This window comes from Oryctolagus cuniculus, chromosome 11 (assembly GCF_964237555.1).
Source record: "Oryctolagus cuniculus chromosome 11, mOryCun1.1, whole genome shotgun sequence".
NCBI lineage: Eukaryota > Metazoa > Chordata > Mammalia > Lagomorpha > Leporidae > Oryctolagus > Oryctolagus cuniculus.
In genome coordinates, this window is record NC_091442.1 from 115,534,112 (window position 1) to 115,602,453 (window position 68,342).

At 63.5% G+C, this 68,342-nt stretch overlaps 1 protein-coding gene and 1 long non-coding RNA gene across 3 annotated transcripts; one reads left to right on the forward strand and one right to left on the reverse strand.

Moving 5' to 3' along the window:
- The first annotated feature begins 10,366 nt into the window (after positions 1-10,366).
- LOC138844442 (uncharacterized) lies at positions 10,367-12,156 on the forward strand. Its single transcript, XR_011380290.1, has 2 exons — positions 10,367-10,992; positions 11,894-12,156. It is a non-coding gene; the product is annotated as an uncharacterized lncRNA (long non-coding RNA).
- Positions 12,157-17,213: 5,057 nt separating this feature from the next.
- On the reverse strand, positions 17,214-33,831 carry PDGFB (platelet derived growth factor subunit B). 2 transcript variants are annotated; one of them, XM_051845885.2, is made up of 7 exons: positions 32,194-33,831; positions 24,882-24,978; positions 22,868-22,957; positions 21,957-22,165; positions 20,923-21,067; positions 18,766-18,913; positions 17,214-18,537 (listed from the first exon to the last, which is right to left on the reverse strand). In XM_051845885.2, the coding sequence occupies exons 1-6, from the start codon at positions 32,254-32,256 to the stop codon at positions 18,789-18,791; spliced, it is 729 nt and encodes a 242-aa protein (XP_051701845.1). In that variant the 5' UTR covers positions 32,257-33,831; the 3' UTR covers positions 17,214-18,537; positions 18,766-18,788. The 2 variants fall into 2 exon arrangements, with proteins under 2 accessions (XP_051701845.1, XP_051701846.1); XM_051845886.2 differs by lacking the exon at positions 32,194-33,831 and adding an exon at positions 31,590-32,112.
- Between the last annotated feature and the right edge of the window lie 34,511 nt (positions 33,832-68,342).

Below are 68,342 nucleotides of genomic sequence, written 5' to 3' on the forward strand. Positions count from 1 at the left end.
TGATGAGGCTCGGAGCACACAGGAGGGAGAGGCTGGACCCCGGGGAACAACCCAGCAGAGCCTCTCCTAAGTTTGTGACCCACAGGGCCCGCGAGTGATATTAAATTACTGCCATCTCAAGCCATTAAGCCTTTGGCTTACTGTGCAGAAACCAGCTCCCGGGAACACACAGCAAACGGAGCTGTGGCTGCGCCTGTCAAGCAAACACACACACATACACACACCCCACCCCGGCGCAGCAGTGCCAGTGGTCTCCCGGCAGCCAGGGAGGGCGGGCAGCAGCTGCAGGGTGAGCTATCTGGACTTGACCCTGAAGGCAAGGGTGGCGCTGCGGGGGTCCCCTAGTGGGGTGGGGGCAGGAAGAACACAGCCTCCTCTTCAGCTGGACTGGGCTGCAGGACCCCTGAACACTCCCCAGAGAGCCCAGGCACTTAAACCACCCTCCCGTGAGGGAGCCGCCCCCTTGCCGCCACACACCCCCACGGGGGCCTCATGACACCACAGGCCAGGATCTAGATGCTGAGGTTCCAAGCAGCGGAACACCCAGCTCACCGTGGCTTTCAAAATGGACATTTATGGGGCTGGCTCAGAGGCATAGCACCGGCATCCCATTTGGGCGCTGGTTCGAGTCCCAGCTGCCCCACTTCCAGTCCAGCTCCCTGCTAATGCACCTGGGAAAGCAGTGGAAGATGGTCCAAGTCCTTGGGCCCCTGCACCCACGTGGGAGACCTGGAGGAAGCTCCTGGCTCCTGGCTTCAGATCGGCCCAGCGTGGGCCATTGCAGCAGCCATCTGGGGAGTGAACCAGCAGATGGAAGAATCTCTGTCTGTCTCTGTCTCTGTAACTCTGACTTTCAAATAAATAAATCTTTTTTTTTTTTTTAAGGACATTTATGAGCTGTGTAGCAACCCAAAGCCCAGGCTACTGGAGGTTTCCAAAGACTCCTGGTCCAGCCGGGAAAGTAGGAGCCAGTTTCCTGCCTCTGTCTCTGCTCCAGGCTTTGGGCTCCCGGCTTGCTCCTTCCCGGCCTGGCTTGCCCATAGCTCTCAGGACGGCTGCCCATTGGTCTCGAACTACCTGCTTCTCTAACGCTCCCAGTGGAGAGAAAGCCTACCTCCCAGAGAGCTCCAAGATAGATCTTTGCTCTGATTGGTCTGGCCTGAGTCACGTGTCCACTGCTGAACCAATCAGTGGCACAGGATGAGTTATAGGCCTTGGCTTAAACCAATCAGGGTCTCAGCTTTAGTGCTGGAACAGTGTCTTCCCACCCAGCCAGGACCTGGGAGATGCGAGTCCTGCTAGGAGAGAGGAAGGCGAGTGGGTGTCAGGACAGCTGCCCCCAAGGTCTTCTGCTACAGGACAGACCCGGGCCCAGGACACTTCCCCAGCTCCTCCCACTAGAACCCCTGGAGACTGCTCTGTCGGGACAGACAGGAAGTGGTGAACACCAGAAAGGGAGAATCTCCCATCAGGGCTATTTCCAGCCACCAGTACCAGCTGCTGCGGGGGGAGGGGGGACCTGGAGCCCCAGGATGGGGCAGCCACTGTGGACCGAAACCCAGAGCCCGCCTGGGCCACACGGGCAGCTGCAGACTGATTAACCTGGGGAAGGCGGGGGCTGCAGAGGACTGGGCGGAGAGGAGACCCAGCTCCAGTGCCAGGAAGGGCCGAGCTAACAGCTCACGCCAAAAGCAAAGGCCCCTTGCGTGCGGGCTCAGCCGAGCCACACCTCACACACTGCCTCCCAGGACCCCATTGCTCTGATGGGAGGGCTGAGACCCACCCACGGTCACCCAGGGAGGCAGGGCAAGGTCAAGGTGAGCACCGGACCCACCACCTCAAGATTCCCGGCCTGGCAGTGGCTCAGCCAGAGCCACGCCCATCACCACACAGAGCCCAGAGGTGGGAGGCCCTCGTCACAACGCACACCACCCTCCCCTCCCCCATCTGAGAGGCAGAAAAGAAGGGGCGGAGGGGTCCAACTGGCCCAAGTTCAAATCCTGCCTCCCCCACCGTGGCTGTGTGACCTTGGGTAAGTCGGGATCCTCATTTGCAAAAGGTCATTGGGAAGAGCGATGGAGGTCGTGCGTGGAAGTGCCCGCTGCCTGGGGCGCACAGTGAGTGTCCTGTCCCCACACAGTGGAAGGCCAGGGTCCCAGGTGTCGGCACCACGGGCGGGGCACTGCCCACCTGATCGCTGTGCTGCGAGAAGCCGAGGTGCAGGGGCCACTTCCAGGTAAATTCTGGAAAACAAGGAGCCCCCGAGGGATGGCTCCAGTCAAGAAGCCAGGGTGCCAGCGTGGGGCTCCCTGCTGCTCACCGGAGCCCTGGCCCTGCGGGATCCATGGCCACACGTCCCCCAGGGACCAGCAGGGCTGGGATCCCAGGGCACGGAGGCTGCAGACAGGGGGTCATTGTCCAGCCTGGCGGAGCCCAGATCCTGCAGCTGCCAGCGCATCCGGGCACAGGGTCTTCTTGGGACCAGCCTGCTGGGGTCGGGGGGGGGGAACGTTTGTCTCTGGTTGCCACGGGAGACCCAGATTCCACACTGGCCGCTCTCTCCCGTGTCCTGACGCTGACCCCAGCGCATCTCCAACCAGCAGGCCCGGGTGGGGCCCGAAGGACAAAGCCGCCTTTGGCTCCGGGCAGCGGGCGGCAGAGTGTGCGTCAGTGCGCTGGCCAGCAGAGAGGCCTGGACGGCAGCCCCGTGCCCCCACCGTGTCACCATGCACATCTTGTTTTGTGTCGGGACACAATGTGGCAGATGTTTCTTGTCAATCCTGCTGCCGTGGTAGCTCCCTCCCGCCCTCGGCTCCTCCTGTGCGCCCTGGCACCCCTCCTCCCCAGCCTCGTGGTCCATCCGCCCGCGCTCTGCACCCAGACGGCACTCCAGCCCCCAGCGTAGACAGAGAGGGAGGGAGAGAGATCTTCCATCTGCTGGTCACCGTCGGTTCACTCCTCAATGGCCGCAGTGGCTGGGGCTGGGCCGCTCACAGCCAGGAGCCTAGAACTTCATCTGGGCAGTAGAGGTCCCAGTAGTCGGGCCAGCCTCTCCTGCCTTCCCAGGTGCATAGGCAGGGAATTGTATCAGAAGCCGAGCGTCCGGGATGGAACAGGCGCTCCGATGTGGACGCCGGCATCGCAAGCAGCAGCTTAACCCGCTTTGCCACAATTCTGGCCCCTCTCCGTGAGCTCTCTGAAAGCCCATACATGGATCTCAAAATATTTTGCACCAAAATAAATCTATCTTTTAATTCCATTTTCACAGACTTTTATTTTTTAAAGATTAAATTATTTATTTGAGAGGTAGAGTTACAGACAGAGAGAGGGAGAGAGAGACAGAGAGAGAGGTCTTCCATCTGCTGGTTCATCCCCAAATGGCCGCAATGGCCGGAGCTGGGCTGATCTGAAGCCAGAAGCCAGGAGCGTCCTCTGGGTCTGCCACACGGATACAGGGGCCCAAGGACCTGGGCCATCTTCTACTGCTTTGCCAGACCACAGCAGAGAGCGAGATCAGAAGAGGAGCAGCCGGGACTCGAACCAGCGCCCATATGGGATGCTGATGTCACAGGCTGAGGCTTTACCTGCTACCCCACAGCACTGGTGGTGCCCTCACCTTTTTTTTTTTTTTTTTTTTTTTTTTTTTTTTTTGACAGGCAGAGTTATACAGTGAGAGAGAGAGAGACAAAGCGAAAGGTCTTCCTTCCATTGGTTCACTCCCCAAATGACTGCTACGGCCGGCACACTGCGCCGATCTGAAGCCAGGAGCCAGGTGCTTCTCCTGGTCTCCCATGCGGGTGCAGGGCACAAGCACTTGGGCCATCCTCCACTGCACTTCTGGGCCACAGCAGAGAGCTGGACTGGAAGAGGAGCAACCGGGACAGAATCCGGCGCCCCGACCAGGACTAGAACCCTGGGTGCCGGTGCCGCAGGCGGAGGATTAGCCAAGTGAGCCGCGGCACCAGCCTACAAACTTTTTTTAAAAAATATTTATTTATTTCATTTGAAAGGCAGAGTTACAGAGAGGCGGGGGGGGGGGGTGTCTTCCATTCACTGTTTCACTCCCCAAATGGCCACAACGGCCAGAGCTGCGCCGATCTGAAGCCAGGAGCCAGGAGCTTCTTCCTGGTCTCCCATGTGAGTGCAGAGGCCCAAGGACTTGGGCCATTTTTTGCTGTTTTCCCAGGCCATCAGCAGAGAGCTGGATCAGAAATGGAGCAGCCTGGACTCAAACTGGCGCCGATATGGGATGCCAGCATTGCAGGTGGTGGCTTTATCTGCTATACCACAATGCCTGCCCCTAAAGATTTACAAACTTTTTTTTTTTTTAAAGATTTATTCATTATTTGAAGTCAGTTATTGAGGCAGAGGCGGGGGGGGGGGGAGGTCTTGCATCCACTGGTTCACTCCTCAAATGGCCACAATGGCTGGAGTTGTGCCAATCCAAAGCCAGGAGCCAGGAGCTTCTTCCAGGTCTCCCACGTGGGTGCAGGGGCCCAAGCACTTGGGTCATCTTCCACTGCTTTCCCAGGCCATAGCAGAGAGCTGGATGGAAGAGGAACAGCCAGGACTCAAACCGGCGCCCATATGGTATGCCAGCACTGTAGGCAGCGGCTTTACATGCTATGCCACAATGCTGGCCCCAAGATTCACAAACTTTTAAAAGTACCCTCGTGGGCAGCGCTATGACACAGTGGGTTAAGGCCCCAACCTGTAGGCACCCCATTCCATGGGGTCACTGGTTTGAGTCTCAGCTGTTCCACTTCCGATCCAGCTCCCTTCTAGTGGGCCTGGGAAAGCAGCAGAAGATGGCCTGAATCCATGGGCCCCTGCACCCACACGGGAGACCCGGAGGAAGCTCCTGGCTCCTGGCTTCGAATCAGCGCAGCTCTGGCCGTTGTGGCCATTTGGGAAGTGAACCAGCGGATGGAAGACCTCTCTCTCTGTCTCTACCTCTGCCTCTCTGTAGCTCTGCTTTTCAAATACATAAATCAATCTTAAAAAAGAAAGAAGAGATCAAAGATAAATAAGTGGATAGGCCATATTAATTAATTGGAAGATTCAACATAGTGAAGATGTTGGTTTTTCCGTGCATAGAATTTAATGTTATCCCTACACAAACCCCAGTAAGATTTGTCGTAGATGGCCGCAAGATCATTCCAGAGCAAAGGAACTAGGGTTCATTTTTGAAAGAGAAGAGCCGGTGGGGAGGAGGGGCGTCTTACTCGCCCCACAGCCTCCAGCCCGGGGTGTGGCACTGTTCCACATCCACACAGGACAGGCAGCACTGGCAGAAAGACAGAACCGAGAAACCGACGACAAAAATATGGGCCTTTTTCTTGCCAGAGTATAACAGCAACTCAACAGAGCAAAAACAGACTTTTCAACAAATGGTGTCGGAACAATTGGGCATCCACAGGCAAAGAACCTCACACGGAGGCTCGCGTTTTATGCGCAAATTATCTCACAGTGGATCCTGACCTTAAATATAAAATACAAGGGCATAAAACTTCTAGGAAAACCGTAGGGGAAACCTGCAGAACCCAGGGCTCGGCGCACAGCTGCCGCCTTTGGCGCTAAGAGCCACGGCCCAGGGAAAGAAAGACGGACAGATCGGACTTTGTCAGAACGTGACACAGTCTGTTAGTTAGGAGCCCCGAGGGTGCCTGGGGACAGAGAGCCTGGGAAGAGCTCTCAAAGCCCAGCGGCCAGAAGGTGGGAGAACTCCCCCTAGAACACGAGCCACAGACGCCAAGAGCGATCCCACCCGCGAGGCGTGCAGATGGCCGAGAGGCTCGCCGAATATGCTCGGCGTCACCAGCCACTGGCGACGTGCGAATGGAAACCTCGATGCGACCCGGCGCTATCGGCTCCGCGGGGACAGCAGCAAACGTCGGCGAGGAGAAACTGGATCCCTGGTGCAGCCGTCGCCGGTGGCAACGTGAAATGGCACAGCCACTGCGGGAATGTGGGAAACACTCCGGCGGGCGGCGGCTTGAAAGATTATTCATGCAAGAACCGTGCAACCCAGCACTTGACTCCTGGCACGGCTCCCAGGGACGTGAGAACTTCTGTTCCCGCCAGATACTGTGCGGGAGTGTTTACGGCAGCTTCGCTCGGCACAGCTCGGGCCTGGAAGCAACCCAGATGTCCTTCAGCGAGCGAGTAAACAGCGGTCGTGCTGCGGAAGACTACTCAGCAACAAAAAGGAGCGAGATATTGATGGACGCGACGGGTGACTCACCCCGGTTACGCCGATCCCCAAGTTCACGGGCCGTAGGCTCCCCCGGATGCAGAATTCTCTTTTTATGATCATTATTCTAAAGGTGGAAGAACAGAGGGAGTCGGCGGGGAGAGAAACAGAGAGACAGATGCAGAGAGATAGCCTCCATCCATTGATGTACTCCTCAGGGGAGAAGCCAGGAGCCAGGAGCTTCTTCCAGCTCTCCCACGTGGGTGCAGGGGCCCAAGCACTTGGGCTGTCGTCCGCTACTTTCCCAGGCCATCAACAGGGAGCTGGACTGGAGACCGAGCAGCCGGGACCGAAACGGGAGCTCCTCTGGGATGCCGGTGTCCCGAGTGGCAGCTTCACTTGCTGCGCCACAGCACTGGCCCCTGCAAATGCAAGACTACGGAAGGGAGAAGCAGGGTGGTGTCCCCGGGGAGGGGGCTCGGGAGGGCCGTGGTCGCGGCTGTACAGGGCCGGGGGAGGGCTCCCTCTGCCTGTGACACTGCGCTCTCATCTGTAAGACGTCACCACTGGGGGAAACTGAGGGAGGGTCACAGGGTCTGTGCTGCTTCTTACAACTGACCCTCCCCCCCACCGCGAGTCTACAGAAGTGAAAGCTTAATTGTAGGAAAAACAAGCAAACCAAAAACAGAGAGAGCGAGAGCAAGAGTGAGAGCGAGAGAGAACTCCCACCTGCTGGTTCGCTGCCCAAATGGCCACAATGGCCGGAGGCTGGGCCAGGCTGAAGCCAGGAGCCCAGGACGCCATCCACTCTCCCACACAGGGGCCAGGGGCTCAGGCCCTGAAGCCATCTTCCACTGCCTCCCAGGCGCGTAGGCAGGAAGCTGGGAGGGACATGGCACAGCCGGGCCTCAGCCGGCCCTACAGTATGAGACGTGGGCATTCCAAGCAGCGGCTCCACCTGCTCCGCCACCCCCACCCCGCCCAGCCACTTCTCAACGTGAGCTCCGGCGACACGGAACCCTTCCCGGCCCGTGGCCTGCATTTCCCTTTCCCTAGCTCCCGGCGACCACTCTGGGCCTCTCTGTCTCTACCTCCCGCGGCCCCCACCCCGCCCCGGTCACTGAGCGCCCTCATGGTGTCCGTCCCTCCCTGACTGGCTCGCTTCGCTCCTCTGTGCTGGAGCCCGGGTCAGACCTACCCTTCCCTACAAAGCTGAAAACATCCCCTTCTGTATACACCGCTCTCCGCCTCTGCACCTGTCGGGCAGTGGTGGGCACCTCAGCTACGGGAGGAACACTGCCGTGAACGTGGGTGCGCAGGAAGCCGCGCATGCTACAGTCAGAGGAGAGGTAAACAAAGCTGAGAAGCAGAACCAAAAAAGCAGTGAGCCGGCGTCCCCTGCTCTTCTTCCCTCCCAGCCCCTGACCCTGCCCCATGGACGCCAGGGTTGATGCCTGGCCGCTGGGGGCCCTCCTGCTGGCTATGGCTGGGAGCCGGGGAGAGGAGCAGAGAGCAGGCCACTGGAGCCAGCGCCGAGTCCCCTGAGACCCAGCGGTAGTGGCAGTGGCTGCCGGGGTTTGTACGGGGCCAGCAGCCCGGGGACGCCAAGGGAAAGCCGGGAGCCCTGGGTGGGGATTGTGCTGTGGTACCTGAAGTCCCCTGTCATGTATCTTATTTTTAATCAAGATTTGATTTTTATTTATTTGAGAGGCAGAGTCCCCAGATGGCTGCAATGGCCAGAGCTGGGCTGATCTAAAGCCAGGAGCCAGGAGCTTCCTCTGGGTGTCCCATGTAGGTGCAGGGGCCCAAGGACTTGAGCCATCTTCCACTGCCCTCCGAGGCCATTAGCAGGGAGCTGGGTCAGAAGTGGAGCATCCCGGACTTGAATCGGTGCCCACATGGGATGCCAGCACTGCAGGCGGAGGCTTAGCCCACTACGTCACAGCGCTGGCCCCCTATCCTTGTACTGACCCCAAGATCCATGACTGACAGTGGCCCAGCTCAGGGGAGGGACTTAAAACAGATCGAATCCCTGAGCCCCAGTTGTGGGGACGGCGTGGGGACAGCAGCCGGCACTTACTGCCAAGGGGCGTGGGCCGGACTGTGGCCCCAGACCGTGGCCTCGCCGCCATGCTTATACTCTCTGGCACAAACTGTTCCCATTCCGTATGCCTCGGTGCCCCCTAATTCCTGGATTCTACTCTCCCAAACCTTCCCCAGGAAGCATCTAAAAGCCTTGCCTGGTGCTGCCCTGAGACCCCAGAGGGGTGCTGTGGCAAAACTTGGCTTTGCAGACAGAGAGAAAGTTCTTCCTTTGCCATTGGTTCACCCTCCAATGGCCGGCACGGCCGGCGCACTGCAGCTGGCGCACCGCGTTGATCCGAAGCCAGGAGCCAGGTGCTTTTCCTGGTCTCCCTTGGGGTGCAGGGCCCAAGCACTTGGGCCATCCTTCACTGCACTCCCTGGCCACAGCAGAGAGCTGGCCTGGAAGAGGAGCAACCGGGACAGAATCCGGCGCCCCGACCAGGACTAGAACCCGGTGTGCCGGCGCTGCAAGGCGGAGGATTAGGCTGTAGAGCCGCGGCGCCGGCCTGGTCCCTGGGTTCAATTCCAGGCTCTGGCTCCTGCTCCAGCTTCTTGCCAACGCCAACGCAGGGAGGCAGCAGCGATGACTCAAGTAGCCAGGCCCCTGCCACCCACATGGGAGACCTAGTTCCTCACCCCAGCCCTGGGCTCTGCAGGCGTTTGGAGGGGGCCAGCAGACAGGCGCTCGCTCGCTCGTTCATTCTCTCTGCTTCCCAAGTAAATACATTTTAAAAGCATCTGGCAGTAAAGAATGAATCTGCGTTCTAGTAGGATCCCCAGAGAACTCATTTGTAACAGAATGTCCTAGAAGCGCTCCTATACCATAGGATCCAGGAATCCCCCTGCCAACCCAGTCCCATTTGTCCCGTCAGTGAGTCAGTCAGGGCAGTGTCTGTCGGGTGAGCTGCAGTGCCCTGCTCGTCTGGGGCCGCCCGCGGGGGTGAGTCCATCAGCCTAGGAAGCTGCTCCGAACAGACCAGGCCAGGCCTGTGCACCTGCTACCCCTGCTCAAGGTGGGCATCCTGTCCCGGTTGTGGACAGGTGGCTCCGCAGTGCAGATCTGGCTTCAGAGACCCCATCTGTGTCTCTCACCCTGCCCCAGCTCAGCCGCCCCTCCCCACACACATGCACACACGCATGCACACTCGCCCAGTGCCTGCCCCCACGCGCTAATGCACCCTTGCCTGAGTGCACGTGCGCGACTACCCACTGGCCGCGTGCACACCCCGGGCCCTGGCTGTGCCACCCATGATCACGGGGTGACTGACTCACAGGCCCACTCTCCTTCGTTGACCCTCAAGGGGGAGACAGCCAAAGGGAGAGTGGAAAGAGGTGTCTCCAAGCCAGGCCCAGAATGCAACTGGACCCAGCTGCGATCCAGGGGTCACCAGGGTCAGGGCTGGGCTCCAGTGTGTCCTGCTGGGCTGGGAAACAAGGCAAGTCACCTCCAAGCCAGCAAGGAGGCCGTGGGAGCAGGTGGCAGCCCCTGCAAGTGACCCCAGGACGCTGCACCCCTGGATACTCACCACCCCCAACCTCCCAAAGAATTCAGGGGGGCGCGGGGCCTTTCTAATGGCAGCCAATAATCACCACAACTGCCAGGCCCCCAGCCCCTCCCTGGAGGCAGGTTCCAGGTCCTCACTGCCTCAGGCCTTGCTGGGCTGTGTCCATACCACGGCGGGGATGGCTGTGTAGACAGGACCAGGTCGCACAGACTGAAGCCTGGCAGGGCAAGGCAGGACTTGAACCCCAGGGGGAGCCGGGCTGTGGGAGCTGCTTCCAGAGGTCTTGGCAGGGTGGTCCTGTTGTATGCACCCCAGCCCCCAGCCTGGGGCAGGCAGCAGGTGGGCTGGGATAGCTCAGGGAGAGCCCCCAGCCCTGCCTCGGTTTCCCCATCGGGCTGTTCTGGGTCTCAGGTGCCCTGAGGCCGCCCCTGGGACGGGCAAGCTCCCCCACTGGGCCCAGTGTCTCTGCTCCCCACTTGAAGCCCCTCCACATCAGAGTCGCCCTCTGCTGGACCCCGGAGCCCACTGTCCTCACCTGCCCTGGGGCTTGGTGGGCTGACCCGCTGGGCCTGAGCTGGGACTCCTGGTGGGGGGGGGGTGGTCCGCCCTGGGTCTGGAAGCTTCCCAGGCCCCAGACAGGTGGCCGCAGAGCAGAGCGGGGGCAGGCCCCAGGGGTCCCCGGAGCCCCCTGCTTTCCGCCTGGATTAGTGGCAGCGTTCCTGCATCGGTCACGGGCAGGCAGCCTGCTCCTGCTGTCAGTCATCCAGGAAGTGCAGGCGTGGGCCAGCTGTTCCCCAGCCAGCTTCCCACAGTCCTGGGAGGGCTCGGGGCGCCCCGCTCCCCCCAGGGCTCAGTTTCCGCCCAGCCACCGCTGAGGTCTCCCTCTACACACGCACACGCAGAGAGCCGCAAGCAACTCACAGACGCAGAAACACTCACAGCCCCGCCCCCAGGCGCTGAGCACGCAAGGACGGACACACACAGAAGCCGCTCGCACGGACCCGCGGGGAAACTGCAGCCAGCGCGCACGCCGTGCTGTCCTGGCCGGGCTGCGCTCCAAGTGGGCAGAGCTCACAGCTCCCTGGTGGCTGGCGCACAGCGGTCAGGCGTCCTGGAGCCCCCGCATGGTGTGCAGGTTCCTCCGGCCGCCCCTTCGGCCTCTCCCTCGGATATGAGCTCGCCTGGGACAGGATCTTGGGCTTGTGCACGGTGAGGTCCCTGGCACCCTCCACGGGGCCTGGCGCGTAGCTAGGGGCTCAGGCAACGTTCAGTGAGTGAATGAGCGCCAGGCTCCCGGGTAGCTCCTGATTCTCCGGGAGAGGTGGTCCTGCGTCCTCCCTCCCTGGGCCGGGAGGAGCCCCTGTCTGAGTCCTCACTCTCCACCCTCATCTCCCCCGTGCCCCTCGCCCCGTCTCGGTGTGGACCTGCCTCCTGCTCCTGGCCATCCTCGCAGGCCAACCCACCTGCCGAAGGCTGGCCAGCCTCAATCGCCCCAGGCCCTGCTCACACCCATCTCACCAGGCGCCCCCTGCCCTGGGCTCGGAGCGGGCAGGGGCGGGCACCTGCGCCAGGGTGCGGCAGGGCACAGGCGTTCGTGGCTGCAGCTGCCGTGCCCTGGGCAGCTCAGGCCGAGCCCCCGCGGCTTGCTCCTCCTCCACCCAACACCAGCTGGTGCCGGGCACCGCGCCAGGCCTCCCAGGCACAGATCCCGGCCTCTAAGAGACTTTGCCCTCCAGCCCCCTCCTAAGGCCAGGGCACCTCAGGCAGCCTCTGAATCAGAGGAGAGGACACTCTCATTTCCGGCAGGAGAGCCACAGGGCTGGGCTGTTCTGCCCCTAACGTTTCCAAAGAGTGGCAAAATGCACCCGACACATGGCGTCCCCTCTGTCCACTTGCAAGCGTGCGGCGGTGCCGGTGCCTGCCACTGTGAGGCCAGCACCGCGTCCATCTCCAGAGTTGTTTTCATCCTGCAAAACCAGAACCCTTTGTACCTATTAAAAATAACTCAGGGGGCCGGCGCTGTGCTGCAGCGGGTTAATGCCCTGGCCTGAAGCGCCGGTATCCCATATGGGCCCGGGTTCTAGTCCCGGCTGCTCTTCTTCCGATCCAGCTCTCTGCTATGGCCTGGGATTGCAGTGGAGGATGGCCCAAGTGCTTGGGCTCCTGCACCCCCGTGGGAGACCCGGAAGAAGCTCCTGGCTCCTGGCTTCGGATCAGTACAGCTCCCACCATTGCAGCCAACTGGGGAATGAACCAGTGGATGGAAGACCTCTCTCCCTCTCTCTCTTTCTCTTTCTCTCTGCCTCTCCTCTCTCTGTGTAACTCTGACTTTCAAATAAATAAATAAATAAATCTTGAAAAAAAAAAAAAAAACAACAACTCAGGTGCCGGTGTTGTGGTGTAGCACATGTGACACCAGCAGCCTCTACTGATGCTGGCTAGAGCCCCGGCTGCTCCACTTCAGCACCAGCTCCCTGCTAATGCACCTGGGAAAGTAGTGGAGGATGGACCAAGTGCTTGGGCCCCTGCACCCACGTGGGAGACCTGGAAGAAGCTCCTGGCTCCTGGCTTCGGCCTGGCCCAGCCCTGGCTTTGCAGCTATTTGGGGAGTGAACCAGCAGATGGAAGACCTCTCTCTCTGATAGATAGTTGATAGATAGATAGATAGATAGATAGAATCTTTTTAAAAATAGTAACTCCCGTGCTCCCCGCCCCAGCCTCCGACAACCCCCGTCCCACTTTCTGTCACTTTGGACTTGACTGGGGCGCTCGTGGAAATGGACTCTCGATTTCTGTCTTTCTGGGATCGGTTATTTCACTTAGCATCATGTCCATAAGATTTGTCCATGTTGGAGTTTGTGTCAGCATTCCCTTCCTTTTTAAATATTTATTTATTTACTTGAAAGGCAGAGTTAGAGAGAGGGGGGGAGAGGTCTTCCATCCACCAGTTCTCTGCCCAGATGGCCAAAATGGCTGGAGCTGGGCCAGGCTGAAGCCAGGAGCCAGGAACTCTATCCGGGTCTCCCACGTGAGTGCAGGGGCCCAAGCACCTGGACCGTCTGCTGCTGCTTTCCCAGGTGCATTAGCAGGGAGCTGGATCGGAAGTGGAGCAGCTGGGACTTGAACCTGCACCCACTGGGATACTGGCGTCACAGGTGGAGCTTAAGGAGCTGCCCCACAAGGTTGGCCCTGGGGTTTCCTCCCTTTTGAAGCTGGGTGGGTGGGCACCCTGTGGTCACCCATCCCTCATGCGGGGCACTCAGGCTGCTCCCGCCCTTAGGCTGCTGGGAACGTGGACGTGGGCATCTGTTTGAGAACCCGGCTTCCGCCGCTCGTGGGCACTGTCCGGGAGTGGAGCTGCTGGGTCACACACTCACCCTGGGTTTGCGCTAACCCTGGGTCTACACTTGCCACAGTGGCTGCACCACTCTGCATTCCTTCAGGGGCCGTTTGACAGTGAACTTGAATTTGACCTTGAGGAGGGTGGAGGGGTTCAGGTGAGGGGAAAAGCGCTCCGCAGGGGAGGGCGCCGTCTGAATACTGATGAGGAGGCCAGGCCCCGCGGGGGCTTCTGGGGACACGGGTGAGGCAGAGCCGGGAGGTTTGCCTCTGCCTCGCTGGCGCGTGTGAGCCCCAGTTTGGAACAGGGGCCACTGCAGCTTGTGAGCAAGGGGGTGACCCGGCCGGCCGCTCCAGCCCCGGGAAGCCTAAAGGGGCAGCTGGGAGGGAGGCGGGCCACGGCGGGCTATTCTGGGGTCAGGAGCAGGGGTTTAGCAGGCAGGTGGTCAGTGGGCAGGGCAGAGAGGGGACGAAAGGAAGAAACAAGCAGTGGGCACGGAGCCGTCAGTGGGACTGGGGCTACGAAAGGGAAACCAAGTGACACACAGACAGGACCCAGGGGGCGAGGGGGTGAGGCGGCGTCCATGGCACGGGCACGGGCAGGTGGCAGACCCCGCCTTTAACTCTTTTTTTTTTTTTTTGTAAGATTTTATTTGATGTGACAGAGAGGGAGAGGAAGAGAGCGAGCGAGATCTTCCATCTGCTGGTTCATTCCCCAGATGGCTGCAACGGCCAGGGCTGGGCCAGGCTGACACCAGGAGCCCGGAACTCCATCAGGGTCTCCGACGTGGGAGCAGGGGCCCAAGCACTCGGTCCGTTTCCCGCTGCCTTCCCAAGAGCATTAACAGAGCCGGACGGGAAGCAGAGGAGCCGGGACTTGAACCAGTGCTCTGACGTGGGGTGCCGATGTCTCTAGGAGCAGCTAACCCACGGCGCTGGTCTCAGTGAAATGCTGATACCTGCTTCATCATGGATTGTTTTCCCATTAGCTTCAGTTTCTTAAAATCTTGCATGAACATACTACTTAACTGGATCACTGAGTTTTGGGTCCCCCCTCAACCTGTGCCCCCAACGTAAGTGCCTCTCCCACCTCACCCTGGCTGCGACCCCACAGGGGGTGGATTCTCTCCATCACCCACGGTGCGCCCACAACTGCCCCAGGACCTGAGGCTCTACCACCAGGTGTCCAGTGTGGCGGGGACAGGTACCCGGCAGGTGGACTCCTCCTGTGCTGGCCTGGTTCAGAGAGACAGACACCCGCCCCAGGCTGGCGTCAGTGAGGAGGGACCAACCACAAGGGCAGTGGCATCCTGCGGGTGTTCGTCCGAGGGCATCGGTCCTGGTGCTGACCCAGCCCGGGTGTCCAGCCCGCTCCGCAGGTCACACGTACCCCTTCTGCGAGTGGCCACTCACTGCACAGAAACCCAAGCTGGGACTGAGCTCACGAAAACACAGCCACGGCCCGCGCGGGAGCCGGACGTCAGCTCGCCCCCTAGAACCTTCTAGAAGGAAGATCCTGCTGAAAGCAAAGCCTGCAGAATGACACTGCACTGTCTTGGGAGAGAATGAGAGAAGCGGGGAGGTGACAGTGGATTCCAATGTCCTGGACGGGGAATGAGGCAGAAAAATTTCCTTTAGCAAACCCTGGCTCAGACCCAGATCAGAGGCAGGACTTCCATGAGGGTCAAAACGAGCCAGGAGTGAGAGCACACATTCCAGCCTGTAGCTGGCAAGACTGGCCAGTGCCGGGACCTCGCCTGCTCTCAGGAGGGCGTTCTGATGATTCCAGGTACCCTGAACCCCCCAAGCCCCCTGCCATAGCTGGGACCGGGGTTGACTGCCCCACCCACGAAACCGCCACACCTCCATCCCAGGGTCGCCGGCAGGGGCAGGGTTAGACACGCATCTCCAGCCATGGTGCGGACAAATCTTTATTATTTCCCCTCATCAACCACCCGCAGAGGGTGTGCGTGGACGGTCCTGGGCTCCAGACACCAGCTCGCCCGCAGGGGCCCTGTGTGCCCCGCTCCTCTCAGGATGGTCACAGGCTTGGACCACAGGTTGGAGCTCAGGCTCAGACTGGCATGGCCAGCCCCAACCCCAGCAGAGACAACAGAGACCTGGCACGAGGACCTGCCTTCCTGGACAGCGAGCGCCGGCCAGAGCCCAGGACCCCAGCCCCCGCCAGGACCGTGCACAGCACGCCGCCGAGGGGCCCAACAGCCCCGAACCCGTCGTGGTGTCCAGGAGCAGAGTCCTGCCCGTGCCCAGCTCCTGGGCGCTAGAGTGCAAACCGAGATCCAAGGGGCAGAGGTGGCAGCTGAACTGGCGGGCACCACCTCACAGGCCCCCGGGGGCCACCCCAGCGCCTGAGCAGCAGGAACCGAGGGACCTCTGACTCCCAGAAAGAGACGCAGCCCCTCCCCCAGGCCAGACCCACAGAAGCCAGACTCAGGGAGGAGCTGGCACTGCATCAGCAGGATTTGGGGGCACCAGGACACCTGCCCACGCCTGTGTGTGGAGTGGAGGAGCGGAGCGTGGGACAGAGCACAGGACGACACCTCGGCCGCCCCAGCCAAGAGGAAGATGCTGCCATCGCTGGAGGCCAAGCACAGTCCGGGGGCACAGCCCGGCCCTGTCTCCCCCCTCCCCTGTGGCACCAGGCGTCTCACGGGGGCGACACCGCTGGGGCTTCCATCTAGCACCCTGCGGAAGGCAGCACACACCGACCCAAGTGCTCGGGCCCCTGCATCCACGTGGGAGCCTGGGATGGGGCCGTGGGAGCCCACCACGGGGCTCCAGAATCCTGGCTGCCGCCTGGCCCAGCCCCAGCCATCGTGGCCATTTGGGGAGTGGACCAGCAGACGGCCAAGATCTCTCTCTCTCTAACTCTGCCTTTCAAATAAATAAATCTTAAAAAGAAAACCCTCCTCTGTCTCCCCCTTCTGTCACCTTTCAAATAAATAAGTAAACAAATAAACAAATATTTTTAAAAGTAGGGGAAGGAGGAGGGAGTGGGAGAGGGAGGAGATGGTGGCTGGACCCTCGGGCCTCCAGGATCTCCCAGAGCGGGTGGGGAGCGACTTGTGTCCCTGCAGCCAGGGATGGCCCAGAGCCTCCGGTTCATCTGCTGAGTGTCTGCTCCGCCCAGGCACTGTGTTAGGCTCCAGGCGGAGAGGGGAACCCAGCGTGGAGGGCAGGGAGACAGGAGATGGGCAGTTGGCTGCACAGAGGGAGCGGGGGTGGGCACCAGAAGAGGGCTCTGGGGGCGGGGCGTGCATTGGAGCAGGCTGGACTGGACCGTGCCACGGCAGCCCTCAAAGCGTGACTGAGCGCCCAGCACTGCGGGAAAGGACCAGTCGAAGCCGCACCATCTGCCTCCTAGGGTTAGCTTCAGCCGCAAGGGTTAACACGGGAGAGCTGCTGGCTTGTCCACCTTCCCCCACCGTCCTGGCTCAAGACGGCTGCCTGAACACCAGCAATCACGTCTGAATTGCAGCCAACAGTACAGAGGAAGCAATGGGAAGGGGGTGCAGAGGGTTCAGGAGGGTCTCCTTCTCAGCCGGGCCGTTCTAGGACCCTGGAAGGCCCCAGACCAGGCCTGGGGTGGCAGGGGAACATGGTGGGGGCTGCTGTGTCGCAAATGCGGATCCTCCAACTGCTCTACTTTACGTCTCCCGGTTGGGGGCTGCCTCCCCCTCCCCCCAGCCGGAGCCTCGCAGGTGCCCTGGGCATCCGGACACCCATCCGGGTCCGAGGGAGAGGGGTGGGACAGGCGGGATTCCAGACTCACCCCTCCCCCCACAGGTGTGCAGGGCGGAGAACCCCAGGCCGGGTTTGGGCCAAGCGACTGTCATAGCCCTCCCCACAGCCAGTCCCACCCCTGCCGCTGGATGCTCGAGGACCTGTCGGAGCCCATCCTCTGTGGCCAGCAGGGAGAGGCACAGACCCGTCGCCCGGGGTGCCCCATGCCGCAGCACGCCCACGACAGCCTGCGCATGCGCGCGCGAGTGCCCGCACCCCCGCCCTCCCCGAGGGGTTAATTGTCACTCACGACACCACGACGGCAACACAGACCTCCGGCCCCAGCATTTTGTTTTGTTTTGTGGTTATTTTTTTTACAACTTTAAATATGGAATATAAATAAATTTTACATTTAAAAAATAAAAGGAAGGCCCCCAAAAATATAATCACCGACTTTACAAACTGAAGGAAGTAGATGGGGGTGGGTGGGGCAAAGTGCTGCCAGGAGGTGGGAGGGGAGGTGGGAGCACAGACCCCGCCCCTAGGGGGCCCTGGGGCCCCTCCCTTTTCTCCCCCCTCCCGAGGGGGCGCTGGAAGGGGTTGAAGAAGGGGGAGAGTGCAAGCAGGAGGGGCGGGAGAGGGGGGCTGCCCCCTCCCAGACGCCCCCCCTGGGTTTCTCACGCCTGCCCAGAAGGGGGCGAGATGGACAGGTGCTTCCTCCCTGGCCCCGCCCATGGGCTCCCTCCTGTCTGACCACCCCCAGCCACAGACCCCGGGAGCCCGCGTGAATTAGGAGCACGAAGCTTTTCCTCAGCTGCTTTACCCACGTCTGCCAGAAACCATCCTAACAGATGCGCACGCGGCCACGTCCACGGTGCGCACCGCGCTGCCTGCCTACAGCGCCTGGTGCAGCGCGCTCCCTGTACAGCCTCACACAGCCGTCTTGCTTGGGTTGGAACACGGTGCGCGGGGGCCCTGCTGCCCTGGCCCCTGGGAGGAGTGACCGGGGTCACCTGGAGCCTCGGTAAGGGGGTCCCGGAGCCCCTCAGTGGAGCGGGGTGGGGGCAGGGCAGAAGAAGACGCAAGGTTCAGGAAGACAGGTGAACGGAGACAGAGGAGAAGCGGGGGTGGGGGCGGGGCTGGGGGAGGAGGCAGGGGTGCCCAGGTCGCATCGGCGTCCACCCCAGGGCAGGCTTCATCTCTAGCCTACTGAGAGGGCGCTCGGCCGCGGGGGCTCTGCACAAGCTCCCGGAGGGGCCCGACTGGCGAGGACCTCTCCCGTGTGACGCGAAGAGAAGCTGCCCAAGGGGCCGGGCGCGGCCATCCCGCAGTCTGCGCAGCCTGGCCCGCGGAGCAGGAGGCCCCCGCCTGCCTGGAGGGGTCCCTCAGAGCTGGCCAGGGGTCCAGGAGCCAAACAGGAGACGGGCGCGCCTGCCCCATCCGTCTCGCGCGCGCTCAGCCCAGATCCTCGAGGAGGCAGCCACACCGCCGGGGCTCGGCCCTGCTTCCTTCTCGCTGCGGCGGAGGCCGGCTGGGGGGCGGACGGACACGTGCGGGGCAGGAGAAGCACCATGGCCGTCCGAATCAGGCATCGAGACAGACGGACGAGGGGGACATTATCACTCCAAGGACCCCATGGGGGCAATACAGCAAATACCATATTAAATTACCCTGTAGGCCAAGCAGAGGGACAGGGGGTCGGACACAGCCCAGCATGCACCCCAGCCCGCGCGGGGGCGGGGAGGATCCCCCCACTCCCTCAGGGCAGCTGAGACCGCTGGGCTGGGGTCTCCCAAGCCCCCCACGCCGCTGCCCCTCGGAAGGACTCAGCGGCTGCCGGGGTGGAGGCACCAGGGTGAGAAGCTGGGTTTGGGGGCCGGGCCCGCTGGCCGCCCTCACCTGCCCACTCTCCTGCGATGCCCCTAGGCCCCGAGGGTCTCCTTGAGCGCCTTCTTGTCCGGCGTGTGCTTGAACTTGTGGTGCTTGCGCTTGGGCGGCCGGCGGACACGCACCGTCCGGATGGCCACTCGGGTCTGGGGTGCCTTGGCTGCGGGAGAGAGAAGAGCTTGTGAACGGGGCGGGGCAGGGGAGGGGCCCAGACTGAGCTGGGCACGTGGTGGCGCCTGGAGCCGCTGTGTGTGCCTTGAAGACAACCACTGCACGGGCTGTGCCTCAGTTTCCCCATCTGTGAAATGGGTTGTGTGGCCACCTGCCGGCACCCTGCCCGGCACACAGGGCAGCAGAGTGAAGACAGCTTCAGATGCTTCGCCCTTAGCCACCACCTGGACTCGGGTCAGCTGGACCCTAGGAGGGCAGAGGCAATGCCAGGGCCGGTGCTGGGGGGGCGTCAGCAGGGAGGAAAGAGGTTGGGCTGAGTTGTGTCCCCCTTAGGCCACCATCTGGCCACCACCGCCAGAGATTGGGATTTGAACCCAGGGACCTGCGCTCCGAGCTCACGCTTCCGTCACTGGGTGCAGGACTGGTGCCGCTGAGCCTTGGTCAAGGTCAAGGTCAGCTCCTACTCATTCTCTCCCTTCTGGGCTCCAGGGGCCACTTTCGCACCGGAAGCCAGGTCTGCCCGGCTCCAGGCCGGCTGCTTCCTGGGAGGCTTGGGAGCTGTCCCCAGCCTGCTGGGGCTCATGGGGGCTGACGGCTTTTCTCCCATCTCATAGGGGTCACGGTCTTATCTCCCATCTCATAGGGGTCCTGGTCACACATTTCCTAGTAGTGCAGGGCTGGAGTGGGTATCAAGTGCCCCCAGGAGAGGAGGCCCGGGAGCTTCAGCCCAGAGCTTCAACAGGACGCTGGCTGGGCAAAGGCCAAGCTCCAGGTGGCGGCACAGGCTGAGATCGGAGCCTGGTGTGTGTGGGCAGGTCTGCCGCAGAGCCCCGGCAAGCGGGCGCCTGCACAGGGACGGTGGCGGCCACGTGCCCGCATGGCCAGGCTGCCTGGTGCACGGCAGGTGTCCCGAGGCTCTTGGAGAGCACCTAGTGTGAAAGAATGCGGCGTGGATTCCCGGCTTCATGTTCCAAAATAAACTAATCTCTTCATTCCACCTTTCCACTGATTAGTTTTTTCCAGTTTAAGAGGCAGAGAGACAGAGCCAGAGTCCATCCACTGGTTCCCTCCCGGAGGAGGCCGGGCCTGGGCCAGGGCCAGGGGCAGAGCCAGGAGCTCCGAACACGGGCCGGGTCTCCCACAGCCGGCAGGGACCCGGCCAGTGGAGCATCCCCACTGCCTCCTGGGGTCGGCACTACAGGAAACCGAGGCGGGAGCCAGTGTCAGGTACAGAACCCGGGTACTCCGAGGGGGAGGCTCCACCCAGAGCCAGGGCGCAGCCCCAAGAACGAGACCGAGAGGCCAGCAGGGCGCCCGGCCACAGAAAGCACCCCGGAAGCTTGGCAACGGAAAGTTCCGGAAAGCGAAGCTGCCACTTGGCTGGGTTTGTCTGTAATCCCCGTGTGATCATCTCAACCCAGCGATCCGAGCGGCCCCCGAGGGGAGAGAGGAACAGGCCCGGCTCAGAGGACCCACGACGGGGAGACCTGCGTCCTGGGCTCGGCGCTGCCCGTGCAGCCTCCGGGAGCCCCGCGGCTTCTCTGCTCCAGCCGCACTGCGAACACTACGGACAGGCTGGCTTTGCAGGGTCGGCTCTCGGGTCCACCCCAGCGCTAAAACCTTACAGTCCTTTTACAGAGACAAGGCAGGGGATGCACCAGCAAGACAGGAGGGCACCCCCCCAGGCGAAGGCGACTCCAGAGCTAAGAGAAGGGGCTCAGCTTGTGCAGAGCTGGGAGAAGGGCTGGTCACCTGTGCAAAGGCCCTGAGGCAGAAATGTACTCAGCCCCCGGGGCGGCCAGCCCTGCTGGGGTGGTGTGAGTGAGGGGACTGGCTGGTGGCAGGGCCACAGGGCCAGCTGATGGCTGTGAGCTCACTTAGGGCTTCCCAGCCACAGAGGAACCTGGCTCAGCCAGGGGCTTGGGACCAGACTTCCTGCCGCAGGGGTAGGAGGCCGTGGGCTGAGAGTGCAGAGGAAGACCCCAGAGAGGCGCTTACCTCGCTGCTCCTGGGACCCCCCGGGGCTCCGGGCCGCGGGCCGCACGCCTGCCACCGTCTCACACTTGCACGCCAGGTGGTCCTCCAGGGTCACCGTGGCCTTCTTGAAGGTGGGCTTCTTGCGCACAATCTCGATCTTTCTCACCTGGAGAGCAGAGCCCATAATGCGCCCCTGGAACAGCCGCCGGTGCAGGAGCCCACGGCACGCCCGCCCACCCGCACGCACGCACGCCTCCCAGCCTCCCGGCCTCCATGTTTTCCTCGAGAGCAGCCGGAGGCCCGGGCAGCAGCGCGACCTTGCCCTCTGCCCTTCTCAGAGGTTTTCCATCAAAACAAGCCCTCCAACGTGGCCTCCCGCTCGGCCCGGCCCCTGCGGCTGCCCCCAGAGCGGGAGAAAGGCATTTCCGGGTTGGGCTGCGGGGCTGTGGTGTTCCCATTCCTGGAGCGCCAGCCAAGGTCAGGGGCTTTGGCAGAGGCGGGAGATGGTTGTCTGGAAGGAAGCAGGGGGAGGGGAGGCCGGGCTTCATCCAGGGGGAGGCGGGAAGGGGGTCAGCTGTCGGTGTCCGTGTGCAGGGTTGGAGGCTCCGGGCACAGGAGGTTCCACGACAGAGGGAGGATAGAGTGACATCTGGGCGTGGGGAAGGCGGGCTGGGCAGCCAGGCGCCGCTGGCCAAGGTGGCGGGAGGGGGCGTGGCCGAGCAGGCAGGGCCCACGGGGGCGTGGCCGGTGGAGAGGGGCAGAGACAGCAAGGCTCCTGTGGCCCTGCCCAGCCCAGCCTGAGACCAGGAGCTCCTGGGACAGCACCTAGCAGGATGCATGGACACGCCCTCCCTGGGGAAGAGGCAGGCCGCACTGTGCCCCTACACCCTCCTCGTTAAAGACCCAGCTCGTCCGAGGCAGGGAGGGGAGCGGGTGTCAGCTTATGAGAGAGCAGAGAGCGGCGGGAGACTCTGCAGCTGCCTAGAATATCCTGTGAGAGCTGCACCTGCCCCGCCCCGCCCCGCCCCGCCCGCGAGCGAGTGGGGGCTGCACACCTGCACGGGCCGCAGCTGCACCTGGGTGGGCCGGCACTGCACGTGCCGGTTGTTGCAGCAGCCGGAGCAGCGCTGCACCTCCACGCAGGGCGGCCACACCAGGAAGTTGGCGTTGGTGCGGTCGATGAGGCGCCGGGAGATCTCAAAGACCTCGGTGCGCGTCTTGCACTCGGCGATCACGGCCGGCTCAGCGGCGGCTGTGGGGGAGCCTGGAAGGGGAGGAGCCTCAGTCGGGAACCTGGTGGAGGGGCCCCCACCCCGCGCGTGCCCCGGACACAGCTCTTTCTCAGAAACGCCTGCCCCTCGCCCACTTCCCTTCAACCCCGGGGTGGAGACCAAGTCCTGGCTGTTCTCAGCCACAGGACTTGGGCAGGCAGCTGAATGCTCCAAGCCTCAGTTTCCCCATCTGCAAAATGGGACGGTGAGACCCACCCACCCCCCCCAGAAGCATGGCGGGGGTCAGGGGATGGTTCTGAGGGTGTGCACCCACCCTGGGTGAGCAGGTGGAGGAGGGCCCGCTTCCCCGCCGGGCTGCTCTGGGGCCTGGCGAGCTAGACTCCTCCTGCACAGGGCTAGGAGGCGGCTCCGGGCTCTGCCCTCGGCCAGCAGGGGCACGGGATTCACATGGGAAGAGCGGGCCGGGGCCTCCCAGCTGTGTGACCTTGCCTGCCTCTCTACCCTCTCTGGGCCCCAGTTTCCAATTCTGCAAAATGGGGTTAATAACGCCGACCTCCAGGGTTCAAGTATGGAACCAGTGAGCCCTCAGGCACCAAATTTAGCAAATGCAGAGCTACGCTGGGGGGTTAGGGTGACTCAGCTCCCCTGGGCAGGGCACGGAGGGGGTCACTCTCCCAGCTCAGCCCAGCCCTAAGTGGGAGCAGGAGCATGCAGGGCCCTCTTCCTGGCCTTACCCAGGCTCCTCCTGCCGCGGGACAAGCCGTCCGGCTCTCCTCCCGAGTGGGACCGGGTCACGTTCAGGTCCAGCTCAGCACTATCTTCGTCTGCAAGACGAGGCGCCGTCAGACCCGTGCTGATGGTGGCGGGCAGGAGGGGACCCCTGGCCGAGAACGGCTCCCCGCCAGCGGCCGGGGTCCTCCAAGCGGGCTCAGGCGGGTGGGAGGCTGATGGCCACCCCGGAGCCCCCACCATGAGTGCTTTGGCCACATTTTTGGCCAGGACCCAGGTCAGCAGTTAAAAATACTTGACCCCCTTTGCCACTGTGGCGAACCCGAGCTCGGCCTCCAAGGCGGGGCGGGGACCCAGGGCCTCGGGCGGCTTCCAGTGCCCTCCGCCCAGCGTTCCCACAGGAAGTGCCGAATGCAGAACTTCCCAGAATCCCCGGGGGGACCCTCCGGAGCCCCGGACAATGGCCCTGCTGGGCCAGAGAGAGGGCGGGCATGCGAGGGCCGGGCCGGGCGCTGAGCCGGTGGAGGGGAGGCGTGGGGAGCGGGGCCGAGCCCTGCCCTGCCTGCTGCCCCGCATCCAGCGGCTGCCGCACTCTCTCCACCCTCTTCCTGGACCTTTAGCCCTAAGCTGGACGCATCCGCCTCGGGCCACAGATGACTGTGCCCTGCCCAACCTCGCACTGTCACCTGGGTGCCACCCGCACTCCTGCGAGACACTGACCCTCCCCAGAGCCAGCGGCCAGGGCTGAAGGGAGGAGGAGGAGGGGGAGGAGGCCAGCGCTGGCGCTGAGTTGTGGACGGGCCTCTCTGGCTCTCCCCTGGGCTGAGAGGTGTTGGGGACAAGCTCGTGCCACCTGCACACGGGGCTCTCACTCTCGCCCCGGCAGAGGCAAAGACTCCTGCTGGCTGTGGCCGTCGCCAGGGCCCCGGGGACCCTGCTCGGAGGGGACTGTCAGTGGGAGGCTGGTCCATGACTGTCCAGCCCCAGCCTGCACGCCAGCGTGTCTGTCTGTCCCTCTCCCTGCCGTCTCTGGAATGTCCCTGGGTGGCGGGGGGGGGGGGGGGAGGGACGTGCTTTGTGGAAAGGTTAAGTTGATTAGGAAAAAATAGCCACGTGGCTGCCTCGAAACAGGCCGGCTATTGAGAACCTCATCTGCAGGGCTCCGACCCCACCAGGGGTGTGGAGGGGCCGGCGGCCGCGGGCAGGGCCGGGGCCTGGGGAGAAACAGCAGAAAGGCTAAATGTGGACGTTGCCATTGTGTGGTCAGCCGGGCACGGGGCGGGGGCTCTGGCAGCCCTCGGTGGGGGCCCAGCAAACAATAGGTGGGCCCGGCCGGGCGTCTTCACCACCCCCCAGTCCAGGCGGGGTTGAAAGGGCCGGGGAATGCTTCTGAGAGGGAGCCAGGGGCCCAGGGGCAGAGGAAACAAAGGCAGGAAAAGCTGTTCCCCCACAGATAGTGTCTGGGCAAGGGTTACAAAGTGACACAGAGACAGAACCCCGAGGGAAGGGGGCCTGCGGGTGCAGGGGGGCCGCCCGAGCAGGCCAGAGGTTACAGGCGAATGGCATGCACTCGGAAGACAGCGCGCATGAACCCAGCCCCAGCCCTGCCAGCCCTGCCACGTGTGTGCCACCCAGCACGTGCCCTCTCACTGGGCACGCCCTCGGGCTTGGCCAGGGCGGCCGGCTGGCCTAGGCCAGGTGTCCCCGAGAGACCTCACAGGCCGGGCCCTGGGCCAGAAGAGCAGGGAGATGGCTCCCCCGCACCCCACACCCTGGCCACACCTGGAGAGGCTCTGAGCACACGCCCGGGGCACCTGCTCCCCGCCCCGCCCCTGTACCCAGACAGCGCCACGCATGGCTGTTTCTCCTGCCACACCCACAGCCCAGGTACCCACCAGCCTGCGGACAGGCAGGTCCCGCCCAGGGTGGGTGTGGCCGGCCTGCGAGGGCTGCCCTGGGCCCCTAGTTCTTGGCACCTTAGGGAAAAGGGCCAGAGTGCGGGGCACGGATTCAATTTACCTCCCGGGTCTCCGTGCAGCAGGCGCTGGAGGTCCTCGAAGGAGCGGATGGAGTGGCCACTCAGCATCTCGTAGAGCTCTTCAGGAATGGGGTCCCCCTGCCAGGCAGACAGCGCGGCTGAGTGGCGGGAGGCGGGGCTGCCCGCCGGGGCCTCCTCCAGTGCACCTCCCACTGCCCCCCCAGGCATCCGAAAACGCACAGCTGGGACAGGCGGCATCCGGGGCCAGAACCCTGAGACCCAGCTGGGCTGCTGCGCCCCAACCCTCAAACAGGGACCCCAGCTCGCCTGTCTCCCCCATCAGACTTCGGGCTCCACCAATCGGATTTTTCTCCGCTTCTCTGCCCTGCCCCGCCTCCCTCTCCACCCCGCACCCATCAACGCTCGCACAGAAACCCGTTTCACAGACGAGAAAACAGAGGCCTCGGTGGGGGCCGTCCTCTGCCCAAGTTCTGCAGCCTCGCAGCGGGGGCAGAAGCTGCATTCAAACCCAAGGCTTTGCGCTCCCAGCCGGCCGGTGCACGCGTGCTTCCCAGCTGGGTGCGCGGCGGCAGCCACGTGTACCGGGTGTATCTGCTCCTCTCCCACGAAAGAGGGAATCCTTAGACACCGCCAGGAAACCTGAACACTGACCCCGTCCCTTGCTCCACCGAACCCTATTTTTAGAGCCGCTCTGGCCGGCTACCAAACACACTTGAAACCTAATAAGCGCTTCAGCAGGCCTCACCCGGAGCCGGCTTCCTCCACGCGAATCACGGGTCCCACAGCCACACGAGAGCAGCCTGGCCCACAGGCCCACAGCCCCGCAGCGCGGAAGCCAGGGGCCCCGAGACAGACAGGAGGGCAAGCAAGAGACGGAGAGGGGATGTGAGACGCCACGCGTGGGAATGCACACACGTGCAGAGCTGCACGGCGGGCACGGGCGGGGGCCCCAGAGAAGGCATCAGAACGTGGGGCTTCTGGCTGTGGAATCTGGGGCTCGGCCACCCCGTGCCTCAGTCTCCCTGGAGTGAGAGGGGAAGAAGTCGTGTCTCACTTGGTTCACAAACAAGGAACGGTGTCTGGGACCTGGGCAGGGCTGCCCAGGAGGGGGCGCTGGCCTCGCCCTGCCTGAGTAAGTGTGTGTGTTTGGGGGAGTCGTTGGCCCCCTGGCAGTGCTGGGGCGCTCTCCCCAAAAGCTGTCTCCTCGACACTTGTCATGGTGACCCGGAGCACCTACTCCAGGGGTCCGGCCGGGTCCGGCTCTGGCCGCCCCTGTCAACTGGGAGCTGGAAGCCCTCAGGGAGGTGGGCGTGCCCACTGGGGAGCCAATCCCTTGATACCTCTGTGCCTCAGTTTCTCTGCTGGGTCCTGAAGCCAATGGCCTCCCCCCGGTGTCTCAGGGCTGCGGGGAGGCTGGAGGGGGGAACGGCTGAGCGAGGCGTCACCACACACACTCCTCCCTCATGTCCCACCCCCTGCCACCTCCAAGCAGGTTCACTGCTCCAACCCAGAACAGTGACTGTGCCCAAAGGTTGACAAAGGACCCACCCCAGAGCACAGCCAGCCAGGGACACCTGGCGGACCTCAGGCTGGTCACTGCCCTTCTCGGACCCTGGCTCGCCTGTGAATCGAAGGGGTGGAAAACCCTCCAGTCCACGCTGGTCCTGCCTCGCGGGTGGGAGAGGGGGCAGAGCCAGGCCAGAGCAAGGGTGCCCGCCAGGCCTCGCTCGCAGAAGAGGAACAGGAAGTGTCTGTGAGGCCCTCCCGGGGGAGGTGCTCAGCTCCTTGCCCCTGCAGGCGTCCACAGTGGCAGGGGAGGCCCAGCATGCCCACCCAGGCCCACAACACAAAGGAGGTGACGCCTGCAGGAACAAACTGAGACGCTGCGGGGCCGAGTGGGGAGGAGCAAGCCCAGGAGAGAGACCGCGGAGGAGCGAGATGCAAACAGGAGGTGCTCAATAAATGCTGCAGAATGCACAAGGACTCGACTGCTCCCTAGGGCCCCCTCTATTATGATTCTCCCACCGCCTCCATCGTGAAGGCCACCAGGGATACTCTTCCCTTAACCCAGGAAACTAGCCCCAAGTCCGTTTTTTTTTTTTTTTTTTTTTTTGACAGGCAGAGTGGACAGTGAGAGAGAGAGACAGAGAGAAAGGTCTTCCTTTGCCGTTGTTCACCCTCCAATGGCCGCCGCGGCCGGCGCGCTGCGGCCGGCGCACCGCGCTGATCCGATGGCAGGAGCCAGGAGCCAGGTGCTTTTCCTGGTCTCCCATGGGGTGCAGGGCCCAAGCACCTGGGCCATCCTCCACTGCACTCCCTGGCCACAGCAGAGGGCTGGCCTGGAAGAGGGACAACCGGGACAGAATCCGGCGCCCCGACCGGGACTAGAACCCGGTGTGCCGGCGCCGCAAGGCGGAGGATTAGCCCAGTGAGCCGCGGCGCCGGCCCCAAGTCCGTTTTATTCTAAGCAGGGAGCCTGCTCCTGCACACGCTGCTTGTGATTGGATAGGCGCCTTGGACTTGATAACAGTACCCAGGGGCACTATTTCATCCCATCTTAAGATGAGACAACTGAGACTAGGAAAAAGCAAACAAGAGGTCTAGCTCCAGATGACCAGTGAGCGTGTGTGCGGGGTCTCCCAGGCCCCAGGGCACCCCTGTTCTCCCAGCCACACAGAGCTGCACAGCCTCCCTGTCCTCGGCTCTGGGCGTCATTGGAGGTGTGGGGTCAGCACTTGGCGCCTGCGTGTGTCCTAGGCAGTGACACACACCACGGCCGCCCGCAATGGCTCACCACTGGCCCCAGACGCCTGGAGCCCAGAAGCCAGGGGAGCCTGGTATCACAGGGTCCCTGTTTTAGCTTGGGCTTTTAAATGGAGCTACCAAGGCTGGTGGTATGGTGTAGCCTGTTGAGCCACCGCCTGCAGTGCCAGCATCCCATATGGACGCCGGTTCGAGTCCCGGCTGCTCCACTTCCAATCCAGCTCCCTGCTAATATGCCTGGGAAAGCAGTGGAAGATGGCTTAAGTGCTTGGACCCCTGCACCCATATGGGAGACCTGGAAGAAGCTCCGGGCTTCAGCCTGGCCCAGTCCTGGCTATTTCGGCCATTTGGGGAGTGAACCAGCAGATGGAAGATCTCTCTCTCTTTCTCCCTCCCTCTCTCTCTCGCTCGCTGTAACTCTGACTTTCAAATAAATAAATCTTAAAAGAAAAAAAAATTGGCTCCCAACACCTCGCCTGGGACTAATCGGGAGGCCGCTGCCGCCCACCAAGGGGCAGAGGGCAAACAGCAGGCGCTTTGGGAGCCACCGCTGCCATCACGCTTACTCTCTCAGCAGCGGCAGCGAGCGGCACACGTGCCCAGGCCAGCAGCACAGGCCGTCTGCAGAGGGCAGCGGGCGGGGAGAGGGCGGCCTGCCCGTGGGAGGATGCTGGGCCCCAGGAAATGACACCCCAGCCCCACACCGGCACTTCCTGGGGTCGCGTGGGCTGGCAGGTCCCTTCCGGGACTGGGGGTGGGACAGCCAGCCCGCGGCCAGCATCAGGATGCCATATGCCTCGGGAGGGGGAGGCAGACTTGCAATGCCACCTGTTTGGATGAGAGGCTCGTCTGGGTGTGGGAGGGCGAGCGGCCGGGACCTCGGACACCCTGGTGCAGGGAGGTAGGGAAGAAGGGTCTGGCGCCCTGGCAAAGCTGCCCCAGATCTGAGGCCTGGGGCTCCTGGCAGGGCGAGGGCGTGGCGAGGAGGCAGCTGGGCAGAGCCAGCCTTGGGAGCCAAGGCAAACAGCGCCCTCCCCACCCCACCCCCAGCGCCAGCTGCGGGAGGCAGGAAGGGCACCGGCCAGGTGAATTACCTGCTCCCAAACAGGCTGGCAGATCAAAGGGCCCTCCCCAACCCTCCACCTGGGCCCCAGCGCACACACACAGGCAGCTCCCCACCTGGCCTGCCGCCGCCCCACAGGCACAGCCCCACTCGGGCCCACGCAACCAGGGGCGTTGTCTGGCTGGCAGCGGGAGCTGACAAGGCCTCCCAGCGCGCGCCCGCCCGCCCGCCCGCGAGTCTCGGGCCTTTTTAGACCGGAAGCCAATGCCTTTCAAGAAGGCTTCTGCACCGACCACAGAAGCCATTTAGACGGCCCAGCTTCCCCGGCCACCACTGCCCTTCCTCAGGGCTCCGGGGACCCTGCCTCCTGCTCCGTCGTCTTCCTGGGAGCCCCACCCACTGGCCTCCCTACCTCTGGCTGGAGCAGAGAAAATGTCAAAGCAGGAAGTGAGAGACTGGCCGCATGTGACAGCCCAGTGCAGTGGCTGTCACCCCCCAGGCCAGAGGCCAGGTACTTCTGCGGCTCCCGGGGACTCCGAGCTGACCCCGACGTCTCGTTTGTTTGTTTTTAAGGTGACAGAAACCGGAGAGCTGCTAGAGACACAGAGCTTTGCCAGCCCCTTTCGCTGCTGCTTCCTCCCCTCTGTCTGTCCGAGCCCAGAGAGAGACGGGGAAGGAGAGACAAGCTGGGGTCTCGAGGTGGGGGCCTCTGAGCCCTTCCCCACGGGGACCAGGACGAAAGCACACCAGCGGGGAAGGAGGCCCTAAATGCCTAAGAAACCAAGGACCAAAGAGGGCTGGCCCAGAGGGGGCATCTCAGCGGCAAGAGCCAACACCCCTCACTGCTCCTCCTAAATCCCCCCTCCCACACACGTGCACTTCCTGCCTCCACATTCTCGCACCCTGACCTTGCGCACCTGCAGGCCAGTTAGTCTCCCATCCCCCAAGTCCACCAGCAAACCAAGAGGAAGCTGGGTGGCAAAGGACCGGGGGCTCCTCCTCTCCTTCTGGGCATAGGGTGCTGAAGTCAGGGTGTCGTCTGACCGCGGGGGTCACCCTCTCGGCAGCCAGCGTGCCACAGGGGTCCCCTCTGCTTCCCAGCTCTGAGGCCTCCACCCAGGTCTCAGTCTGGGGTCACGGACAGCTCCAAGGCCCCCTCCGCCAGCAAGCCCTCCCTGAGGCCCCGCACACTGGCAACCCGGAGCGCATTCTCGGTCTGGCCCCCACGGGTATCAGTCTCGGGACCATCCCAGCACCCACCTAAGGCTTAGTCAGGGTTGGCAGAAAATTAATAAACCTTCCAAGCTGCAAAGCACCACACACAAGGGCAGAGTTTCTGTGCCGCCTCCTCCTGGTCAGATGCACGGAGGCGCAGAGTCCGCGTGGGGAGGAGCAGCAGGTTGGGGCCGAGTTGCACCTGCTAAGGGGAGGCCTGGGAGCCCCTCCTGCCTGGGAAACAGCCTCTCCAGACTGCATCAGCAAAGGGAGTCAAACACAGGGTCTCCAGTGCCGCAGGTTCAAAGAAGGGCTTCCTGGAAGTGACAAACGCTCTGGGCACTCTGGGCGCTTCAGTCACGGCACCGCCATTCGGGGCCGCATGGGGGTGGCTGGGAAAAACTGCAACCACGGAGCTTAAGGCTTGGTGGGGTCAAACGGCAGAGCAGGCAAACACCCAAAAACAACAACCACCAAAAAAAGCGCGCTGTGGAGCGGAGACCGATGGCTGCAGGCGGCGGCCACGGCGAGCCCACCTGTTGCGCAGGGCGGGCCCGGTGCCGGGTGCACAGGGCCTTGCGTGCCTGTGTACGTGCGTGGGTGTGCGCGCACGTGTGCTCGGGGCGCGTGTGCTGGGGCCGTGCGTGCGTTTTGGGTGCGGTGCGCGCGCGTGTGGCCCGCGTGTGCACGGGCGTGGCGGCGGCGGGCGCGCGACCTGGCCGCGGTAGTGCGTGCCCGTCGCTCGGCGCGCCCGCCTGCCGGAGCGCAGCATCGCCTCCGGCCAGGAGTGTGCATGCGTGGGGTGAGTGAGCGAGTCGGGGGGCCGGGCGGGGTGGGCTGCGGCGAGCAGCCGCGGGGCGCCGCCGTTCCCAGGACGCCCTGGCACCGGGCCCAGCCCCCAGGTCCCGCGGCGAAGCGAGGCGGCAGCTGGGGCCGGCCGGCGCCCCCCTCCCCAACAGCTGGCCGCGGCCCGGGGGGCTGCGGGAGAGGCGGGGAGGGGGTGTCGGGAGGGGCCTGCAGGCGGCCAGGCCGAGTCCCGCGTCCTCCTTCCCGGGTGCGGGCCGCGGGGGGCGGCCGCGGAAGGGCGGGGCCCCCGGGCGGGCGGCCGGCGGCCCTCGAGGAGCCCCGAGAACAAAAGGAGACGGCTCCTCCGTGGTCAAAACAACCTGCGCTGGCGGCGGCCCAAGGCCCGGCCGCGGCCTCGGAGCCCTCCGCCTTAACCCCTTCGCCGCCGCTGCCGCCGCCTCCCTGCGCCTCTCGGGAGGCCCGCGCGGCCGGTCCTCCCCCGCAGCCGGCGAGGTGCGGAGGCGGGACGGGACCCCGGCCCGCCGCGCGGCCCGCCGCCCCTCCCGCTCCACCTCGAGCCTGCAGCCTGCCCCGCCCCCTTTCCCACCTGGATTCGGGGCAGACTTGCCAACTCACGGCTACGTGAGCCTGGGGGAGGGGGTGGGGGCGGGGGCCGATCCGACCGGCGGCTCGCGCAGACGTGCGTACACCCCCTCCCCTGCAGCCAGGCTTCTGCGGGCGGCGCGCTCCGCACCCTGCCTGCGGGGGAGAGAGGTGCTTCCTCTGGCAGGGCGCGGGCGCAGGTATGGCGGGGCCTCAGGCACGCGCCGCCCCGGGGCTGGATTCCTTGAGCGTCCCCGGTCCTTCCCCTACCCGCAGCGCCCCAGTGCCCCGAACCTACTCGTGTCTGTCTGTCTCTCCGGTCCCCGTCACCCAGGACACAACCCTCTCCGCCGGGACGGAGCTCTGGGGCCAAGCATGCCCTGCGCCTGCCTGCGGACGCCCACCCTGACCCAGAGCTGGGGCCAGGGCGGGACCCGAACCCTCGCCCAGGGGCGGCTGGACGCCACGGGGGGCGCTAGCTCGCGCCTCCTGGGCCGGCCGGGTGCCGGTCCGAGCCGAAGCGAGGCTGAGGCCCAAGTGGCTGGGAAGGGCGCGCAGCCTTCCGCACCCCTCGGCGGCACCCCACCCCTCTCCCCTCGGCGGGCGAGGGCTCGCTTGCAGGAACCTGAGCGGTGGGGCGGGGTGGGGGTGGGGCACGGCCACACACACCCTCCCCAGGCGCCCTAAGGCGCAGGGTCTACGCCCGTGGGAAAGAAAGCCGCCCTTGCGCCCTTCGCCTTGGAGCCCGGCACCTCCAGACCTGCGGCCCCAGCCCTCCGAGGTCAGCGGGCTCGCCCTGCTGCTAGGGTCCAAAGTTCACTGCAGGGAGGGGAGGGGCGGCCAGGAGTGGGGGTGGGGGCAATGAATGGAGAGAACCAGCCGCAGCTGCCGTCGCAACTCACCTCGGCGCTGGCCAGACGCAGGTAGCAGCAGAGAGACAGAAAGAGCGCCCAGCAGCGATTCATGCCGACTCCCGGCCCGGCCCCGCGGGGCCCCGGACGCGTAGACCGAGCGCGCCGCCCCCGCGGCCAGGGTTGGGGGCTGGGGAGGGGGGTGGGCTCGGCTCCCGTCCGCGGCGATCAGGCGCTCAGGCCGCTGCAGCCGCCGCCGCCGCTCACCCGCATGGCCCCCGGGCTCCGTCGCTGGGGGGCTGGGGAGGACCTGGGCGCGGGACCTGGGTCCGAGGCCGCTACCTGGGCGGATCCCGAGCCCGCGCGAGCATCCACGGCCGGGGGGCTGCGTCGCGATCCGAGCCGAGGCGTCTAGCCGTGTGGGGGCGCCCCGGGGACTCCAACCTCCTAGAGAAGGAACGCGGCACTCGATGGTTCGTCTTCCCTCGCCGGCTACAGGCGTTTTCCTCTGCCCGCCGGCCTAGCTTTTTTGCAACATCTTCTGGAGAGGTCGCCCAAATCGGAAAGCGCAGGGCCCGGCACCTCAAAGCCCGAGTCTCCCCGAAAAAACTTTTTCCAAAGTTGGCTTTGCAGCGGCGGCCGGAGCACCCAGGCCGGGAGAGGTGCAAACTCCCGCCCGGGCCGGGGCGGGGAGGGGGGGAGGGGGGGCGGGAGCGTGTGCGCCCTGGCGCGGGGCCCGGGCGGCGGGCACGGCGGCAACGCGCGCGCGGCGTGCCCGCTGCGCGCTCGGCGCGGCCCGGTCGACAGGTGGACGCGGCGCGAGTCCGTCGGTCCGTGTGCCCGCCGGCTGCCTGCTCCCGGCTCCGGGCGTCCTCTGCGTGCGAGCTGCGGCTGCTCCGGCTTCTCTTTACAACGAGGCTGGAAGGTGGGCCCTTTTTTTTTCTTTTTTTTTTTTCTCCTTTTTGCGCGCCTGTGTGCCGGTGTGGGCGCAAAATCCCTCTACCTCGGAGGGGAAAGATGGGCGCTGGCGGCCGGAGGGGAGCCCTCGGGGAGGCGGCGGGGAGGCAGGCGGGCGCTCCCGGCTGCAGGAGAAGTTGCCACCCTTTCAGCTGTTCCGGCCTTTATAGAGGAGAAGAGTGCGAGAGGTGGGTGGAGACAGCCTTTCCTCTTCTGGCCGGGAGTCAGCGCGGCGAGGGGGGGCGGGAGCTCGGGAGGGCCTGGGGCGCGGCCGGGCTCGCGGGGGTCTCCGAGAGAGCGGGAGCCCCTCCGCCCTTGACTCTGGCCCCCGGACAGAACTAGGGGAGCCCACGCGCCCCGCCCCTCGGGCTGGCCACCAAGGACAGGTTAGGGACCCACGTGGTTGTTGGGGGTGGGATGTCTCCAGGGCCAGGGCCAGGAGTCGAAGCCCCCGCCCCGCCTAAGGACTAGCGGTTGGCACGCCGGCGGCGCAGGCGTGCTGGCCGCACGGGACTCCAGCTCCGTGGCTTGTGGCTTGCCTTCAGAGACCCTCCCCTGGGTCCCAGGCTGGGTCACCTTGGACCAGTCACTTCCCTCCTGTGCTCAAAGTGGCGGCGGCGGGGGTGGGGGCGGATAGGCTTGTTGTGAGGATTAAATGCTGGAAAGGGCAAAAAAACAGCCAGCCAGGAGGCAGCCACAAGGTGAACACACCAACGCCGCGGCAGCCAGCACCATTCAGCTGCAGGCTGGGCCTCTGTTCCCTCCTCCCAGCTGGTTGCCTGGCACACGAGCGGCCGTGCCAGCGTTGGCTGCATCCGAGTGTGTTGAACTGCAAAGTCACACAAACCCCCACACGCCTGCAGCATCCCGCGGGACCGCCATCCCGCGCCTCCTGTCACCCTGTGTACCACCTCCCTCGGCTCCCCGGGGTGCCCGGCCGGGGGGCCCATGCGCCCACACCAGCATGCACGCAGTTAACGCCTCCCGCCCCCAGCTTGGGGAGCTGCTATGTCCCTGCCTTCGCAGCCACACTGTCACAGTCACGGAGTCACACGCGCACACGCCGAGCCCAGCACCCACCGCGGGGCCCGCAGGCTCACTGCGCCCTGCTGTCTCGTGACGCCAGGGCACCTCTAGGTTGTCTGCTGCTGCTGTCTCTGTCTGCCATCTGTACCCAAACATTGCCTCTTTGGGGTGGCAGCCAGCGCCTCACACGTGCACGGCCTGTCTCTTCGTGAGCCGCTTTCTTGGGACCGGAGGAGGGCAGGCACCCACCCCGGAGCCACACGGGTGTCACGGTGGCCGAGACGCAGCCTGGGGCAGGTCGCTGTGGTGGTTCCCAGCCTGGAGTGGCCACTTAGCTGAGCAGGTGTCCTGGGCCGGCTGTTTAACCTGGGAGGACCCCGATTTCCTCCCGTGTAATCCGAGACGCTTATATAATGGGAGGGATGGCGGAGACGCCAGGGGCCGCTTGGCGGGACGGGGAGTGTTGGTCCCCTGGGGTTGCGTGGTGGAGTCCCACGTGAGAACCGACAGGTGCAGCTTGCCACACCTCGACACACGTTGTCCACGAATGGTTTGGCCGCCTCGTGGAGGGGTCGGCGGCTCCCGTGAGATCACGCGTGCAGGGGTCCCGTGCAGGAACTGGGACAAGGCTGTCAACGCAGCTTCGCGGCGCTCGCCAGGGGCCAGGCACTGCTGCAGGCACACGAGCAAACCAGCCGTGGGGCTCGGAGAGGCCCGTGGCTCGGCCGGACAGAGGCAGGAGGGCAAGGAAGGTGAGTGGGAGGATGGGCGGCCAGCTCCCGAAGCACTGGGTTCGAAGACTTTGAGACGGAAGCCGGTCCACCAGCCAGCTGAGCGACCTTGACCTCCTGCGTCCTTACCTGAAAGTGGCACCAGAGTGGCTGCCGTTGTTAGCACCGAGCCGTGGCGGCCTCACAGCTCCTGTGAGATAGGGGGCTGCTGTCTCCTGGTGGGGAGTGGGAGCGCAGGGGTCACGCGGCCGGGACTCGAACCCAAGCAGTGCAGCCACAGAGCCCACGTGCCGTGCTCTTGCCCGGCAGGATGACCACGAGGCCACATTGTGGGCCTTGAACACATCCATGGGAAAATGCCGTGCGGCTGAGCATCTGTCCTCGGCCTCAGGGGTGCACAGCAGGGGTGCTGCCTGGAGGAAGGGACCCCAGCCTGCTGCTCAGACATGTCCTACGGCCTTGAGTGATGCAGACACACAAATCGTTGTAGTCCAGATGTGTCTGTGCACGGGCCCCTCCTCCAGGAAGCTCGCCAGGCTTGCTGCTTGCTCTGGTCTTTGCCTGGTGTATCAGCCAAGTACTAGACTGGAGTTCAGGGTGAGCAGGGGCCTCGCCCCAGCTCCCAGCGTTCAGTTGTTGCTCACTGAATGTCTGCCCATGAGTCAGTGCCTTGCCTGTGTCTGCCTGTGGGTCCCGGCGGGTACAAAGTTGCCAGGCCCTCCCTAAGGGGTGGAGGGCGGGTGCTTGTAGCATGAGGTTCTCCGATAGGACCAGGAGGGATGACGGGCTGAGAGGGGGGAGCCAGACCCCATACCCCCCAACGCCTGCTCTCCTACCCCAAGCTGGAGAACCAGTGGCCATCCTTGCCAGAGGGGGCCCGCCCAAGGCCAGGGGCTGTTGGAACTGCGCGTTCAGAGAAAGCGCCCTGACCGAGCCCCTGGCCCGGCCCTGGCTGTTGCGGCCGTGTGGGGAGTGAACCAACGGATGGAACATCTCTCTGTCTCTGCGTCTTTCAAATAAATGAAAATAAATCAAAGTCCTCTCTAAAAAAGAGTCTTCCTTCCTGAGCGTGGAGGCCGGGAAAAACCAAGGAAGGGGTTGGGGTCGATCCCCAGGCGGCCCCGCGCCATGACGCGAACCGAGGGCGCAACACCAGCTGTCCACACCTGGAGGAAGAGGAAGTGGGGCTCCAACTGGGGACGGTCCCGGGCTGTGTCCTGAGTGACTGAGACTGCGGCTGGGGCTTTACAAGGGCCAAGCCCGTGTCCACTCCCACCCCACGTAGCGCGGTCAGCTCGCCCTTGTTCCCCTGCGGTCCTGGCCCCGCCTCCCTGTGGGCGCTTCCTCACCCTCTGCCCCGCCTCCCCTCACAGCCACCCTGGAGAAAGTGTTACCACCGCATGTGCCCATTTTACAGCTCAGGAAAGTGAGGTTCAGAGAGCAGGCTTCCTGGCAGCGTCTGGGTCCAGAGACCAGCTCTGTGACCTTGAGCGAATGACTTAACCTCTCCGAGCTCAGCTGCCCACCTCATGGGGTTAAATGAGCAACTACATCTCAAGAGTCCTCAGCAGACGCCGTGGTCACTGCGACTCCAGGCTCTCGTGCACACGCACACCGTGCACGCTGGCGCACATGCACCTGTCTCAGCTCCAGGGCTGGCGAGGACCAGCGCCCCACACGCTGGGCCTCTGTGGGAGACCCCCACCCTGGCGAGGCTTGGCCACGGCAGCTGTGGGTCCCAGGGAGGCGGCCGGCCAGCGTGCCGGAGCCCACCCTGCGGCCTTGGCCTTGGCCTGTATACAAAGGCGAGGGAAGCCAGTGTTTGTTTTCCCGGGGCTCAGCAGATGCATTTTTAGCTCCCCAAGGCTCCAGACGAGGAAGAGGATGTTTGGACGGGGCTTCGAGGAGCTACCTGCCCTGGAAGGGTCTGGAAGCTGAGCGAAGCCCTCCTGGGGTGAGGCGGGGGCAGACAGGCTGGGAGACCACAAGCTAAGCCCCGCCCCCACCCTGATCCTGGAACCTTGGTCCCGCCCCCACAACAGGCTGCCCCTCACTGCCCTGTTCTTACCTGCTGGGCCAGCCTCAGAGCCAGGCCCCACCTGAGCTGGCCGCCCGGGGAGGGAGGTGGGACAGTCGCTGCCCCTTTGCGGACAAGGGAAGGGAGGCTTGCTCCCCCCACGCCAGCTGCCTCCTGCCCCTACCTGAAGGCTGGCGCAGTGCTGAGGTCGCGCTGTGGAGGGAGAAGACCCAGGGAGGCTGCTGCCCTGGCCAGCGTGGCCCAGCAGGGAGGGGGCAGTGCCAGGGTTGACCCAAGCCTGTGAGGGGAAGCCACCTCCGAATCGGAGCCACCCAGCCCCTTCCCCGTAGTGAGGCGCACAGAGCCTGTGCCAGCTGCGTGCCGAGGCCTACAGGTGGGTGTGGCGGTCAGGGGAGCCCCAAGACACACCCGGCACCCCAGATCCAAGGCCATCTGCTGCCCGCCCCCTGGGGTGTGCTAGGGGTGGGTTAGCCAGCACCTTCCACACCAGGGCGTCCTCTCTGGAGTCCAGGGAACTGGAGGGGACAGGAGGTGGGAGGGAGGGAAGGGGGGGCAGGCAGGTCGCAGGCGCACCAGCGGGCCAGCAGCAGCTATTTGTAATTGGCGGGCGTGTCAAAAGAATGTAACCAACCACAGTTTTGAAAAAGAGGTTTCATGAATATTCACGAGAGCTGAAGCTGTGTGGCTACACTGTGCCCCACAGTGCACTTGCCTGAGAACAACTGCTCTCGCCCAGGCTGTGGATGGGCAGAATGAAGCCCAGGGCAGCTTTGCCACAGTCAGCAACAAGAGGGCAGAGCTGGGATTCGAACCTGGGCAGTCTGAAGCCAGCAGCACTGCCTGGACCGCCCCGCCCGTGTGCAAACCCCGGTGCCCGGCCCTGACTGACTCTGGGCCTGCGTCTGGCTTTTCCTATGAACTGAAAACTGCTCTTTAAAACCAATGAGGTTTGGGGGCTGGTGTCGTGGCGCAGTGAGCCCACATCAGGGCGCCAGTTCGAGTCCTGGCTGCTCCACTTCCCATCCAGATCCCTACTAATTCGTCTGGGAGAGCAGAGGAGGATGGCCCAAGTACTTGGACTCCTGCCACCCACGTGGAGACCTGGATGGAGTCCTGGCTCCTGGCTTCCATCTCACCCAGCCCCAACCGTGCCAACCATTTGGGGAATGAACAAAGGAATGGAAGATTCCCCCCACCTCTTGCTCTGCCTTTCAAGAAAATAAAATGAATCTTTAAGAAGTAAAAAACATTCTGAAAATCAGGTGAGGTGGACGTCTGGCACAGCTGTGAAGTCCCATTGGGCTGCCCATGCCCCAAATCAGAGCGCCTGGGCTCCTGTCCCAGTTCCGTTTCTCTGCTTCCAGCTAAGGGCTGCCCCGGGGCCTGCAGGGGATGGCCCAGGTCCTTGGGCCCCTGCCACCTACACAGGAGTTAGGGATGGAACTTGCCCGACTTTGGGAGTGAACCAGCAATTGGAAGATCTCTGCCTGTCTGTCTCTCTTCTCTGCCTTTCAAATAAATATATTTTTAAGATTTATTTTTATTTATTTGAAAGGCAGAGTTAGAGAGAGAAAGACACAGAGAGAGATCTTCATCTGCTGGTTCATTCCCCAAATGGCCGCAACAGCTGGTACTGGGCCAGACGAAAGCCAGGAGCCAGGAGCTTCTTCCAGGGCTCCCACGCGAGTACAGGGGTCCAAGGGCTTGGGCCATCTTCCGCTGCTTTCCCAGGCCATAGCAGAGAACTGGATTGGAAGTGGGAGAGCCAGGACTCAAACCGGTGCCCATATGGGATGCCGGCACTGCAGGCGTCAGCTTTACCTGCTACGCCACAGCACCGGCCCCAAGTAAATTTTTAAAGTCAAGTGTTGTGGTCGGCGCTACGGCTCACTAGGCTAATCCTCTGTCTGCGGTGCCGGCACACCGGGTTCTAGTCCCGGTCGGGGCGCCGGATTCTGTCCTGGTTGCCCCTCTTCCAGGCCAGTTCTCTGCTGTGGCCAGGGAGTGCAGTGGAGGATGGCCCAGGTGCTTGGACCCTGCACCCCATGGGAGACCAGGAGAAGCACCTGGTTCCTGGCTTCGAATGGGTGCAGCACGCCGACCGTAGCAGCCGTTTGGAGGGTGAACCCACAGAAGGAAGACCTCTCTCTCACTGTCTAACTCTGCCCTTTCAAAAAAAAAGTTAAGTATTGTGACTTTACATAGTTTGAATTAATATGAAGGTACTTCAAAAAGTTCATGGCAAGTGGAACTAAAAGGTAAATATTTGATGCAAAAAACTTGAAATCCGTGACGAGTTTTCTCATAAAGCACACTTTCCGTGAACTTTCTCAAGCACCCTCGGGCATCGACTCCTGAACACGCAACAAGCCAGGGAGAGGAGAGCTTGCTATTCCCATCTCACGGACAAGAAAACTGAGTCCAGACCCCTGGAGGAGGGGGTCCAGGCACATTCTGATGGCGAGGAGATGGCACACACACGCATCCGTCCGGAGCCCCCTGCCCTCGTGGGTGCACAGGCCAAGGCAGGCCGGAGGGCGGCTTGGCGGGAGACAGGCAGCTGGACAAATGCCCTGCGCGGTGGTAAGAAGACAAATGGGGTGGGGGGGAGCCCTGGGGAGTGAGTAAGGGTCTGGACAGTGACCACTGAGCTAGCGACCACCGTGCCCCGCACAGATGCCCCCAGCCGCCGGCAGTCCCTGCTGAAGCCCTGGGCTGGTCATCCGGGATCCTTCCTGCCCTCCTCGCTTGACCACCTCCCGACCTTGTGTCCCTGGCCCCGCCCCTCTCTGTCTCTGCCTGTAGCTCCCCCTCCTTGGACGGTGCGCAAGGGGCTGCAAACCATGGAAGCCCGTGGGAGAGACGGTGCCCTTAGCACAGATGACAAAACTGAGGCTGGCAGAGGGGAGTGGCAGCCCTGGGGCACCTGCTGGAATGATCAGGACTTAAGTCACAAGATCCGCTGACGGGGAGGGAAGGAGAGAAGGAGAGAGCAAGCGAGAGTGAGCGCCCCCCCCCCCACTGTGAATGAGCTGCGGGCCGGGTGCGTGTGCACGTGTGACGTGGTACCAGTGCGCAGGCCCGGGAGGAAAGGAGGAAGCCAGCACCCGCCGCGGCCGGGGTGCCCGCCCCGAGCCCAGCCGGCCCCTGGGCCCCTGGGTGCAGGCGCCAGGGGCTTCCCCACCCTGAAGACCCCCACGGGGTGGAGGATGTGTCGGGGCCTCCACCCCTCATCTCCCCGTCCCTCCCTCCTCCCCAACTTCTTCCTGTTTTGATGGAAGGAAAAATTTTCAGCTTTTTCCTTCTTTGTTTTTCCAGACGGGTGACTCGCTCGGGAAAGGAATCCCCCTCCCCAAGCCACGGGGACACCTCTGCGTCCATGCCCGGGTCCAGGCCCATCCTGTTGTGCTGGGACAGCCACGGCTATTTTTGGGTGCCCTGCGGGGGCGGCACCCCAGGGGAGGGGATGTGGGGGTGCTCAGCTGCCTTCTCCCAGGCCGCGGCCCCGGGCGCCAGCCTCCCCACCCCCACGGCGTCCTCCCGGTGTTCAGGAGGGAAGGAAGGCCTGCTAAGCCGGGGTATAAATAACCCAGGTGGTTACTCAGCTCCTAAGAGCATGATAACATGACTCATGGTGTGCAATGCAGAGCGGCCACGGCCACGGCCGCCCGGGCAGGGCAGGGGCTGCGGCGAGGGGGCCGTGGCTCCGGGGCCCGTGGTGGCTGCTGGGCCAAGCTGCCGCCCCGCACGTGGCCTCAGACAATCTTCTCCCCACTCAGACCCCAGCCGCTCAACGCAGGAGCCGGGGCTTCCGGTCCCAGGCCCAGCAGGGGCCCAGGCAGAGATCCGAGCATCGCAGGGTCCGCTCCCTGCACCTGCCGCACCTCCCACGGATGCAGCAGGTCCACTGGGACTGCTGCTCCCCACCCCCATTTCCAGGGCAGGTGGCCTAAAGCTCAGTGGGACTCCTGGGGTGGGGTGGGGGCTCTGGCAGGGGCAGGGGCAGGAGGAGGAGGGTCCTGAACACAGGCCTGCTGGGCCTTCTGTCACCATGGTGGCTCTGAACTGAGGAGTCCCCACCCCACCTCTCCCACCCCGGGCTGCCTGGTTGCAGCGTGGGCACCAAAACAGGGTACCCTCCGGGACCTCTGGCCTAGCCAGTGCCGTCAGCCGGCTGCTGGCCTGGTCCCTTGGCAGGGACAGGCGGAGGTCAGAAGCCAGCCCCGGCCCCTGCCTCCTCACCAAGCCCCCAGCTTCCGACTCTGTCTGCAGTGCGCCAGGCCTGGACCCTGGGTTGCCATGGCAATGGGTGTTGGAGCCTGCGCAGGCGGAGCCTCTTCTGCCCTGGTCAGGGGGCACGGCTGGCCCGGGCTGCCAGTCAGAGCCCTGGCGGGCCCAGGTGGCCCTTGGCGACTTGGTCCCTGAGCCCGAGCCTCAAGCCAGGCAGAAAAGCATGGGGGCCATGATGGCTGCCCCGGCTGAGGGTCTGTGGCTAAGCATTTGTCCTCTGACAGCAGAGCCCCTCTGCTCGTCCCTGGGGCACCCCCTCCCCACCCTTAGCCTTAATCCAAAGGGCAGCGTCCGCCGAGCCCACCCCCAGCTGGCTGCTCTGCGCCCAGACAGCTTGGCACGGCCCAGGCCCGGCCATGCAGTGGGCAGCCTGCCCTCTGGCCCCTCGCACACAATGTGGACTCCGGGAGCATTGTCCGGCCGGGGCTGAATCAAACGCTCTAAATTTAGCCCAGCGATGCGTCCTCGGTTTCCTGCCTCACTGCCGTCCTTTCAAGGCGATGAGGTCACCCCAGAACCGCCCGGCCTGGCGGCCAAGCCCGGGGGGTTTCCAGGTCCAGGGCTGCGCTTCTGCTCTTGGGGAACGGCCCCGGGACCTCGGGGGTCATGGGGCTTCCCTCCTCGCTCCCCCACCGCAAGCTGCCGGCCCGGTGGCTGGTGCTCCTCCCTGGAAGCTTGACCCCGGGCTGAGTCCCTGGGGGAGGCCACGCAGGGCAGCAGCTGTGAACCCCCAGGGAAGAAGCCCGGTGTGGAGCCAGGGCCTTGGCCGTGTCCGCAGGAACCCGAAGTCTCATGGTCACTCATTCCAAAAGGACTCGGGGAGAGCCCGCTGAGGGCCGGGCGGGGCCAGCCAGAGCGGAGGCCGGCCGGGGGCCACCAGGGCACCAGGCAGCTGCAGACGCATGCGAACGCTGCACAGAGCAGGCGTCGGAGGAAGTGACCGTGAACCCGGGCCGCTGCAGGACACTGGCCTGAGACAGGGGTCAGGGGAGGCCTCGGTGGGGGTGACATCTGAGCCGTGTCTTGGATGACCAGAAGGAACTATTCGAAGACCTGGGTGCGGCCAGGCCGGAGCGGGGAGACTTGAGTGGTGCAGCAGGCACAGCCGTGCGGCCAGGGAGGGTGGACCGGCACCAGGAGGGAGCAGGGGCAGAGGGCAGCCCGCCCTTGGGGGGGAGAGCAGCGCTGGGCAGGGCTCGGTTTGGCTTTTAAAGATTTATTTATTTATTTGAAAGACAGACAGGAGAGGGTCAAAGAGAGACCTTCCACCTGCTGGTTCACTCCCTAAGTGGACGCAATGGCCAGGGCTGGGTGGGGCCAGGCCGAAGCCAGGAGCCAGGAGCTTCTTCCAGGTCTCCCACGTGAGTGCAGGGGCCCAAGGACTTTCCAGGTATTAGTAGGGAGCTGGATCGGAAGTGGAGCAGCTGGGACTCGAACCAGTGCCCATATGGGATGTGGGCCCTGCAGGCCTTACCCTCTACGCCACAGCCCCAGTCCCTGGGCTCAGTTTTAAAGGAGGTGCTTGCTGGCTGCTGGCTCGAGACTGGAGGGGGAGGCCAGGAAGGAAGCCAAGGTCACACCATCCTGGACCTGAGCATCTGAAACTGTTGGCTAAAGGCACCTTCAACATCTACCTGTTGCAGTTCCCTCCCGAGTCCCTGGGGCCCAAAGAGGGCGTTCGTCCACCAAGGTCACACAGCCAGTTAGCAGTGTCCCCGGAGCACCGCGGACAGCAGGTACAAGAGATGCTTTGTCACCAAAAAAGGCTGCGTCCCGGCCCAGCCCCCTCTGCCCCGAAATCTGCAGGCTGCACTCTCGCCCCTGCTCAGGCTCCCGTGGTGGAGGGTGGGGGGCCTGCCCCTGCCTGTCCCCTGCCCGGTCCCTCCCACATCCTGTGGACAGGTATTCAGCCCCCGTGCCCCCCCACATCCTCTTCAGCCACACCCCCTGCCCACACTGCTGCGCTGGACACGTCCCAGAAGCCTCTGCTCTCTTGCCCTGCCGAGAATCCGGGGGGCTCTGGAATGTCGCTTTCCGGTGCCAGCAGCAGCGTGCCAGCCCCAGCAGAGGCCCCGGGGGCGGACGGGGATCACCGGATCTTGTCTGGAATGAGGGGCTGGCAGCCGCGCAGCACCTGGGCAGGGCAGGGCAAGGCCCGTGTCGGAGCTGCCCAGGGGTGGCCTGAGCCACGGCCTCCCCTCTGCCGAAACCCTTTCTGCTGTCCCCTAGCCCCCGCATCAGCGCCTCCCGCCACCTTGGGACCTGCTGAGGAGGGGTGGGGCCGTGCTCCGTGTGGGGGCTCCCAGGAACCCGCAGCCCACGTGCACGTGGACCAGGCTTTGCCCCGAAGCCCACCCTCCAGACTGCGTCTCTGGGCCTCAGTTTTCTAACCAAATGGAGACAGCGGCCCCGCTGCCAGTGAGCTCACAGCACCTGCCGCCCGGGGCACTCCCCGCTCTCTCCCTCTGCTCCCTCCTGGCCACCTCCCCTGTCCCTGGCCACTCCTCCAAGTCCCTGACCACTCAGCAGACGTGGAAAACTTCTGTTGCTGGCCACAGGGAGGGCCTGGAACAGGAGCCCTGGGCCAGGCAGCTGCGGGCTTCCTGGTGAGGATGCTCACTCTGAGCACTCTGGTCACCTGCTGTGCAGCCTGGGGTAAATTACCAAACCTCTCTGAGCCTTGGCTGCCTGGTTTGTTTATTGGTAACCATCGCCCTGTGGGGGTCGCGGGGATGTAGCTTAGGCGAGCAGCTGGTGCGTGAAAGAGGGAGTTAGGGGGAGCTTGTGTCCTCCCTGAAACTGGTCCCAGGTTGCCGGAAGCTTCTGGGGAGGGCACGGTGCAACCTGAGCAGCCGAGGTGAGGGGGAGGCACGAGAGCCGAGCTGCTGGCTCTCTGGGGACCCCCCACGCTCCCGGCCATGCTGCTGGGGGAGCCAGATGCCCTTGGGGCCTGGGCCAGAGCCGCCCCCTCCCCTCTGCCAGCGGGGCCCAGGCCAAGCCGCCTTTATTTTTAAACCTCGAACAATGCCTGGCTGGGCCTGGCTCCCCCGGGCGAGGACGGGGCGTGTGGATGGGAGGAGCGGGCGCTTCCTGGCGGGCATTCCTCCCCCCAGACAGGTGCCAGGCGAGGGGACTTCCAGGTTCCTCTCACCCCCCCCTCAGCCTTCTCTCCCTAGGGGCTCGGATTCCAGAGTCCCTGAGCCGCCCCCACCGGACAGGCACGGACCAGGCACACCTGCTGTGCTTGTCAGAGCGGCGGAGGGGACCCAGGCGGGCCGCAGCACGGACCCCCGCACCCTCAGCCTCCACCGCCCGCTGCGGGGTCTGCCTCCTGGGGAGAGCTCTCTGCTCATCCAGCACCCACGGGGAGCTCCTATTCTCTCCAGAACCTTCCAGGATCTGAGGTGACCTAAGGCCTCCCTCCCCGAGAGCAGGGCGAGAGATGTGGGCCAGGAGTCAGGGGCCCAGTCCCGGCTCTGCCACCAGCCCCTGCACCACCTTGAACAAGAGCTTCCGCTCCCTCTCTACCGTGGGGTAGTGACCGGGCCGACGCCACCCCAGCGTGCGAGAGCGCCTCATAAGCTAAGAGCTACTGAGCCCCCGTGGGGCACAGGGCCTCAGAATGGGCAGGAGGCACCGGACACAGGGGTCCCCAAGACCTGGCAGTGGCTACGGAGACCACAGACATCGGACCCCTAAACCAGACAGCCAGGCATGCAGCGCCCTCTCTGGGCAGGGAACGAGCTCACAGCGCCTCCATCTCCTTGTCTGTGAAATGGGCTGATGCCGCTGCCCTGGGGAAGACTGAGGGAGACTGCTCAGCAGGTGTTGGGTCTTGCCAGGTGCGCGGGCCCGAGTGCGTGTGTACGTCCCTGGGGAGGGCCGAAGCTACAGGATTTGAGCGAAAGAGGGCAGGCACCACATCTGGGGTGGGGACCGGCAGGCAGGCCAGAGCCCTGGTGTGTGCCGGGCCTGGAGCACGTGCTGGCTGCTGATGCCGTGTGCCTGCCCGGGGAAGCCCACGGGACCTGGAGTGGCTTGCCCCTTCCCTCGCCTCTGCCATTTTTTTAAAAAGCATTGATCTCCCACCTGCTGGCTGCCTCTCCAGATGGCTCCAACAGCCAGGGCTGGACCAGGCGGAAGCCAGGACCCTGGAACTCCATCCGGGTCTCCCACATGGGCGCAGGGACCCAAGCACGTGGGCCAACCTCCACTGCTTTCCCAGGAGCATTAGCAGGGAGCTGGATCGGACGTGGACATGGGGACTCGAACCTGAGTTCATATGGCTCATCCGGCACTTAACTGGCTACACCAAAATGCCGGTCCCTGGCCCCTACCCCTGTCGGGGTGGCAGAGGGCGAAATGTGGCCGTGTCCTCAGGGCTCCTCCTTGCTGGGGTCCCCTTCCATGGGGTAGCAAGCACCACAGGGGTCCTCTCTCCAGAGCCCGGCCCCACCTGGGCTCTGGAGGACCCAGCCTCAAAAGGAGACTACTAAGAGGGGGTGGGACAGAGGCAGGACCCTAAAGGCCTGCAGGCCGGTCCCCCTCCCCCGAGGGTCCTAGCACCCCTGCCTGTGAGACTCGGTGGGATTATTCTCCCAGCCATCTCCTGGGTCCTTGTGGGCTGGGGGCTCCACTGCGTTTTCTCCCTGCTGTGCCCTGTGCCCTGAGCAGTGCCAGGCCCACAGCAGGTGCAGGGCAAGCGTGGGAAGCAATGAGGAGCCCGGGGTGGGGGTGGGGGTTCATCCCCGGCAGCTTTTTAGAGGTGTGATTTGCACACAGCAAACTCATCCGTTGTTGACGCTCAAATGGGAACGGTCACAGGGCCCCCAGCTCAGTGTTGCCATCGTCCCCTATGCTCACACCCCCTCCATCCCGCCGCGCCCTGGCCACCACGGGCCGGTATGGTAGGCTTGCCTTTTCTAGGAGAGAGCCAGGTACTCACACCTGCTTCTATGGACACCGCTCCCGCAGGCCCTTGAAAGGTGGGGGGCAGGGCGGGCCTGCTGGGGCAGAGTGATAGGTGACCGGCTGGCCCGGGGAGGGCGGGGCAGGGGTTCCTCAGGGCCAGGTGAGGCACTGGCTGTGGGGAGGGGGCCAGCCTTCCTGCCAGGCAGCTCCTGGTTCAGATGTCTCTTGTTTGGGAGCAAAGTCTTGGGAGAAGCTCCTGGTCTGAGCCGCAGAGAGATGTGCTCTGAGGCACGTGTGGCCACAAGTGCGCCCCCACCCCACCCCCCGTACGCACCCGCGATCACGCACACGTGTGTCCACAAGTGCGCCCCCACCCCACCCCCGTCCGCACCCGCGATCACGCACACGTGTGTCCACAAGTGCGCCCCCACCCCACCCCCGTCCGCACCCGCGATCACGCACTTAGGGCAGCCAGGCTCGGGCAGATGGCGCTGGGTCAGCAGACGCCACGGCGCTGCTTCCGCCTTCTCTGTCGAGAGCCTTTTCCGGGCAGTGCAGAGAGGAGCCAGCGTGGATGGTGAGAAGTGGGGCAGGAAGCTCAAGTTCACAGAGCCAGTCCCGGCGAGAGGCGCGGCTCTGGGGAGGCTGCTCTGAGCGCCCAGCTGCTGTCTTTGCTTACGCAGGAGCAGGCAGAGGCGTGGAGGGGGGACAGACTTGCTCCCCAGCCCACAGCAACAGGGCTCGAGTTCGGCTCTTTCAGGGCTGGCGTCGTGCCACAGCGGGAGAGGCAGGGCCTGCAGTGCCGGCATCCCTTATGGGCGCTGGTTTGAATCCCGGCTGCTCCACTTCCGATCCAGCTCTCTACTGCGGCCTGGGAAAGCAGGGGAAGATGGCCAAGTCCTTGGGCCCCTGCACCCACGTGGGAGACCTGGAAGAAGCTCCTGACTCCTGGTCGGATCGACCCAGCTCCAGCTGTTGTGGTCATTTAGGGAGTGAACCAGCGGATGGATGCCCTTTCTCTCTCTCTCTCTCTCTCTCTCTCTCTCTCTCTCTCATTCTGCCTCTCAAATAAATAAATAAAATCTTAAATAAAAATGCAGGCCAGGAGTGGGGAAGGGGGACCCTGCTGTGGACCCCAGCAGAGCCCTATGGAAGGCAGCACCGAAGGTCCTCGGAACCCGGAAGCCGAGCGGCGGTGGCTGGAGCCCGCAGCCCCATTGCCGGGCACACACCCAGGGATCAACGTCGCTGTGCTGCGAGACATCTGCCCTGGGTGCTTATCTCAGCCCTGCTGACAATAGCCAAGATAGGGAAGCTGCCTAGATGCCCATCAGCACACGGACTATTTATACACCAGGGAATAGCATTCAGCCGTAAAAAAGAAGGAAATCCTGTCGTCTGCCGCAAGGAGGATGAGCCTGGAGGAAGCGGTGACGTGAAGTGAGATAAGCCAGGCGCAGGAGACAGAACCAGTGCTGCCTCTCAGCACACGCAGAAGCGTAACAGTGGCTGCAGAGGCCGGCAAGGGGCGTGGGGGAGGCGGCTGCGGGCACACGGACAGAGGAATCGGGTCCAGTGCGCCACAGACCAGCAGGAGGACTGGGCTTGACACCGGTCACATGTATATTCCAAAGCAGCCGGCAGAGGGGCAGGCGTGGTGGCACTGCGGGCGACCGCTGCCCGGGACACCTGCGTCCCAGCTGCCCTACTTCTGATCCCGCAGCCTGCTTGTCGGATGATGGCCCAAGCACCTGGCCCCTGCCACCCACGGGCCTCTCACGTAAATAAAGAAACCTTTACAGACACAGAAACCCAAAGGAGCTGGCGCGGATGCTGTCGAGAGCTCCCGGCACTCAGAGCTGATGAGAGTCGGAGACGAGGCCATGGCTCGGCCCCATCACTGCGGAGATGGGCTGATCTCCGGTCCGGGCTTCCCAGGGAGAAACAGGGAGAGGGGGCAAACCAGGGTCACCAGCTAAGCGCCACTCACAGATCCAAGGAATGTGGACGGAGTGAAAGATCTTCAGGATTCCGGGGCTAAGCACTCTGTGCCTCAGCTTCCCCACCTCCAGCATGGGGCTAATTCTCTACCCCAGCAGCAGGAGTGGACTTGCCCGGGGGTGCCCAGAGCCCAGGCACACCCTCTGCCCCTTCCCCCGCCAGGACCCTGCCTGTCAGAGCCACCATCGTGCACGGTTTTCTGAGATGATGAAACGTTGGGCTTCTCACCCTCTGCACACAGTGGGTGCTCAGTGCTGTGCTGTGAGCACCTACTGTGTGCCAGGCACTGTGAACCAGGCAGACCAAACCCCTCGCCCCCGAGCTGCTGAGTCAAGCGGCACCCGAAACAGCAGCCAAGTGGTGTTGGTGAGAGACAGTTGGGGGGTGGTGCCGTGGACAGGGGTCACGACACTTGTCTGAGAGGGTCGTGTTGGGAGGTGACTAAGACTGCAGGGGCTGGCATTGTGCACAGCAGGTTAAGCCATTGCTTGCAAGCCCATATCAGAGTCTTGTGCAAATCCCAGATCCTCCACTTCCGACCCAGCTCCCTGCTGCTGCGCCTGGGCAGGCAGTGGAAGATGGTTCAAGTACTCGGGCCCCTGGTACCCTGGCTGTCCTGGCCATTTGTGGAGTGAACCAGTGGATGGAAGACCTCTCTGTGGAGAGAGAGAGAGAGAGAGAGAGAGAGAGAGAGAGAGAGAGCCCGCCCCTTTAAGCACAAGCAACAGCAGGTGCAGAGGCGCCGAGTGGGAGTGGGTTCCTTGGAGAAAGCACCAAGACCAGTGGGGAAGTGAGGAAGAAGCAAGTGGTCAGAGACAGGAATGCTGATCCCACTTCCCCCTCCCTCCCCGCCTCCGAGGGCCCAGCCAGGCTGTCACTCGAGGCCAAGGAGGCCAAGGCGGCTCTGCCTTGTGACCTCAGCCCCACCCAGCGCCAGCCCCCACCCCCCCGCTTCCCCTTCCAGCTGTGACCCAGGAAGGCTGAAGCCACATCCTTTCCTAGACGGCGTCTCTGCACAGCGCACCCCCCACCACACACACACACCCCCCACCAGCCACAGCCTCGGAACCTCCTCAGCTTCCCCCTCCCGGAACCTCCCAGAATCCCAGCCTGAGACCTCCCCTGGGCCCAGATCTGGGCCGTCCCCTCTGCCTGGGAGTCCCCAGGCCAGGAGCACAAAGGGAATCTTACTCCTGTCTGCACCCCGGGCTTGGCCTGCGGACGCTCCAGGAGCTGGGCGGGCAGAGCTGTGCGGACGGAGCAGCGCCACCCACGGGCTGGTGCGGAGTGCCGTGCGCGGTGCAGAAGCCGGGATGCCTCTGACAGTCGGACCCACTCCCCAAGCGCGGGGGCCTGGGCTCTGCGCTGATCCGGCCTGGCAGCCGCAAACCACTGAGTTCTCAGAGTGTGAGAGACCTGGTGGCCTGGGTTCAAGTCCCGGCCCTGCCCTTGGCTAGCTGTGGGACCTGCCCACCCGTGGAGGCTCGAGGGCCTCCGTCCCTGTTTGGAAAGCACTGGAGACAGGTCTGTGTCTAGAAGGACCCAGCGGGAAGCTGGCAGTGCCCAGGAATGTGGGTCCTAGGTTCCTGGTGGCTCCCAGGACGGGGGTGGCCAGAACAGCCCGATGCCGTCACGGCCCCTGCTCGCCCTTGGCTGCTCGCACCTGTTCCTGGGGGTGCTGCCCAGTGCAGTCCTCCCTCCCCCCACAGCTGGCCCGCGGAGGGGTGCAGCTGATCGTAGGTGGGGAGGGAGCCTCCAGGAGAGAGCCCGCCCACAAGCACGTCCCTAGGGAATGATGGTGGGGAACGAGGGCCACAGGCCAGACGTGGAAGGTTCTGGGGACCCCAACAGGTCAGGGGCTGACTCAGGGGACGGGGCCTGCACCGGGGAGCTTCTAGGATTCTGTGCCCAGAGCCCAGGAAGGCTGGGGACTCCCCCAAGGCCACACAGCCATAGAGGCGGAGCCGGCCCAGAGCCCAGCACGGAGACCGCGTCTAGAAGTCACCCAGCTCCATCTCCAGGGTGAGGCAGGAGCCTCATACTTGTGGGGGCCATGAACACTCACAGGCTGTCCCCGGCCAGCGGGCGGCGGCTTGCCTGCCAGGACGGCGACAGGGAGCATCCCTGAGTCCCAGGGGGCCGCAGGGGCCCAGCTCCTCGTCTGAATCGGGCTCCCTCCCACACAGCACCGACCCTTGCCCCCGATTTCTGAGGCTTGTTGTTTTTAACATCTTTACCATAAAAGTCACAATACATGCTCACTTACGAAAATCCGAAAAATGCCCAAAAGTCAAAATAAGGAAGAAAAATCACCACCCACAGCCACCCACCCAGCGGCGATCATTGTTCGGGTTTGATGTATTTCCTCCCATAGTTTTTTGTTTGAGGATTAAAAAAAAAAAAAAAAACAACATGGCTGAGATCATGCTGTATATTAAAAGCAAACCCGCCACGGTGGCATCCTGCCTCTGCAACCTGCGGGCTTCCTCCCCTGGCCCGCGTCTGTGTCGGCGTGTGGCCCTGCGGCCGGGGCACGGCCCGCCGTTCACCCTGCCGCCCCGTACTGCTGGCACGGTGGGGATTTCCCGTTTTTCCAAGTTATAAATACTGCGTTTTGGTTGATAGCGCTACACAGAGAGCTTTCCTTTTCCATATTGGGGGGGGGGGGTGCCTTGGCTGGAATGGGAGGGCCAGGGCAGCGAGCCGTGGATGCTTCTGGCACACACGGAGCGGTGCGTTCCACGGAGGAGCCAGGAGAGGCCCCGCAGACGGGGCGGGAACGCCAGGGCGTCCCATCAGCCGCTGGGCGCCCAGTGCCTGTCCAGCCCCAGAGAGGGAGCCGGCAGGAAGGGCCAGGTGCCTTCTCATCCCTTGTCACTGGGCTGTGACATTTGGTTGTGTCACTGGCCAAGGTGCACATGTGCACAGTGCCCATTTGCATAGCACCTCATTTGCATAGCGCCTGGGCAGAGGCGGGCAGCGTCCCTGGCCCTGAGCTGTTCTCTCACAGGCCGCTTCCCTTAGACTTGGGAGATTCCACAGCAGTCTGCCCACGCGGGCCAACCCCCAAGCACCGGTGCCCAGCCCGGGCACCCTCTGCCCACGCCCACCCATCTGTCCTCTCCCGAACCTGTTCCTTCCGTGGTGCGGATCGGGCAGGAGCAGCATTAATGAGGGTGACACGGGGGACAAGGTGAAGTCACTCAGCAGAGGTGACAGGGGCACAAGCGGCCAGGCAGGGTCTGAACCCAGGCTCCTTCCCGCACATCTCAGCTCCTGGCCAGCTGAGATGCCACCTCCCCCAGGAAGCCCTCTCTGACCTCAGGGCAGATTCGCATCTGGCTCCTGAGCCCTGGAGCAGCTCAGAGGGAGCTCAGGGCCTGGCTGGGAGGAAGAGCGCACATTCGCACGGACCCCACAGGAGACCCTGGCTCCCGTGCTGTGCACCTCCTGCCCACAGCTACCTGAGCTGTCGCGGCTGGTGGCCTCCTCGTCCTGAGCCTGTGCACTGCCCCAGTGTCCGTCCCCTGCTGCGTGACCTTGGGCATCCCTTAACCTTCCCCAGTTCCTCCCCTCGGCGCCAGCCTGAAGGGGGCGCTCCAGGTCGCTGAGGGCCTCCACTGCCCCCCGCGGGGGGACACCCAGGGCCCCGGGGACCCCCTGCCACTCTCCCATTTCCCAGCCAGGTATGCTGAGCCCTGCCCCTCCCCAGCGGCTGTCACCAAATACCAAGACCCCGGCCTCCCTGCCAGGGCTTCTGATGTGAGGGGGCTCCCTCAGGGCACCGCAGCCAGCCCTGGGCCCTTGCCCTTAAAGAGCCAGCGTGCGTCCTCTGTCCTGGTCCCGGCCAGGGCCACTTGCTGGGCTTTCGCTGCTCAGGGAAGGAACCCTCCCCCCAGAGACTGCCCGCCTGGCCATGGAGGGAGGGGGCTTCCTGGCCTGAACAATGAGGCCTGGAGTCCCTGGGCCGCTGCTGTGTGTGGGTGTGGGGACGTCTGACGTCGAGGACGACAGCCATGAGGACGGGATGCCATTCTCATGGGGGAGGGGAGCGCCCTGGCCCTGGGACCCTGAACCAGGGGCTGCGTCTCCCTGAACCTCAGTCTCCCATCGGCAACACGGAGAGTGACAGGAACATCCACCCCGCAGGGTGGGGGTGACATCAACCCAAACCCTCTCCACCTGGCGCTGAGCAGGGCGCAAGGTGCAGCAGCCACCGTGCACACTCAGCTGCGGCCGCACGGGGCTGTGTGGCCCCGGGCGCGGTCCCCAGCCTCTCTGTGCCTGGTTCCCTTCTGCAGAATGGGGATCTTTTGGGGTGCTTGCAGACCAGCGGGGTCAACACCCGCCTAGGGAGCAGGCTCCTGAGCGTGCAGTGCCCACCGGGGTCACCCCCCGGGCCTCTGCGGTGAACTTGGAGATTTGTCCCCCAGGCGCACGGCGGGGGTGGGCTGTGCCCACTCCACACCTTCCTTGGCTTGGGGCCGGCCTCTATTTCAGAGCCAGCAGCGTCAGCTCCTTGAGCCGCCCTCCCCCCCCCCGCCCGTGGCCCCTCTGTCACCACAGCTCCCCTGCCGCGCTGACCTTGCCCCTTCCTTCTATCTTTTTGCAGCTCTTCATCTTGCACTCGTTTTACATTTATAGAAAAGTTGTAAAAATAGTTCTGCCGTTCCCAGAGATGCGCCCCTGGCCCCGGCTCCCATTCACGTCCGCGCCTGCAGGGCTGCGGAGCCCATAAACCCCAGGCGGCAGTGGACGTCAGTGCTCTTCCACCTATATCCTTTTCCTGTTCCAGGCTCCGTCAGGACCCCGCCCGGCCCTTGGCCGAGGCCCCCACTTCCCGCCCCCGTGGGAGAGTCCCTCGGTCTCCCCCGTTCTTCCCGATCGCTGTCCAGGGGCGCAGGTTGGGGGTTCTGTAGGATAGCCCTCCGTCTGGGTTCGTCACCCGCGCGTTGTGTGTATTTGAAAGGCAGGGGCACAGAGCTCCCGCCCACCGGTTCACAAATACTTGCAGTGACCTCGGCTGGGCCAGGCTGGAGCCAGGAGCGCGACACCCGATCCGGGGCTCCCTCATGGGGGTCAGGGACCCAAGCACTTGAGTTGTGGCCTGCTGTCTCCCGGGGCATGCGCAAGGAGGAAGCTGGGATGAAGAGAGAGAATGAAGACTCGAACTCAGGCCCTGTGACGTGGGATGCCGATGTCCCAGGCGGGGTCTTATCCACCGTGCCAAACGCCCACCCCCATATGGGTATTCTTGTTTTTTAAGATTTTTTAAAAATTTTATTTGAAAGGCAGAGAGGAGAGAGAGAGAGAGAGAGAGATAGATCCTCCATCTGCTGGTTCTCTCCCCAAATGGTCGCAACAGCTGGGGCTGGACTGGGCGCGAAGCTGGGAGGCCGGAGCCCCCTCAGGGTCTCCCACATGGGTGCAGGGGCCCAAGCACTCGAGCTGTCCTCCGATGCTTTCCCAGGTGCACCAGCAGGGAGCTGGATCGGAAGTGGAGCAGCCGGGACTCAAACTGGTGTCCACATGGGATGCGGTGGTTGCAGGCAGAGGCTTAACCTGCCACACCACAATGCCAGCCTCCTGTGAGGGTATTTGCAAACGGCTTTGAGATACTCATATTCCACACCACCCATCCATTTAAAGGGTACAATTGAATGAGTTTGGGTTTATTACATTGTTATTTTTTATTTTTCTAAAAGATACATTTGTTTGAAAGGCTGAGTGGCACAGAGAGATGGAGAGAGAGGTCTGCCACCCACTGGTTCACTCCCCAGATGGTCACCCATGTGAGTGCAGGGGCCCAAGTACTGGGCCACCTTCTGCTGCCTTCCCAGGTGCATTAGCAGGGAGCTGGGCCAGGGTGGAGCAGCAGAGGATGGTCCAAGTACTTAGAGCCCAGCCGCCCACGTGGGAGACCCAGAAGAAGCCCCTGGCCCGGCCTGGCCCAGCCCCAGCCATCAGGGCCATTTGGGGAGTGAACCAGTGGGTGGATGATCTCTGTCTTCGCTCCTTCTCTCTCTCTGTAAGTCTGTTTTTCAAATAAATAAAAAATAAATCTTTTTTTTTTAAAGAGCAGCTGCTGCCTGGGCATGCGTTGTCCAGGCTCCCGGCCAGGCCCCGGGTCCTGCGCTTTGTCACGTGTGCACACTGCCACTCACCGCGTCGCCAGCTCGGGGTCAGGACATGGACACGCCTGGGGCTGCTGCTGTGCCTGCCACACCTTCCTCCCCGCCAACAGCCGCCTCCGGTCACCCGTGTCCCCACTGGACTCACCGCCGGCTCCCCTGCGCCCAGCACTGAACCCCACCCCGCCAGCGCTGACTCTAAGCCGGGCACGTGCAGCAGCCATTTTGGTTGAGAACAGCTGGAGGGCAGCGGTTTGTCGGGCTCACACCCAGCGTCCCGGGCTCAGCGCGGCCTCCTGCCCGTGACAGCCCGTGCCCAACAAGCCACCCCCAGGCCCATTTTACAGACCAGAGGCCCACGTTCAGGAGGCAAACCCGGCTCCCACACCGCCACAGCCACATTTGCCTCCAGGCGCCCCACTGGGACACCTAGGGCTGCCTGTCACCAGGTTCCCAGCACCCCTCCTGCTCCCCGGAGCCTCGTCCTGGGCCCACAGGCGGTGCCCAGCCCCTGGCAGGGGCTTAACAAGTAAACAGGGGGTGAACTAGGGGCCCCGACTCCCAGCCTGGCACCGGCTCGCGGCCTCCCTTGCTCCCCCATGGCCTCCTGTGCCCCTTCCCCGGGGCCCCAGAACGAGAGCGCTGTGAGGCGGCCCTGGCGCTGCAGGAAGTCGGGGAGATAACACAGGTCTCATTTTCCCAGCCAGGCCCGGAGCGAGATAACCTGCAGCTCACGGGGTGCTAGCGGTGGGGCCCCCTGCCGGCCCCCCGAGGCTCCCCGATGGCCTATCGCAGATGCGGGCTGAAACCCAAGGAGGCACTCGGAAGAGTGGCCGGGACAGGCAGCGATAAGCAGACCGCAGCCGGTGTGGGGAGGGCGCCATCTCCGGCGTGCCCTGGAACACGGGCGCCCCCGAGCCCGGAGCCACCTGTGTCTCCCCCAGGGAGCCCCTGCCAGGCTCCCGAGGCCCAGCCCCTGCCTCACGGCCCTTCAGAAACACCAGGTCTCACTGACCAATGAGGAAACCGAAACCAGAGAGGTCAGGGGCCATGCCCACACCACACAGCACGCCGGCGGCAGAGCCGGGACTTGCACAGAGGGCTGCTAGCACACACACACACACACACACACACGACTGTCTCCTGTCTCCCAGTGCTGGCCAGATCCTGGGAGAGAGGGGGCTGGGACTGTGAGGGGCACTGGGGAGCAGACAGGAAGGGCCCCCCGGTACCAGGGAGGAGCCCAGGACTGGGAGCAGGACACCAGGTCTTTCCAGGCCTAAGTTCCCCCACCGCCACCACTCACAGGGGGTGGTCATGGTTTTACCCTAGAGTGGGCACCCAGGGCACCCAGTGACTTTGCCAGCGTAAGGGGCTCAGGCCAGAGGGGCGGGGCCGCGGCTGCTGCTCCCTTTCCCTCCCCTGCTCGTCGGAGGGCGCTGTGGAGAGCTGGGGTGCTTGGCCCCGGTGCCCGGCTCATGGTGCCCAGACGCTCTGGAGGCATGGCCACACCGTGGGCAGCACGTCCATCAGGAAAGCCCTAGGCCATGGGAGGCCAGCGCCCAGGCTGGGTGAGCAACCAGGAATGAGTAAGCCGAGTCCCCCCACCCCCCTCCCACAGGCAGCCCTGGAAGGCCAGTGAGGGAGGGTGAGTGACCGCTGGCTCCGGCCAAAGCCGCCAAGGTCCTCGCGCCGCCTTCAGCACGTTCACCTGCAGCGCCCAGCCTGATGCCCACGGTGGAGCAGAGGCCTTGTTAGATAGGGAAACTGAGGCCCCCACAGGCACTGTCTCGCCCCATGTGCCAGAGTGAGGCAGAGGCAGACAGGAATCGGACCCGGGTGCGGCTCTTTCCAGCCCGTGGTGCTGGGGGGCTCCTCAGGCCTCCTTGCCCACCCCTCAGCACTGATGTCCTCGACCCCACAACTTTGCAAAGCGTGAGGACACTCCTCACCTGGCGCTGGTCCCGGCCGGAGCGCAGTGGCCCTGACTCCGCCCTCCGTCCCCAGCCCCTCTGCACCTGCTCGCTCAACATCTGTGCAGCCCATGGCAGCCCTGAACTCATGGCGTGGCTGGAGGGATTCAGGGAGAGGCTGTCAGGGGCCAGGGCTGTGGTGCAGCAGGTAAAGAGGCCACGGGACGGCTGGCGCCACGGTTCACTTGGCTAATCCTCCGCCTTGTGGTGCCGGCACACAGGGTTCTAGTCCCGGTCGGGGCACCGGATTCTGTCCCGGTTGCCCCTCTTCCAGGCCAGCTCTCTGCTGTGGCCAGGGAGTGCAGTGGAGGATGGCCCAGGTGCTTGGGCCCTGCACCCCATGGGAGACCAGGAAAAAGCACCTGGATCCTGGCTCCTGCCATCGGATCAGCGCGGTGCGCCGGCTGCAGCGGCGGCCAGTGGAGGGTGAACCAACGGCAAAGGAAGACCTTTCTCTCTCTGTCTCTCTCTCACTGTCCACTCTGCCTGTCAAAAAAAAAAATAATAATAAATAAATAAATAAGAGGCCACGGGAGACACCAGCATCGGGTTCGAGTCCCAGCTGCTCCACTTCCAACCCAGCTCCCTGCTAATGTGCCTGGGAAAGCAGCAGACGATGGCCGGAGCGCAGGGCCCCTGCACCCAGAGGCAGCTCCTGGCTCCTGGCCACGACTTGGCCCAGCCCTGGCTGTTGTGGTTATTTAGGGAGCGAACCAGACGATGGAAGATCTCGCTCTCTCCCTCTCTATCACTCTGCCTTTCAAATAAATAACATTTTTATAAATAAATAAATAAATAAATAAAAAGGAAAGACTTTCATTCGAGTTGACATTTCTCCAAAAAAGACACACGAGCAGCTAACAAGCACAGCCCCGCAAAGATGTTCTGTGTGACTGGGGCTGGGGCGTCGGTGGGCGGCCGCTGCAGGGACCACGCAGACCAGGGCGAGCGCTGCTGAGGCCGGGGCGGGGGTCCGGAGCCCCAGCGTCGCTGGTGGGAGCGCCGAGGGACTCAGCCGCTCCGGAGAGCCAGCAAGTCCCCCCACACACAAGGGAAAGGAAAGCGCGCCGGCACGAAGCCGTGTACACACGCCCCAGCAGGGCTGCCCTCAGCAGCCAGAGGCTCACGGGAACAGCCGATGTCCATCAGCGTGGTCTGAGTTTCCGCCTGCGACCCTGGCAGCCCGTGAGAGCACCAGTGCCAGTCCCGGCTGCTCCATTTCAAACCGAAAAACCATGTGGTCTATCCATCTACTGGAATATTACTCAGTCATGAAAAGGAGACGAGCCCCCAGGACAGGACACGGCATCAGGTACCTGGAAGCCACTGCTCAGAAGACCACGGCTGTATGACGCTGTCTCCGCACCGTCCAGGCAGGCGAATGCAGACAGCAAAGAGGGGAGGGGCTGTGAGATGGCAGCGGGGGTGGCTGCCGATGGGTCCTGAGCTTCTCTGGGGCACATCGAGAATGTTCTGTGATGCGCTGCGGTGAGGGGTGTCCAGCTCCGTCAACGCACTCCCCACCACAGGGGAACCGGCTGGTTTGTGAACTGTCAGTGACACAGGGGCCGGCGCGGTGGCACAGCGGGCGGAGCCACCACTTGCAGTGCCGGCATTCCGCATCAGGGCGCCGGGTCGAGTCCCAGCTGCTCCACTTCCAATCCAGCTCCCTGCTCATGCACCTGGGAAGGCAGGGGATGGTGGCCCAAGTCTATCAGCCCGGAGACCCGGATGGAAGCTCCTGGCTTCTGGCTTCAGCCTGGCCCAGCCCTGACCATCGCAGCCATCTGGGAAGTGAACCAACGGATGGAAGATCTCTCTCCCCGTCTTTCCCTCTCTCCCTCTCTCCCTCTGCCATGCAAATAAATCAACCGTTTTGAGAAAGCACACGAGGAAATGAGATGTCCAGGCGCTGCTGTGACTTCTGCTGGCCGTGTGCGCGCTCAGGTCTTTTGTTCCCATCAGGTAGACGCTTGGCAGAGGGAACCAGGAGAGCGTCTGGGAGAAGTGGGGCCTCCCTGGCGCTCTGCACCCCTGGGAGCGTTCCCACCTGCCAGGCTCCAGGGCAGCCCTGCGGGGCGGGGCCGGCGGGGCCCCCAGGGTCTGACCTGCCCGCCCCTCCCCACTCCGAGCCTCAGTGGCTTTCCAACTGCGCCCCAAGGCACCCTGGGCCCAGACAACTCGGTCCCCACGGCCCCCTGGGCATTCCAGCCACCTCCCTGTCTCCCCTCCGGGCCTGGCCCACCCCTTGAAGGCAGGATGTCGGTGGGGAAGAGGAAGGCGTGGGGGCCACGTGCAGGCATCTGCATCCTGGGGACCAGGAGATGGGAACTCCAGGTGCCTGCAGCGCAGCTTCCGGCTCCAGCCTCGGGAAGCAGCCCGGCCGCTGCCGCCCCGGCCGCTACACCTGGCGCCGGGCCCAGAGCCCTTCCTGGAGGTGGCGCTGGCATTTCCGCTTCCCTTCTGCCGGAGGAGACGCTCTGGAGCCTCTAGCTCGGGGCCTGGGTGCCCGGGCCTGGCCTGTCTGTGGCCCTGGCCTGGGCCCCCTAGAGCCCAGGTACCTGTTGGAAGGGTGACGCCGGCCTGCGCCGAGTGCTGGGGACCCTGCTCCCTGCGGAGGGTGCGGCGGGGAGGGTCACCGGGCCCCACCGTGTTTGCAAGGCTCCCAGGCCAGCCGTCAAGGCCCCCTGGGAACACCAGGGAGCGGTGGGGCCTGAGGCCAGCTGGGCCTCCTGTCCGAGAAGGCGCGGCCTGCTCTCTCGGCTCCTGGCGGATGTTGCCAGATTTTCAGTTTTTCCAGAAAAAAAAAACGGGAAATCTGGATTTTCACGCAACATCTCCAGATTTAGGAAAAGTTTTGTGAGCCTGGCACATGCGGGCTGCAGCGTCACTCCTCTGATGGCTACTGCCGTTCGATGGGGGCGGGGGAGCTGAGGCCAGTGGAGGGGTGGGGGTGTCAGCGAGGTCCTGCGTGGTCAGGGGCTGAGCCCAGACTCCAACCCAGACTCCAGCAAGAACTCTGCCATGGAGCCGTCCTCTCCGTCTAAAGACAAGGGGCATGAGGCTGGCGGAGTGCACAGTGGGTTAAGTTGCTGCCTGTGATGCCGGCATCCCATATGGGCACAGGTTTGAGTCCTGGCTGCTCCACTTCTAATCCAGCTCCCTGCTAATGGCCTGGGAAAGCAACAGAGGATGGCCCAAGTCCTAGGGCCCCTGCCACCCATGTGGGAGACCTGGATGGAGTTCCAGAATCCTGGCTTTGGCCTGGCCCAGCCCCAGCCATTGCAAACTTTTGGGGAGTGGACCAGTAGCTAGAAGATGTCTCTGTATCTGTGTGTAACTCTGCCTTTCAAAGAAATAATTTTTTAACTTTTATTTATTTGAACAGTAGAGTTATAGACAGAGAAGGAGAGAGAGAGAGAGAGAGATCTTCCAACCGCTGGTTTCCTCCCCAGATGGCTACAATGGCCAGGGTCGAGCCAGTCTGAAGCCAGGAGCCAGGAGTTCCTCCTGATATCTCATGCGGGTGCAGGGGCCCAAGGACTCGGGCCATCTTCACTGCTTTCCCAGGCCACAGCAGGGAGCTGGATCAGAAGCGGAGCAGCCGGGACTTGAACCTGTGTGGGATGTTGGCACTGCAGGTGGTGGCTTAACCTGCTACGCCGCAGTGCTGGCCCCAGCAGGAAATCTTTTTTTTAAAGATGTATTTGTTTATTTATTTATTTGAAAGTCAGAGTTACAGAGGGAAAGGAGACAGAGAGAGAGGTCTTCCATCTGCTGGTTTACTCCCCAAACGGCTGCAATGGCCATAGCTGGGCAAGGCCGAAGCCAGGAGCTCGGATCTTCATCTGGGTCTGTCTCCCATGTGAGTGCAGGGGCCCAAGCACCTGGGCCATCTTCCGCTGCTTTCCCAGGTGCACTAGTAGGGAGCTGGATTGGAAGTGGAGCCAGAACTCCCATAGGGGATGCCAGCACTGCAGACAGAGGCTTTACCCACTGCACCACAGCGCTGACCCCAAAATAAATCTTTTTAAAAAAATAAATAAAAATAAAAAATAAATGCAGGGCAGGCATTGTGGTAGAGTGGACTTGGGCTGCCTGCACCCTACATCAAAGTACTGGTTCGAGTCCCAGCACCTCCGCTTCTGATCCAGCTCCCTGCTAACGCCCCGGGGAAGGCAGTGGGCGACAGCCCAAGTGCTTGAGCCCCTGCCACTCACAGGGGAGGCCTGGATGGGGTTCCAGGCTTCTGGCTTCGGCCTGGCCCAGCCCCAGCTGTTGCAAGCCTCTGGATAGAATCTTTCTCTCTCTCTCTCTCTCTCTCTCTCTCTCCTCTCAGTCTCTCTCCCTCCCTCTGTCGTTTTGCCTTTCAAGTGGATGAAAATAAATAAATATCCGTTTTTAAAAGCAGCCCTTTTGTCTCCTGTCTGGTGACAGCGGGACACACACGGCACCTGCTGGGCCACAGGAGGACCGGAGCAGGCACTTCCTGTCCCAGGCGGCCCGGGCCGGGGCGAGCCCAGCACCTGCCCAGGCGGAGGGAACAGCGGCCCCTCTCCAGGTGAGGCGCCCGGAGCCCGGAGCCCGGAGCCCGTCGCGGCAGGGACGCTGGGGGCTGGGGGAGGGGCCGTGGGCTCCGACGCGGCCCTGCCGTCCCGCGTGTTCTGACCGCCCCGCGAGTGGATGCGCCAGCTCTCCACAAGCCAATTGCCGTTGAGTTTATTTTCATTCTTCACTCTTCTTCCTGTTGGCTCATTTTCTGAGCCTGGGACCTGATGGGGCTGCAGGCGTCCTGTGCCTGGGGCCAGCTCCCTGGGGGTGACGGAGGGCGGGCCAGGGGGCTAAGCCTGGACGAGGCCCACTGTGCGCCGCCCTGCTCATGCGCACTCAGACCTCACAGGAGCTCCTCCCCCAGTGGGGCCGTTAGGAATCCCACGGATGCGTGAGCAAATTGAGGCCTGCAGCCAGCTCAGCACTCAGAGGCCAAGGCCTTGGCCGCCCCTGCGCTCTCCCCGGTCTCCAGCTCTGCAGTCTGGGGTCCGTCACCCCCGAGCCAGGTCGCCCACCCTGCTCTCTCTCGGCTTCCTTCCCAGAGCCCAGGGGGGCACTTCCGGGCCACAGCCACGCCCACTCCTGCCTGCCCAGCTGGGCCTGGAGCAGCTGGGCTCCTTCCGGGAATGGCTTGACTTCCCCGTCCCCCCACCCCAAGGCCAAAGACCTGGGTTTGAGCCAGAAACATGTCCAGCCCCGCATCCCCAGTGCAACTGGGGGCTGCCATGGCCCCCATGCTGGCTGCAGTGTGTGTGCCCAGAGAGCTCACGGGGTCCCTGCAACACGCAACTCCGCCGGGATGGGCGAGCAGAGAGACCACGCCATCTCCCGCGGTCACACAGCACGGGCCGGGCAGGTGCAGACCCGCCTGGGGCACGGAGGACACAGGCAGCTACACTCTGGCTGCGCAGGAGCTGCACTTTGAGGCCAGCATCGTGGTACAGCAGGGAAAGCCGCCGCCTACAGCACCAGCGTCCCACATGGGCGCCGGTTCAAGTCCCAGCTGCTCCACTTCCGATCCAGCTCCCTGCTGATGCGCCGGGAAAGCAGTAGAAGATGGCCCAAGTGCTCGGACCCCTGCACCCACGTGGGAGACTTAGAAGAAGCTCCTGGCTCCTGGCTTCAGCCTGGCCCAGCCCCAGCCATCGTGGTCATTTGGGAAGTGAACCAGCAGATGGAAGACTTCTCTCTTTCTAACTCTGCCTTTCAATAAATAAAATAAACATTAAAAGAAAAAAAAAGTTTCTCTTGGCAGACGAAGCCCCAGCCACTCCACTCTCCGTCTGCTCCAGACACCCATGGGGCTGCCCGAGCAGGCACTGGCCGCACGCCTGTCCTTTTATCGAGGCTTCCAGGACTGTGGCCACCCCTCGTCCACTTTCCGCTCCCTGTATATCAGTTACCCCGCACGAAATGGGAATGCCAGAAGTAAACAATTCCTAAGCTTTAAACAACTTTTATTACCACGCACTGTTGCAATTGTTCTATTTTATGGGCATCCGTCTTTCACCGCGCAATCGCCATCACGCTCCGTCACTCCGTCACGTGTGTGTGTGTGCGTGTGTGTGTATACAGGAAACCGTGGTATGCATCGCTTCCCTGTGTTCCATGTTGTTGGCCAGTGCACGAGTCCCGGATCACCTCCGGTGCCAGGGGACGCCCGTACCTTGCACCGGAAGGCAAGGTGATTGTCCCGGCCAGCTGCGTAAGAGTCACAGTCTGGCTTTTCCAAATTGCTTTATTTCTGAATTTTATTTGAGAGACAGAGGGAAAGGGAGGCTGACGCCAGGGTGGCGTGGGGAAGTGGAGACGCCAGGCCGTGAGACTGACGAAATGAGCTCGGTAGCTTCGGGGACTGGCGCTCCTGGGCTCCCCCGCCCCGGGATGGCTCTGACCACTGGAGCTCCCTCTTCCTTCCCGGAGGTCCTGCTGCCCCTGCCCACCTGGTATCCACCTGGTGCCCACCTGGCCCCGGGCCCCGTGGGTTACCGCGAGGCCACTTGTCACCACCAGGTCACCGGGCAAGCGCTGCTAAGCTAGATGGATGCCGGAGGCCCAAGCTGCCCTACCGCGCAGGGGGCGGAGCTTCTGGCACCCAAACCCCCTTCCCGCCCACCCCACATTAAGAGCAATTCATTTTCTAAAAGAAAAAAGAGAGAGAGATTTTTGGTCTCTTGGGGCATCGTCTGCTGCTTTCCCAGACGCATTAGCAGGGAGCTGGATCAGAAGTGGAGCAGCTGGAACCCAAACTGGCACTCCAGGCTAGGACGCTGGCGCCACAGTGCTGCCCCCAGGGGCCCTGAGGGGCAGAAGGGACCACCAGCCAGGAAATGTGACAGCTGGGGAGACAAAGGAGCAGAGGAGCCCCAGGAGGAACCTGCCGAGACCTTGACTTTGGCCCCTGAGACACGTTCCACACTCCTGAGCTCTGCTTCCAACCCAGCCCGCCAGTGTGCAACCTGACGGGCCACAGACGGCAGCACAGGTGCCTGGACCCACGCTCCCACGTGGGAGACCTGGATGGAGCTCCTGGCTCCTGGCTTCCACCTAGCCCAGTCCCAGCCATTGTGGTCATCTGGGGAGTGAGCCAGCAGGTGGAAGACCTCTCTCTGCCTTTCAAGTGACGTCCACCATACATACATACACACACACACACACACACACACACATACGTACGTACATACAATATGCCTCCCCACACACACACACACATACGTATGTATATACAATATGCCTCCCCGCCTACCATCAGTACAGCAGCTGCCTCCGGCCCTGCGCCCTGCGTGATGATCCTAACAGGACTGGCAGATGTCCACAACTGGGCTTCTTTATTCGCTGTCACTCACAGGGACACCAGAGTGCCCACCAGCAGGAGCCAGCATCTCTTGGGACCTGCTGGGCTGCTGCTTGCTGGTGGCCTGGGTTCCTCCCGGGGCTCCCCTGCCCTGGGAGGCTCAGTGTCTCCACCGGTGAAATGGAGCACCTCCGCCCCTCCCCCACCACGAGCTCCCCTGTGCTGAGCCGGCGCCCGCCCGCACCTCGAAGGGCCCTGGCCGCGCAGCATTGCGAGCGGAGGGCCCGGAGCAGTGGCTCCACTCCCGTCAGCTTGCCCCCATCCTGCTCCAGGGACTGAACCCACCAGGCCTGCGGGGGGCTCTCCCTGGAGGGTTGGAGCCCGAGGGGTCAGGGGCGCTGGGCAGAGGGGATGAAGCTGCCCCCGGGATGAGGCCCAGAGTGGCCGCTGCATGGCCGAGGGCTCGGAGCCCAGCCACCGTTGCACACTCCAGACCTCGGCTTCCTGTGCTGGACCACAGGACAACAATGACACCTCCTGGGCCAGGCGGCGGCCACGGATTGACCGAGATGGGAGAGACACACTTCCTGCTGAGGAGCCGGGGCTGGACGGAAACCGGCCTTGGCTGGCAGAGCAGGGGCTCCCCAAGAGGCTTAGGGCACTTCCTGGGGAAGGGGCAGAGGCAAGGCCTCAGGGCTGTCATTCAAGGCGAAAACGCCCTGCAGCAGGGGCGGGCCTCAGCCCCCGGGGCCAGGCGGGCAGTGGCTGAGGTGGAGGTGGCACTGGGCAGCATGGAGACAGGGCTCCAGGCTTGGCCCAGCCGGCAGGTGGCTCCTCTCGGCCCAGCCCCCAGCCTGCCCCGCGGCTGCCAGTGGTCAGGCCTGGGCTGCCTGATGCCCCCTGTGCTGACTCATGTCCGCTGCTGGCCCTGGCCGGACGGAGGGGGCGGACCCCGCTCTACGCTTGACCTTATCAGGCCGTGCCGCGTCCAGCCGCCTGGCCGTGGGCAGGGCCTGGGCACCTCCCCGCCCCGCCCTGGGTGGACAGGGCCTAATGAGCTCATGGGAGCTGAGACAGGCACGGGCAGCAGGCTGAGGAGGCGTGAGGATGATGGCCTGGCTGGGGGGCCCTGGGGGTGTTGCCTGGGGGCCCCTGCCTGCTGGGCGCAGGCTGGGTGCAGGCTGCTTTTAGTTCCCAAATGAGAACCGGTGGCACCCAGATGTGGCACCTGCTATGCCACCCTCTGTGCTGGCACACAGGTGACCGTCCCCAGCCTGCAGGCACACAAGCACACGGACCTGTGGGCATGAACATGCATGGCGTGGACACGGTGAGCGCCTGCACACGGACAGACCCACGGGTGTCCACGCAGACACCATGAGAGGCGCTCCCCTGTGTATGAGTGCCAGCACCCCAGCCTTGCCCTGGCGTGGGACGCACACGGGGAGGCCTGCATGCAGAGCCCCCGTGGGGGGACCTCTCAGCCACAGGGGCGTCCCCAGGTGGGCTTCGTCCCTTCTGATGATGGAGGCCTGGTGACTTCAACATGCAGTGGTCACACAGCGGGACCTATGCTGTTGCAGGGGGTAGCACAGGGGGGCAGCAGCAGCCCGACCTGGGGAGGCTCCCGCGCCGGCAGGAAGCTGAGTTGGAAGTGGAGGAGAGAACGCCTGTGGGGGATGCGGGTCCCCACCCCGACTTCTGACATTTTGGCTCAACTGGACCACGTAACCAGCTCACGCACCAGCTTGCCCTTTTTTTTTTTTTTTAAGAGATATAGATTTTTAAAAAAGATTTATTTTATTTATTTGAGAGGTAGAGTTACAGAGAGAGGTAGAGACACAGAGAGAGAGGTCTTCCACCCACTGGTTCACTCCCCAAATGGCCGCAACAGCCAGAGCTGGGCCGATCCAAAGCCAGGAGCCAGGAGCTTCTTCTGGGTCTCCCACTTGGGTGCAGGAGCCCAAGGCCTTGGGCCATCTTCTACTGCTTTCCCAGGCCATAGCAGAGAGCTGGATGGGAAGTGGAGCAGCTGAGACTTGAACCGGCACCTGTATGAGACACCGGCCCTGCAGGCCAGGGCTTTAACCTGCTGCGCCACAGCGCCGGCCCCACCAGTTTGCTCTTTGACCTGGTAATTCTCCATCTGAGGAAGCTTCTAGCCCCCAGAAATCATCAGACATGTGCACAGAGACGGGGCCAAGACGTCCACTGTGTGCACACCTGGGAAGAGCTGAGCGCGGCTCCAGGTCACCGGTCACCACCGGATGCCAGAGCCACACAGCGGGCTGGAGGGGCAGCCGCCCTCGCAGCAGTCAGAACACCAGGTAGTCAGAGACCCCCAGGTGGGAGCGGAAGCCCTTCACAGGACAGGCGTGAGGTGTGCACCCCTGAACACTTTAAAAACAAACTCTCAGGGGTGGTTGAGCATTTAAGGCTCTCAGAGGGACAGTGCGAGGGGACAGAGGACCCGCCCCGATCCACGAGGCCTTGTTTTGAGATCCTTACTCTAGCTACATCTGTAAACTCCCTTAATCCAAGTAAAGCCATGCAGATTTGGGGGCGGGGAGCCCCACTGACTCATCGCAGTGTGGGTGGCAGGTGCACCGCTCTGTCATCCGTTCCCACTGCAGGCAAGGGCGTCCGGGGCTCTGGTTTGTTCCTGCTACCATGTGACGTTGACTTTTTATATATATATATTTGGAGGGCAGAGTTAGAGAGAGAGAGAGAATCTTCATCTGCTGGTTCACTCTCCAAATGGCCAAAACAGCCAGAGCTGTGCCGATCCGAAGCCAGGAGCCAGGAGCTCCCTCCAGGTCTCTTACATGGGTGTAGGGACTCAAGGACTTGGGCCATCTTCCACTGCTTTCCCAGGCCATAGCAGAGAGCTGGATTGGAAGTGGAGCAGCCGGGACTCGAACCAGCGCCCATATGGGATGCCGGCACTGCAGGCGGTGGCTTTACCCACTACGCCACAGCACCAGCCCTGTCACTTTGATTTTTATAATAACTCTAAAATCCCAGAAGATAGATGACTTCAAAGATCCTTTGCCTCCGAAGGTCAATATCAGGTTTTTCTGGGAGGCCCTGGTCCCCTTGGCAATGAGGGAAAAAGGTTAGCACGGGCAGGGTTAGGGCCTCTCTCTGATGTCCATGAGCTGGCTGGACCCCCAGACCCCCAGTCAGGAGCGTTCCCGAGGTCCTGGCTGGATGAGCCGCACCTGCCCTGGGTCACGGCGGGGATGGGAAGCGGGGCAGTGGGGGCCACTCACCCACTACAGGCTCCTGGAGGGTCCCAGGCCCTGGGTTCACAGATGGGGAAGCTGGGGCTGACTGAGAAGAAAGGATTTGGCCGCCTGCAGAGAGTGGAGCCGTCGTCCCATCCCGCGGGCTCCTCAGCGAGCCGTGCCCCTGTCCCTGCACACCCTGGCGCTCTCCCCAGCCCCCCCCCACCAGAAGAGCAGGACAAGAATGTCAGCCCCGCCTACCGAGGAGGGAAACTGAGGCTCAGGCTGGTGAAGGGGCAGAGGGGCTCGTCCTGGGGGCAAAGACACAGGCCCCTCCTCGGCCTGCATTGCTCTGAGGGCCGCCGGCCCCAGCCCTGCAGGCTGTGCTGGGGCTCTGGGTCCAGGCAAGAGCAGGCCTTGCCCTCGGCCATGACCCCGCCGTGCTTGCCGGCTACACTGCATCCAGGGCCTCACATCAGGCTCTGGGCGACTGGGGTAAGGGCGCCCGGGTCACAGGCAGCAGGTGCACCCAGCCGAGGCCCGGGGGATCTTGGGTAGCTCATTGCTCACAGGGGCTGCTTAAAGATTAACGCAGGCAGAACAGTGGGGGAGGGGAGGTTTGGACTGAAATGGGGGCCCAGGGCCAAACCTAGCCCGCCCTGGACACCCCAGGCGCTCCGAGCAGGGGGCTGTGCATGAGGCCGACTCTCCCTCCACACCCCTGCCTGCCTCTGCCCCCCTCTGGCTGCCAAGGACAGGGGCTAAGCTCACGGGGGGGGGGGGGGGGCAAGAAAGTTCCTCCAAGAACAAGAATCTTGGGCTTGGGTGAGACCCCCTCTGGGCTCCTTACCTGGGAGAGTCACCGGCCCGCATCCCTACCCTTGGGGTCGCCCGCCTGCAGCATGGGGGGCTTGGTCCCAGGCACCTGGGCAGAGCCACTCTCTCCCGGGAGTGACGAGGGAAAGCGGTCCTTTCCGCAGGGCTGGGTGGGAGAGGTGAGTCGGCTTCCTCACCTGCGCTGAGTCACAAGACAGCAGACCACAGGCGGGACAGGACTCCGCCCTCACTCTGCCTGCAGGTACCGCGGTGGGAGGGGGCATCTGCACCAAGCCAACCCCGCTGGTCCCGCCTGCTTCCTCCTCGCCCCTCCTCGCTCCTCCTCGCCCGCATCGCCCCCTCCCTCCCCCGGCACCGCTAGGTAACCGAGCCCAGCCCACCCCTCCCCGTTCCTCCACAGTTGACTCAGGCGTGGGAAAGACCCATGAGGTCAGCACAGGCCTGGGGAGCCCGCGAGCCAGTCTCGGGCCCGGGAGTTCCCCTGGCTGCAGGGCCAAGTCCACCACCGCCACGGCTGGGGAGGGACCTGAGTCTCCCAGACCTCGGCCTGACCCTGCGGGCCCTGTAGGAGACAGGAGGGGCACACACCCACCCAGCCTCCTGCCCCGTGACCCCCCACTCCCAAGAGGTGCAAAGGAGACGCCTTGAGCCGGGGGCTGGCGTGGGGCCCGGGGCTTGGCAGGAGTGAGAGCCACGGAGCTCAGCACCGTGATTTCTATGGTTCACCGGGATC

Excerpts from the sequence above, each read along its gene's own strand:
- PDGFB (XM_051845885.2), bottom strand. The coding sequence starts at position 32,256 with ATGAATCGCTGCTGGGCGCTCTTTCTGTCTCTCTGCTGCTACCTGCGT. Across the intron at positions 22,958-24,881 it reads GCTGCACGGAGACCCGGGAG|ACGAAGATAGTGCTGAGCTG; the intron begins GTAAATTGAATC and ends CTCGTCTTGCAG. Across the intron at positions 18,914-20,922 it reads GGGGTCCCAGGAGCAGCGAG|CCAAGGCACCCCAGACCCGA; the intron begins GTAAGCGCCTCT and ends TCTCTCCCGCAG.